The 60948-nt window shown below is 39.7% G+C and overlaps 1 long non-coding RNA gene across 1 annotated transcript; it reads left to right on the forward strand.

Annotated features, from left to right (window-relative positions):
• The first annotated feature begins 40911 nt into the window (after nt 1-40911).
• LOC122040760 lies at nt 40912-60579 on the forward strand. The gene is made up of 4 exons (XR_006128717.1): nt 40912-41305; nt 41378-41462; nt 41546-41637; nt 60286-60579. It is a non-coding gene; the product is annotated as an uncharacterized LOC122040760 (long non-coding RNA).
• The last annotated feature ends 369 nt before the right edge of the window (nt 60580-60948 follow it).

Consider the following 60948-nt stretch of genomic DNA (forward strand, 5'->3'; position numbering starts at 1 on the left):
GCTCCGACGTTAAATATCGAGAGTCAGACCGGCGACTATAAACCCTCCGGCTTGAAGACCGTCGAGCTCCGACGTTAAATATCGGGAGTCGGACCGGCGACTATAAACTCTCCGGCCGGAAGACCGTCAAGCTCCGACGTTAAATATCGAGAGTCGGATCGGCGACTATAAACCCGGCCGGAAGACCGTCGAGCTCCGACGTTAAATATCGAGAGTCGGACCGACGACTATAAACTCTCCGGCCGGAAGACCGTCGAGCTCCGACGTTAAAAATCGAGAGTCGCGCCGGCGACTATAAACCCTCCGGCCGGAAGACCGTCGAGCTCCGACGTTAAAAATCGAGAGTCACGCCGGCAACTATAAACCCTCCGACCGAAAGAACCATCGAGCTCCGACGTTAAATATCGAGAGTCGCGCCGGCGACTATAAACCCTCCGGCCGGAAGACCGTCGAGCTCCGACGTTAAAAATCGAGAGTCGCGCCGACGACTATAAACCCTCCGGCCGGAAGACCGTCGAGCTTCGACGTTAAATATCGAGAGTCACGCCGGCGACTATAAACCCTCCGGCCGGAAGACCGTCGAGCTCCGACGTTAAATATCGAGAGTCGCGCCGGCGACTATAAACCCTCCGGCCGGAAGACCGTCGAGCTCCGACGTTAAATATCGAGAGTCGCGCCGGCGACTATAAACCCTCCGGCCGGAAGACCGTCGAGCTCCGACGTTAAATATCGAGAGTCGCGCCGGCGACTATAAACCCTCCGACCGGAAGACCGTCAAGCTCCGACGTTAAAAATCGAGAGTCGCGCCGGTGACTATAAACCCTCCGGCCAGAAGAACCGTCGAGCTCCGACGTTAAATATCGAGAGTCGCGCCGGCGACTATAAACCCTCCGGCCGGAAGACCGTCGAGCTCTGACGTTAAAAATCGAGAGTCGCACCGGCGACTATAAACCCTCCGGCTGGAAGACCGTCGAGCTCCGACGTTAAATATCGAGAGTCGCACCGACGACTATAAACCCTCCGGTCGGAAGAATCGTCGAGCTCCGACGTTAAATATCGAGAGTCGCGCCGACGACTATAAACCCTCCAGTCGGAAGAATCGTTGAGCTCCGACGTTAAATATCGAGAGTCGCGCCGGTGACTTTAAACCCTCCGGTCGGAAGAACCGTCGAGCTCCAACGTTAAATATCGAGAGTCACACCGGCGACTATAAACCCACCGGCCGGAATGAAAGACGTTTGAAGATAAGCGGCAAGGGAAAGTAGTGACAAGTCGAATGTCACCTACGCCTGCTCGGGAAGCCTAGTTGGCCAAGTTGTGTGTCATAGGCTCCGACCAATCACCCACAAGCATGCAAAGTAAAAACGAAGTTGCACAAAGATAATTTTTCATGGGAATTAGCGAAATCAAGGTCGAGCGGCTGAATTACAAAAAAGGAAAGTTTTTTGGCCGAACGGCCGAATTACATAAAGATTTCTACTCTAAAAAAATCATAAAGGTCCTTAGGGATATTGCTGAGGAGCGCTGCATAGTCCTGGGCCGGGATGCCGGCGGAGTCAGGGAGCTGACCCTTGGACTTTAGATAATCCGTCGTGGCGGTGACGGCCAGCTCAAAAGTAGTATACATCCGCTCGCATACTTTTTCGGAGAATTCGCCCGAACGGATGTAATTTAGCCTCAAGGCGACGACCCGGCCTGGCTCAGCCTCCTGGTATTCTTTGAGGGCCGCTCGGGAGGTGTCGGCGGCAGCCTGGTGTTCTTGTAAGGCAGCCTCAAGCTTCATCACCTCGTCCGATCGGGCCGCCTTCTCGCCGGCCAGCTGATCCATCAGCTCCTTAACCCTTTGCTCTAGGCCCCGAGCCTCGACATTCTTCTTCTCCAGGTCGGCGATGGTCGTCTTCTTCCGGTCGGTGGCAAGACTTATCTTTCGATCGAGTGTCTTCACCTGTCTTTCAAGTTCTCCCATAGTGTGGGCCTGGTCGGCTGTCTTCTTTTGCTCAGCCGCCAACAGAGCTTGGGTCTTCTTGAGCTCTTTCTGCAGCTCGGCGTAGGAAGGACCTTGGGAGGGCGCGCCGCCCGAGCTCCTCAGCCTCTTTAGCTCCTCGTCCACCATGGCCAGACGATTGGAGACAGCGATCTCCTCCACCCATCTCTGACATAAGAAAGATTGTTAATAGCCGATCGGAAAGAATGTAGAAAGGACTTGAGAAAACACGCTTACCCCAGTGGCCTGCTGCATATGGCTATTAGCCAGATTACTGAGTGGAATCATGGCGACGCGTGCCCGAGCGTCGGCCCACATTTCGGCTAAGGGCCCCTTCATTGTGATCATGTGCTCAGGCGCGGTTGGCCGATCAGACTCGGGCATCAACTCTTCGGTGGGGAGATGTAGGGAGACCCTGATGGTACGATGCCGACCGGGAGTCGTCTGAGCGGAAGCTGGAGAAGGATCGGAGGCCGGCGCCGAAAACTAGGACAAAATAGCCGAACGTTGGACTTGGCGAGGAGCGGACGGAAGGGCGTTGACAGGAATGGCCTCGAGAGGGTCCGCGGACGCATCCAGCTGAGATGGGGTCCGATCGGACGAAATCGCCTCAACTGCTGGGCCTTTGCCGCGGGAATCGGCGGTGGTCCGCTCGAACGGCTGGACCGCGAAAGTTGCTGATCGAAGTGGTGTCTCCGCTCGGCGCCTCTTTTGTCGAAGAGGGCGTTCTTCCTCCTAAGTGGAGCCTCTCTCCCGAACGGAAGGCCCTCGGTTGGAAGTTGTGCCAACCGCCGGCTCCAGGAGAGAAGCCTGAGCGGTCGACTCCCCCGCATTCGTCTCGCTCTCTCCTTCATTAGAGCCGACCGGGGTGATGCCCAGTTGCTCCATCTCCTTGGCGGCTGCGGCCTCGAGCGCCGCCGCTTTTTTCTTCAAAATTCTGGCCATCACGGACTCCATGACAATGTCCGCTGCAAAAGAAAAAAGAGAAAATCAGTTAGCAATCAAGGCGAATGCACAAGTAAAATTCTTACCGAAGCCGCTCGGAAGGGGAGTCCGGATCGGACTCAAGCCAAATATGTACATCACCCCTTCGGGTAAGAATTTGTTGATATCGAACTTCAGATCGGCTAGCATGTTGGCAGGATGAAGATACTTCGGTTGGGTCTTGAACCTCTTCAACTCAGGGGAGATTGGCGGTCCGACCTGCCACTGGGTCCGGAAAGAGGCCCGCTCGGGGAGACGAAGATAGAAGTAGAACTCTTTCCAATGTTTATTGGAAGAGGACAGTTTATTAAAGAAAACTAAACTGGGCTGAGCCTGGAACATGTAAGTACCCAGCTCGGACTGTTTAGGGTAATAGAAATAGTAGTAGACCTCCGGTCGGAGGGGAATGTTGTGGATTTTGAACAAGACGACAACGCCGCATAGAAGGCGGAAAGTGTTAGGGACTAAACTTCCGAGCGGAATGCCGAAAAAATTACAAACTTCTATGATGAAGGGATGGATTGGAAAGCGCAGACCGGCTATGAACTGGTCGCGGAAAACACAGAAAGCTCCGCGCGGCGGTTTGTGTGGCCGAGCGGAGGGGGAGGGTAAGATAATTTCAAAATCAGAGGGGATGTCAAAATTGTTCATCAGAATATCGGCGTTGCGCCGATCAAAGCGCGACTCCATGGTAGTATACCACGAGCCGAGGGCTTGGTCTTGAGGCTGAGAGGAACTAGCCATTGTCCGAATGGATGAAATCACAAAAGGCGAGAAGAAATGCAGATGATAGAAGGAAGAGGATGACAAACGAAATAGTGCCGAGAGGACCAAAACTCAGGAAAGAAATGCAAAGAAAACACAAGAACCAAAGATAGAAAAGAAGAAGAACCTTATAGAGAAGAATGAAGATCGACAAGGAACACGGAATCGTCGGAAAGAGGAGAACCGAAGCTGCCGGAGCACTGAAGCACCCAAAGGAGGTTACGGGACACACAAAAGCACAAATGCGGCGAGGAGGGGGAGAAGGCGAAGGCTTTATAGGGTTAAGCCCGAGCGGCCTCCACCGTCGGATGCAGGTTACGGGAATTGAAGCACGCATCGGGCCATCCATTTCAAACTGCCTCAGTCTCGTCGCCCGCAACGCCGCCGCCGTACGATGACGGCAGCAACGCCACGTGGCATTCGACCACTGGAGAGCATTTAATGAGCGCCTTCACGAGGCGCAGAGCGCATGTTCAGCCTTAATGTCGAAGATTGGCGCAAATTTCGAAAAGATCCGAGGAATGTCGGCGTTGACTGAGGTCATAGCTATCCCCGTGGGGGTCGAGCGGAGGATAGTTTCACATACGCCGCTCGGCTTGACTGGTGGTCCAGTCAGTCAAACTAATCGCCTCCTTCGACTAGACTTGAAGGGGAGGCAAGTGATCCGGCAGTAAGGTCGGGGGACCCCCTCTGGAGGGGAGTCAACACCACGTGGAAGTCAAAAGGCAAATTGGTCAGCATGAGGCCCATCCGATCGGAGAAGGGTCGGGTCAACCGGCCGATTGGTCCGGGCGGAATCAAAAATAACCCGACGAGGAGTCGGGTTTCCGACGCTCATGGTAAACAAGGTCGTCTAGCCGAGCGGCTGGACATTCGGCGTGGGGAAAAAGAAGACAAGGGCAAGGGGACATGGGAATCCTCCCGGTCGGACCAATACCTGTGCCCGGTCGAACGATTGGAGATTGCCGAGCGGCTGGACACTCGGCGTGGGGAAAAAGAAGACAAGGGCAAGGAGACATTGGGGAACATCTTCTGACAACAGGCATGTTCAACGATCAAGCCATACGCAGAATCGTACGACGGAAGGTTCTACTGTCCCATCAGAGAGGTACTCAGACTGTAGCAGTATGGTGTCAGGCATGCTCCTCTGGCAAGCTCATACTACGGCATGGGATAGGACACGTGTACGCCTCGGTAGGTGTGCATAAGCCTCCCCACAGCTCTATATAAGAGCCCTCAGACTTCACCGGAGGTACGCGAGATTTCATCTTTGAAGCCACTTCTTCGTTTTCCTCTTGCCTGACTTGAGCGTCGGAGGGTCATCGCCGAGAACCCCTTCCCGGCCCGACTTCCTTGCAGGTTCGCCGGAGTTCCATACGGCCGGTAGAAGATCCACGTCACCAGTTCGGAGAGCGCCACGTGCCCAACGTCCATCGACTCAGCGTTCGGACAGGATCACATATCAAATACAACAATAAATCTAACTTAAACCTTTGCCCAAACATCAAAATCTAGGGTACCCAGATTACCCCAACAATCTCCTCCCTTTTGATGTTTGGTAACCCGTTTAAGTTAGGAAAACAATATAGCAATACATATGCAAATAAATATGCACATCAACTCATGTATAAATAATGGAACCTAAATCCCTAGGCTCCCCCTTTACCTAAGCTCCCCTTGAGTTAGGATTTCTTGCAAATGTAAACTTCTCGCCCTTTGTTAATAAATGAGCAATCGCTCCCCCTTCACCTAAGCTCTCCCTTGAGCTAGAATTTCTTGTAAAGGTGTGTAGGTTTTCCAACTTAAACCTAAACTTCTCCCTCTTTGCCATACATCAAAAAGAGCTCCAATAATATCTTAACTATTAGATTCTTTGACCTCTAATGATCATAAACATCATGTATTAATCTCCCATAAGATTACATACATATTCACCACTCTTTTGGTCATTTTCTAATGCTGAAAAATATTTTCAGACCATGTTAGTTGATTGCTATAAGTCTCAGTCGACTGCCATCGTCAAAATGAGCTTACAGAGACATTCTGTGCTAAAAAATATTGTTACCAGTCGACTGATACTCTATTTCTACAAAAATCAACCTTTTCTGACCAACTTCAAAAATGCACCAGAAATTCTACAAACCTCCAAAAATTCTCAAATTTTGCAGAGAAGTCTATTTTAACCTTGTCTACTTGGGAAAAATATATATATAAATATATTTATCATAGATCCCAAGAATAATATAAAATTTAAAACTATTTAAATAGTTCAATTGAACCTTGACCTAAAGTCCTAGTTTTGGCTTTCTCTTGATGTATCTGCCCATACTAAACCACAATACGTCCCTAACATGAGTTTATATGACATCTATACATCAAAAACTAATTTTCATGTAATATGATCCCAATGTCATATTTTCATGCAATACCATCCTAATTGTGTCAACCCACTAGGTTAGAAACTTAAGTCCGTCTCCTAACCACTTGACACATTTGATAACCCATCAATCATGGGTCCCAAAGGCTCTTCCTAACCTTAGAAATCTTAACCTTAGTCACCTCCCTTGGTAATTCATCCACTATGGCTATACCAACATGGTGCACAATAGGTGACACTTGGCCTATAAACTTGACTTTCTTAATCTTAGACACCTTGTCTTTGGTTAATTTCTTCTTGTCCTTAATCTTAGATATCTTATCCTTACCATAATTATATGCTACCCTAGTATATTGCTTCTTATTAGCCTTGGATGACTCTCCCTTTCCATTATCATTTGTCATCCTAGCATATGATTTCTTCTTAGTCTTGGAGAGACTAGATTGGTATCTCAAACCCAATCTATCACTTTTGGGTCTTAGGCAACCCATAACATTATCAAGTCCTTGAGATCCAACAATAAATCTACCTAGGACTTTCTCCATTTTCTTTAAGCCTTGCCTCAAAGACTTGATTTTCCAATTCTAGGGTTCTAACCCTAGAATCAACATGTTCATCATGGACATTTCTAGACCTATCCACCTTCCTAGGCATATGTCTCTCTTTCTTGGGAGCAATGCTTAAGTTTTCACCCACTTTCCTTCCCTTAGGTAAAATGGTTTGGGTCTTATTAGGTCTACCCTTACTAGATTTAGCATGAATAGATCTCCTAGGGTTATCACCTATATTAACTCTATTCCTATCATTATATCTAAATCAATGATTATGCTTGGGTAAATAATAAAAATTATTTTTAGAATGCATGGAAGAATTTAAATTTAAACTTGAATTCAAATTAGGGTTTACCTCCCTTACCCTTGAAGCTCTCTTCTTCTCCCACTTCTTCAAGTGTGCCAATTTCTTGAGCTCTCCTCTCCTTGGGCACTTTGTGTGGTAGTGCCCCCACTCACCACATGTAAAGCACCTAATGTACTTCTTCTCCTTCTTCTTCTTCCTACAACTCACATCAATTTCTAAATTAACTTTAGTGAGTTTAGGGTTTACCTCCTTTACCTTTTTGAGCGAAGGACACATACTCTTATAGTGCCCCATCTTACCACTCTCAAAGCATTTGATATGGTCCTTTGTGCTCTTCTTGGTAGTTAAGGTGGAGGGCTGAGCTTCCAAGATCTCCTCTTCCTTGGATTACTCTTCTTCCTCTTCACTTGAAGATGTGGATGATTTCACTTCTTCCTCCCTTGAAGATGTGGATGATACCTCCTCATCTTCCTTCTCCTCCTTTGATGTTGAACCCGTGTCAACACCCGATTGATCCTTCTCTTTTTGGACCAATGAGCCTTTCTCCTTGGGCTCCTACTCTTCTTGGATTTGTGTAGGACTCTCATGAAGCGCAATTATCTTTTTCTAAAGGTCACTTACGTTCTCATATTCACCTATATTCAATACCGCATTATGAGATAATAAATTAATTAAATTCTAGTTACCTCCTTGTCCGTCTTCGATTGCTCTCTTTGCTCCTCGGTCCAATATTGAGGTCGGAGACACTTTCCCTTCTTATTCGTTGGTGCTTTAAACGGTCCTCCAATGCAATCCATTAGTTTCAATTCATTTAGAACAACATCTCCATGTACTTCCTCCAATAGTCGAAGTCCTCGCACTCGTATGGAGGTGGGATTCGGATGTCCCATCCGAGAGGTCCCTCCGACTCCATCTTCTTCCTCTAGCCGCTCTCTTGGCGATTAGTCCAACAAGAGCTAACGTCGCTCTGATACCACTTGTTGGGACCTTGACGTCCGCTAGAGGGGGTGAATAACGTCTCACCCAAATCGTCGCTTCCTATGCTTGTTAGTGTACAGCAGAAATACAAAACAAATCTAACAAATAGAAAGCTAAACCTAAAGGTAATAACCAAGACAATCAAACCTCTAACACGTTTATGTAACGTGATTTGGAGATCACTTACTCCTACTCCACGGCTGTCCGTAAGGTGGACGATCCCGATCCGTCGGTGGATGACTCTCTGGAAAACCTCCGGCTAGCTCGAGTAGCTCCTTGTGGGTGGAGAAACCTTGCCACAAACTCGTACAAGCTCTTGATCACTCAAGAAGACCTTGGAGACTCTAATAAGAGCTGACCACCTCTATTTTCGGCAACCTTAACCATATTAGTTGCTACTCGGAATATCGTACTGGTTCCCCTGTAAAAATTTTTTGTACAAGTCCCGAACCATTCCTAACAACTTAATATGTTCTTTAGAAATTAAATTTGGAATCACAAACAAAACATAACATTATTGATTCCAAATTCAACTTATCTGTTCTTAGAGGCTTAGACTTGGAATGCTTAACATTATTAATCCAAATCCACCCGTGCTACAAATTCGATTAAATATTTATTTCAAAGATCGACTTCCAAGTTAAACATGGCGAGACACTAGACCTTCTTGGGTATGGGATCATCCACCACTTTCTAGACAAAGTCTTTCAACGAAATTCAATATTTAATCTCCTTATAGCAACCCTAGGTTTAACCATTAAGAACAATTGAATCATAAGATCGAAAAACAAAAGAAACACAAAATCGAATCATAAATTCAAAACCTAGAATCGTTAACCTCTTGTGTTTGGTATTTCAAAATCCATACAAAGAAAACTAGTATGATACGAAACAAGACAACTAGTTATACCTTTCTTTGTAGCTTATATGCCTCACGATCTTTTATCGTATTCCTCTTCTTATATCGGACGTCGTGTGGGAGACGATCTACCGAGATGAGAATCCACCCAAGCCTCCTTCTTCTCCTTGCAAGTTTAGGCCACCAACAATCTCCTAGAGATGAAGAACTTAGGCCACCAACCAAGCTCCAAGGGATGCTAAGAAACAATGCCTCCTATCTCTCCTTCTTCTCCAAGCAAAATCTAGCCACCAAAAATCTCCTTGAGACTAGATGCCATCGGCCACCAAAGAAGAAGAGAAGAGGAAGGGCAATGGAAGAGGGCTGGCCACACCAAGGAAGAGAGGAGAGGAAATAATAGATTAGGTTATAAGGTGAGACACCTCTACCCTCTCTTTTATATTCCTTGATCTTGACAAATAAGGAAAGTTTTAAACATAATTAAAACTTCCTTATTTTCCTTGCCAATGGCTAATAAGGAAAATTTAATTAAAATTTCCTCTTAACCCTGTAGGATCGAAAAGAATTTAGATATCTCCACAATTGCATGATATTGTCCACTTTGGGCCTAAGCTCTCATGGTTTTGCTCTTGAGCTCTACCCAAAAGGTCTCATGCCAATGGAGATATCTTTTCTTTTATAAACTCATGATCTTTTCCATGTGTTTTTAATGTGGGACTATGTTTGCAACCTTGCAACCCCAACAATCCCCTCCTCAAACAAAGGACCATAGATTTCCCACGTCTGATCCTCGACCCACCAGGTCTTCCTGCCCCTCGGTCCACCCGACCTACTAGGACTTCCTTGCCTAGCCGCAACTAGGACTTCCTGCCTGGTGTCTGGTCCTCTTGATCCGAACATAGGAGCCCCCCTTTCTTTGTTCGAGGTCAATGTTGTACCCATATGGCTCAATCAGATCATAGCTCTTGTGCACAGTCGGTGGTTAAACCTTCTGGCAGTCCAGGCTCTGATACCAATTGTAGGATCGAAAAGAATTTAGATATCTCCATAATTGCATGATATTATCCACTTTGGGCCTAAACCCTCATGGTTTTGCTCTTGGGCTCTACCCAAAAGGCCTCATGCCAATGGAGATATCTTTTCTCTTATAAACTCATGATCTTTTCCATGTGTTTTCAATATGGGACTATCTTTGTAACCTTGCAACCCCAACAAACCCATCATGTGGCCAACCCCTACAAGTCCTCCAAACAAGGAAAGTTTTAAACACAAAATTAAAACTTCCTAATTTGTTTCCGGAAATTTTTAAAATAAAAATTTCTCTTTTAAAAATTTCCTTCATGGTTGGTTATAAAAGGAAACTTTTATAAATTAAAATCTCTCTATTAAAACATGTAGATGATTACAAAAAAGAAAGTTTTCTCCAAAATTAAAATCTTCCTTTTAACTACAAATAAGGAAAGATATCAAACCTTTCTCTTAATCCTTTATAGAAACTATAAAAAGAAAAATTTAATTTTAAAACTCTCTTTTAAATCATGGCTTCCACATAAGGAAAAAATTTAAAATTAAAAACCCTTTTATTTTTATTGTGGTCGGCCACCTACTTGGTCTCCAAGCTAGGGTCGACCATCACTTGAACCCATATCTCCTTGGTTTGGCCGGTCCTAGCTTGGGCTCCAAGCTAGGCTTCGCCGACCACCTTAAGGTGGGTAAGAAGTTGGGTTTAGGTGGGTATAAGACTTTATAAATAAGAGGCTACGACAGGGACTGAGAGGAGGAATTGGTTTTGGTCTCCTGATCAGCTTGAGCTTCCCGTGTTCGCCCCGAACACCCAACTCGAGTTCATCAATAATAACTCATACCACTAAAGAGTTATTATTGAACTATCGCACCAATCTCATATTACTATATGGACTTCTTCTAATCATGAGTGTGTTAATCTCCCTGTGTTTAAGATATATAATGCCCACTAATTAAATGAGTTACTGACAACTCACTTAATTAATATCTAGCTCCAAGAGTAGTATCACTCAACCTTATCGTCATGTCGGACTAAGTCCACCTGCAGGGTTTACATGACAATCCTTATGAGCTCCTCAAGGGGTCATCATCAACCTAGATTACTAGGACACAGTTTCATTCTATAATCAACAACACACCATATAAATAATATCATTTCCCAACTTATCGGGCATATTGATTTATCAAACTAAATCACACCCTTTGATAAATTAGAGAAATGAATATTGAGTATATGTGCTTGTTATTATATCATGATTAAGAGCACACACTTCCATAATAACAAATATCTTATTCCTTTATACAGTCAGTATAAAAAGAACTTATCTTAAATGGTCCTGCTCAATACACTCAGAGTGTACTAGTGTAATTTTATAGTCAAGATAAACTAATATCAAATTACACTACAACTATTCCAATGGTTTGTTCCTTTCCATTTTAGTCGTGAGCTACTATTTATAACTTATAAGGAACTGATAACATGATCTTCTGTGTGTGACACCACACACTATGTTATCTACAATATAAATTAATTGAACAACTACACTTAGTATATAAATGTAGATATTTGACCAATGTGATTCGTTATTTTAAAATAAATGTTTACAAAAAGCTAGACTTTTAGTATACACTCTAACAAACCAAGCTTCTAATGCTTGGTTATATAGGCCACAAGTTGAAAACCCCCACCTACCAATCGATTGCCAAAACCATCAGTCGACTGCCCTATGTGGAGATTCGACCGTTACAACCCAACGGCTCGATACCAGTCGACTGATACTTCCATCAGTCGGCTGCTCTATACTAACCGAACGAACAGAAGCATTCTGTTTGCTCCCAATCCACTGCCCGGTCGACCACACCAGTCGACTGATGAAAACACCAATTGACTGCTATAGTACTGCTACAGTACCCAATGGTTGACTGCCCTATATGGAGATTCGAGCGTTACAACCCAACGGCTCGATACCAGTCGACTGATACTTCCATCAGTCGGCTGCTCCATACTAACCGAATGAACAGAAGCATTCTGTTTGCTCCCAATCCACTGCCCGGTCGACCACACCAGTCGACTGATGAAAGCACCAGTTGACTACTACAGTACTGCTACAGTACCGCTATAATACTACTACATTAATGTTGCAGTAACGCTACAATAAAACCCTAATCATAGGATTTAACCCCCGAGTACATTCACTCAACACTCATCCTCGCCTGACCAACTTAGACCTAGCCTTCTAGCCTCCTCCATCAGCCTTGTGTCCCTCGGATGCCTTCACATCCTTCACGTCTTGCCTTCTGGAGCTTCCATCGGCCTTGTCATTGTTGTCGGGTCTTCCTTTGCCAAGAGGTCGCGCCTCCGGGACTTCATCCATTGCCAAGTCACACTTGGACTTACGTTGCCAAGACTACATGCTTGGACTTACACCGCCAAAACTCATCTTTAGACTTTCTTCCTTTGCCAAGATCACCCTTGGACTTTCCTTGTTGTATTTGTATCTTGCACGCTCACAATGTATATTAAATACAATAATAAACCTAACTTAAACCTTTGCCCGAACATCAAAACCTAGGGTACCCAGATTGCTCCAACAATATACTCTTGCTCAAAACAGTACCTTTCACAATAGGTGTATGTTTTACGTTGTAATTAGACATGCTGAAATGATGTAGCATCTTATTTATATAAGACTCTTTTGACAGACCCAAAAATCATTTAGGAAGATCTCTAATGATCTTCACCCCTAAGATGTACTAAGTTTGTTCCATATCTATTGTATCAAATTGTGATGACAACCACTTCTTGACTTCATTCACATACCCTATGCCATTTCCAGCTATTAGCATACATCAACGTATAATGATAAAATGACATATTTTTCTTTTTATCTTTTCAAGAAAGAACAATAATCCTCATTGATCATCTCAAAATCATAAGATAAAATGACTTCATTAAATCTTATGTCTCATTGTCTTAACGTTTGCTTTAGCTCATATGTATACTTTTTAAATCTACATACTTTCTCCTCTTGGCCTTTAGCAATGAAACCTTCTGGCTGAGCCATTTTCTCGTCAAGCTCACCATTAAGGAAAGTGGTTTTTATATCTATTTGATGTAATTCCAAGTCATAATGTGCCACAAAGGTTAAAATAACTCATATTGATATAAATTTCACTATAGGAGAAATGTCTCTTCAAAGTCAATACCCTCCATTTGGGTATATCCTTTCTTAACTAAATGAGCTTTGTATCTATTAATCAATCCATCAACTTTCCTCTTTATTTTAAGAAATCACTTATTCCTAATAGCATTTTGGCCCAGAGGAAGATCGGCTAAGTCCCAAACATGAGTCTGATTCATTGACTTCATCTCTTCAACTATTGCATCTTTCTATTTTTCTCTAACTCTACATCCCAATGCTTCCTCAATTAATTGAGGTTCATCATCATCAACTGAGAGTGTCATCGATGCCTCATTCTCAATATTAAACCTCTTCGTATGTTTGATTTTATTAACACTTCTTCGTAAGTTGGGTTATTGGGAAGTCAACTCATAACTTGACATATCACTTCCACTTGGTTGATTAGACTCAGGCATCCCTTTTGACATTTTCCTTGTTGATAATATCTCACCATCCTCAAATAGAGAAACTCTTTTATTAACATCACCTCTGATTAGGAACTTTATTTTGAGAAAAGTCGCATCTCTCGAATCTATTTCGGAGATGGTTCCATCTAGTTGCTCACCTATGAAAACACAACCTTTAGAGGTCTCATGATATCTAATAAAGATACATTTCTTACCCCTAAGTCCTAGTTTTCCATACTTGTGAGAACTATCATGAACATAAGTTGCTGACCCCCAGGGTCTCAAATTACTCAATCTGATTTTTTGTCTGTCCAACGTTCATATGAGGTAGATGGAACTGACTTTGAAGACACCTTGTTAAGTATATATGACACAGTTATTAATGTATCTTCCTAATAGGAGATTGACAAATTAGTCTACATCATCATAGACCTAACCATTTCAAGAAGAGTCTTATTTCTTCTTTCAACTACCCTATTTTGCTGTGGAGTTTCAGAGATTGTTAGCTGTCTAATAATCCCTCTATTATTATATATTGTCTTGAATATTTAGATAATTATTCTCCTCCACGGTCAATACGTAAAGTCTTAACTTTACGCTCCATTTGATTCTCAACTTCGTTCATATAACGAATGAAGCAATCCAATATTTCAAATTTATGAGAAATTAAATACACATGACTAAAATGAGAGAAATCATTAATAAATATAATGAAATAGGAAGCTCCATGTCTAGCCTTCACATTCATTGGACCACAAATATTCGAATGAATTAATTGCAATGGTGATACAGCTCTAATAGCCTTACTAAATAGTTTCTTAGTTATTTTTTCAGCAAAACAATGCTCACATATAGACAAGTGAATCTTAGCCCGAGTGCCTAATAGACCCTCTCTAGCTAACCGATTCATACGTTCTTGTCCTATGTGTCCTAATCTAGCATGTAAAACCTTATCAGTTATATCTGCATCACTAGTTAGAACAATGTTCGAAAAATAACCCTCAATAGTAGAATTGACATATGGTTCTACATCAAGAAACATAAAATCATTTGTTAAAAAAACATATCTGATTGACACTGAGTCAATCTTAAGTTTAACACACCGACTGTAAAAATTAATACAATATCCTAAATTAAGAAGACACGTAACGGAAATAAAATTTTGTCGAATTTCAGGAGCATATAGGATATTATGTAGAAACAAAACACTACTGTTGGTGCAATCGACCTCCTAGGTTTTAATGTCAGCCAAATATGTTTAAGTAAGAATGTTTTAGTATGGAGCTTGATCTAGGGAAGTCCTAGTTGTAGGCTATGCAAGGGAAGTCCTAGTTAGAGGCTAGGCAGGGAGAGAATCTCGGTATATCGTGGAAGCCAGGTGGATAGATCTGGAGGACTTGATCACTGGCTAGCCGAATACTGAGTCCTAGTTGTAGGCTAGGTAAGGGAAATCTCGGTATGTCGTGGAAGCCAGGTGGATAGGTCTGGAGGACTTGATCCCTGGGTAGCCGAATACTGAGTCTTGGTGAGTAAAGCCAAGTGGAGAAAATCCTAAGGGGTGGTAACCTTAGGTAACGAGAAGTCTTGGAGGAGTGAACTCCAAGCAAGGTTGATCGGATGGTTTCTGGTTGACTGCGCGCGGTCGACCGGACCAGCGGATCTCGGTAAATCTAGGTTTAGGTTTACTATTGTTTTCTGTATTACTATTATTGTTGTTGGCTAATATGGTATTGCAGGAAAAGTCTTAGTGGATCAGGCGATCAGACACTGAGCAGGCAAAAGTCCAAACATGTCTGGAGGAGCATGTTTGGCAGGTAAGTTGAGGTAAACAACTGGAGGAGCGAAAGTGAGGTCGGATTCCCAAAGGGAACAACCTAAGGTCGCTGATCCAACTGAAGAAACCAGGAAGGTTTCCAAGTTGAGATCAAGACAGCTCTACTGTCTATATTACTCATGCATTATATTACTGTGCTAACACTTGTTTTGCAGGAATATTGTTTAAACTCTGTTTTGCAGATTCGGCCTGATCGGTCGACCGAACAGGAGGATTGGTCGACCGAACCAACTTGACTCAGACCAGAGATCAGTTCAGATCAGGCAAAACAAAGTTTAGTCCAGTCAAAATCTTGATCGGTCGACCGAACCATAGTGACTCAGCACAGGACAGATCATCAGCACCGATCAGCAGCAAAGGAAATAGAAGTTGATCGGTCGATCGAACCTGGGGATCGGTCGACCGATCCAATCAGTATTTAATCAGCATTAAAGGGTGATCTCGGCAGATTTCAGCGAACAAGGAAAAACCTTGTTCGGTCGACCGATAAAAGGGTTCGGTCGACCGAACCATTGAAGGCCAGTTAATGCAGAATTTACGAGCCAGCGTCAGACTCCAGCTGTGGGTGATCGGAGCTGGTTCGGTCGACCGAACAGAGAGATCGGTCGACCGAACCTCAGTGCACCTATAAATTAAGGCTCGAGGTCAGAGGCCAGAATAATTTTCTGATCACAAGTTACTGCTCTGCAAGCGACTCATCTTCATCAGTACTGCAAGCTACGTCATTCGAAAGCACCGACCAACGCTAAATCTTCGATTCATTTGTCGGTATATATATTTTGTTTTTCACTTAATTGTAAATAAGATAGTAGGCTTGTTACTATCTTATTCTATTGTACATGTACGATCTGCTTCTCTCCGAGGACTTCGGAGAGAAGAGTTTTAGTGTTTTGCCCATCGGTGCGGTCAAGGACCGCGGGTCTTCGAGTAGGAGTCGAGTTAGGCTCCGAACGAAGTAAACAAACTGTCTCTATTTACTTTCCGCTGTGCACGACTTTGATTTCAAGAAACGATTAGTTTTAAAAGGACCCGATATCCCCCCCCCTCTATCGCGCTACTCGATCCTATCAACTACTACCACGGAGATTTAATTTGTAAGTGTTAATTCCTTTGCCTTCAACTCTTGCATTATTTCTCATATATATCCACTTGTTGCTAGCTGGTATCCAATGATACTCAACAAATGTAACTTACTCCCGAGCTATATGGTTGGTTTCTCCCGAATCTATAATCCATAAAGGATAAGAATCAACTAACAATATTGAACTAGCAACAAAATACTCAGGAAAAGAAGACACTTGGATTTACCTTTTTTGGCTCAGTGCACTCCCGAGTGAAGTGACCCTTCTTGCCGTAGTTAAAGCAAGTCAACTTGCTTTTATGTTTCTTTCCAGTCTTCTTGATTGGGCCCTGCCCTATAGTAGCAGCTTCTTTCTTCTTTCCCTTCCCTTTCTTGAACCATTTCTTTTTCTTGGATCCAGATGATCCAACAGAACCGACAACCATATAGGGTAGTCCAGAAATCCTTGCGGATTCAACTCTCTCCGCCTCCAATTCTGTATGGCATGAGATGTCAGTGAAAGTCTTGATACTCTCACTGTGAGTTAGAGTTTACTTCATGGTCTCCTAAGAATTTGGAAGGGAATGAATAATTGCTTGAACATATTATTCATCTGTCAACTCATGGCCAGCAATTTTAAGCTCTCAAACATGTTCAACATCTCCCTGAGGTGTTGAACCATTGAAACATTCGGACGCTTCTTGTAGTTGTTAAACTTGATCGTCAGTTGTCAAAGCTTGCTCGGACTTACTCCACTGTATTTTTCTTTAAGGGCTACCCAAACTGCATGAACCATAAGATATGACTCATACTCAAAAGTTATGTCATCTACCATTGAACTAATCAATATACCCTTTGCAGTGGAGTCCTTTTTCTTCCATGCCTTGTAGGCATCAAGATCTCATCTATTCTATGCAGTGGGACCATCTACAGGTTCTACTATAACCTGATTTACAGCCTCCAGAACTTCATGTTCCTAAAGTATATATTGTATCCTGAGGTGCTAGATCTTATACTTATCCCTATTATATTTTTCACCCTTGTTGAGTTCAGCTATAATATTTTTGGTTGCCATAATCTATTATAAATAAATACATTATTTAGTATTCAGTGTAATTCATATGCATGCAATTTATGACTCAATATTAATTTGAATTTGTTTATAAAATTAAATGATAACTATATTTTCACTCATCATTCGTATGACCAATCAAATCAATATTGATCAATTTTACTATACACATCCCAACAAATGAACTAATTATTTATTTAATTAAATGCATTAATCATTTATCATCATGCATCATGTAGAGTAAACAACATAAATAAATATATGAATGAACATATCATTAACATAAAAATATGTTGCATGTTGTTAACACATAACAAACTTACATGAATTAAATGGGCTAATACTGTTCATACATAATAACAGTAACAATAACAAAACTCTAATAAACTAGATAGGCTAACATCACTCCCACTAGGACAAACACTAGTGCAGTGGCCAATATTATCCCTTCAACCTATAATCATTTGAGGTAATCACAGGTGGGACAACTTTAGGATTCTCCATCGGATCCTCTTCTGGATCTTCATAGAACATTTCTAGATCCTCTTCGAACTCTTTGGATCCTCTTTAGCTATATGGTGAAGTAGTTCCTTACATAATTCTGAATATGTGACGCATCCTTCATGATGCCCCCAAACATAGTTTACTATCACCTTAGGATACTCTGACAATGAACGCATTAAAGCCCAGATCCTATAATTATTCAGGACTAAAAACTCTTCTCATTTAAGTTTCTAAAATAGTTTATCAAGCCGTCCAACGTGTCCGTCGACTCCATAAGCAGAGTTATACTCTATCTCCTGAATTTCCTCCCTGAGCTGGTTCTGTCGCACTTCACGACGAGTCAATGTGGTAATCGTTCATGGCATCTGAAAAATTAAAATTAAATAAGTCAGTACAAAACTGACTAACCAGTATAAAATCGGCTTAATTCAATTTATACAGGCATAGAACTAATATAATTAATCAAAAAAACATAAATCTTCTCATTTTTTAGGAGTCTAAGTTGACTAACCCATTGGACTGGTCGATTGGGAATCTGGATTCTGAGCTTGGTACATTGTTCTTATTAGAACTAATCTAATTGGACAGAGATTTTCTATACCTATGTTTTGTTATTGTTTAATCTAAGTTCATTTCAACCAATCTCAGACTTATTAATTAAACTCAGGTTCATTTGATCAAACCAATGCTCATTGGATTAAGTCTGACCCATTAGAACAAATCTAATCCATTTGACCAAATTTAACCTAATAGAATAAATCTAGTCCTTTGATCATATTTGGTCCAAGTCCAATTAAATCAACCCAAATTGATTTTGATTTGGATCAAACTAGTTCAGTTAAACCAACTAATGGCTTAATCTAAACCAGATCTAATTGGACTAAGAAATAATTTGGTTAAACTAATCTTGTTGGTTTAGTTCAGTGAACCAGATTCAGTCAAACCAACCAATTAATTGAGGCCATTACAAGTATATATATATATAGGCTATCTGGCGTTTTGATATGCTAAGCGACGTTTTGTGTGCGACTGTGAGCGAAATCCGACGTGCGCTATCTGACGCGATCAAAATTTTTTTTTAAATCTCTCTCTCATCTGCATGCAACAAGTTTTCTCTCTTTCTTTTTAAATTAAAATGAAATTTTATCTTCTCTCTCCTATTATTACATGTAAAAAATTATTGTGGTAATGATGATACAATGTTGTAGCAGCTACTATGTAGTAGTTGCTATAATTTGTAGTAGTTAGTATGCAGCAGCTACTACAACGGTGCAGTAGCTGCTACAACGGTGCAGAACCTACTATAATAGTGTAAAAGTTGCTACAACGGTATAAGAGCTGCTACAATGGTGCAGAAGATGCTACAACGGTGCAGTAGCTGCTATAACGGTACAGAAGCTACTACAACGATGCAGTAGCTGCTACAATTGTGCAATAGCTACTATAATGGTGCAGTAATTGCTACAACGGTGTAGTAGCTGCTATAACATAGTAGCTACACAATAACACTGTTACACGTTATAGCAGCTACTATACAGAAGCTACTACAACGTGTAACAGCTATTGTGTAGTAACTGCTACAACATTGTAGCAGCTACATCACCTTTAAAAATTAGCAGCATAGTCTTTGTTGCATGCAATCAAATAAGAGAGAAATGAGAATTTTATAGTTGTTGCATGCAAATGAGAGAGAAAAATTGTTGTATGTAGATGAGAGAGAGATTAAAAAAATTAGATTTTAGTCACGTTAGATAGCCCAGGTTGGATTTCGATCATAGTCATGCATAAAGCATTGCTTAACATATCAAATCTCTCTCTCTCTCTCTCTCTATATATATATATATATAGTAAACGCATCATCTTAAAAAAATGCAAAAAAAATATTTTTCTTTTGCTATAGTATCCGAAACCAAAAGGTTTCATGTTTTTTTATTTTCTTGTTTGATTAAATCAAAATAGAAAAATGATCTTTTCTGTTCTTGTTTTCTTCATCGTATAATCCTTATGCCGCATGCCACCTCAATCGCGACATATGTGGTTACCTACCACGACGGCCAGTCATCGGCGACCATAAGCATGCAATCGATTAAATGCTGACCAAACAGAACTTCGTCACCAGCCTCGGAATGTCACCACCGCGTCATGATGTGGTTGCTGTCACTCTCTGACCATAGAAGTCGATTGCTAGCTTTGCCTGTGATAATACAGCGACGGAGAGAATGTATCCCTCTACCGTGATACATTCCCTGACTTTAGGAGCACAAGAACGGTGCTGGCCATAGTTCACAACAAGGTTTATAACCTGGGGACGATAGCAGATTGCGACAAGTTCGCAATACTTAAAGGTAGCAACTTTGACAATGAAGATCATAGATATTTTCATGCACTTGACATAAAATATTTGAACATGCATTTCATAATTCGTTTCAAGTATTTAGAATTAAGCTCTGATATCATTGTAGCAATCTAAATGCATGAATTAAAATGAAAAATGGTAAACACTTATAGTGATTTGCAAGGACCTTCTTCGTACACACTATCGGAAGATTCGTGCTCACCATCGGAAGAGCAATTACATAAATCGAAGAGCTCTCCACAATTTCACAAATCAAATCCCACAATCTCAAATGTTTCATCTTCTACGTGAAAATGAATCTCACGTTCACAATTTCTCAACCCTATAAACTACCCTTGGACGCATCCTTTATAATGAGAATTATCCCAGGGGTAAAAGGGATTTTTTTTCTCCAAAAGAAAGTGGGAACATGGGCATGCCCACGTTCTCATTTCCTACGTTCCTAGAAAGATGAGAAAAGAGCATATGCATAACCAAAAGACAATTCCTTTTTCTACATAATATATTACCGTGTGTGAAAGCAGAGAAGATAGTTGGCTGAAAACAGTGGATCTGATGTTGACCAAATGAAGACTCCTCATTGTCCCAAGATGCCTCTGAAATACTCTTACGTCTCAAAAAGAGTGTTAGTTATCGGGCCAGGGAAAGGTCCTCCGACGCTCAAGTTAGTGATCAAGTCGGGTGGAGTAAAAATGAATGAATAATGAATAGTAGCTAGAGGTATCCCGTCTTATGAGCATACTTGCACTTGTAGATAGAGACTCCTTTTTATAATGGCATTGTTTATGTACAATTTTCAAAGTGTTTCCAAAAAAGGACAGACTATAAAAATACTCTGATACCTTTCCCAAAATGGACCCATAATTTCTATGTATGGTAGGGAGGAAACTTGTAGTGTATAACTTGCCTGTAGAATATTCTCTATCTTCCGTGACAAAAAATGTCAAAAAGGTAATATGTGGTTGTTGGATTGAGGGACCCTCTATGTGTGAAGCTGATAATATGACTGAGCCTCCCAAGTGTCCCGATTGGCTGCCACTCGGAGGTACCGCCCGGTTAAATTAGAGAACTATAGCCAGAGACTCGGCCTTGACTCAACCTCTTCATTGAGTCCAGAAGCTCGGAAAGGCTGAGTATCTAACTGATCTGATTGGGCGTATGGTCTGATAGGCTAGATCATTCTACCGAGCTGGTAACTATGCTATTCTTGAACCAAGGATAAGACTTGGCTCAAGTCCAACCGACCCCTCAGTCCGGCCGACATGACGGTTCAGTCAGCTATCTCTTGTCTGAAGGAACTGTTGGTACAATATCCCTCAGGTCAAGGTTGACCTGGTTGACCAAGCTTGAGTCTTGGTTTGAGTTTCAATGTTTGACAATACAAGACTTCGATGATATGGACAAGTGCAGGTGCAGTTGTTCATTTGGGGAGATTGTTTGGTGCAATTCCCCTTTGATCAGGGTCTGATCAGGTTGGTTGAAGAAAAGTCAAGTAGGTCAAAGTTGACCAGATACTTGACTAGGAAGTCCTAACTTGGAGGTTAGGCAAAGGAAATCCTGGTGAGTAAAGCCAGGTGAAAGTCCTGGTGAGTGAAGCCAGGCAGAGAGAAAATCCCGGTGAGTGAAGCCAGGTGAAAGGCCTAGTGAGTGAAGCTAGGCAAAAGGAAAGTCCTGGTGAGTGAAGCTAGGCAGAAGTGAAAGACCTGGTGAGTGAAGTCAGGTAGAAGAGAAGTCCTAGTGAGTGAAGCTAGGTAAAAGGGAAGTCCTGGTGAGTGAAGCCAGGCACGGGGAAATCCAGATGGGTCAAGGTTGACCAGACATCTGGTGAAAGTCCAAGTAGGTCAAAGGGAGTGACCGGATACTTGGCACGATGAGGAAAAGTCCAAGTGGGTCAAAGGAATTGACCGGACACTTGGTGAGCGAGTCCTAGCAGGTCAAGGGTGACCGGACGCTAGGCATGATGAACCAACAAGTCATGGATTGACCGGATGTTGGTTTGGGGGCTTGGGACTTGGTTTTGGGAAAAAAACCAAGTCTGGATCGATCATCCGATCGATTGGCTGATGCCCAATCGATCGGCCGATCGATTGGGAAGGTCCCCGCAACAAGCCTTGAGTGGGCAAGTCGCAGAGCGCACAGAACGCCTCTGGATCGATCAGTGGATCGATCCAGAACCCCCAATCGATCAGTAGATCGATTGGGGTGGCGCGTTTTTACGCGATAAAGGCTGGATCAATTGGCCGATCGATCCAAGCAAATTCCCAGAGCACAGAGACGCTCTGGATTGATCAGTTGATCGATCCAAAGCCTCCTCGATCGATTGGGAGCAATCCAATCGATCGGGATTCGACCGTTGGCGTCGTTTATAGCTGCAGGCGTTCGAGAGACAACGCAGAGTTTTACACGATTTATCTCCGATCTTCACCACGACTCCACAGCTCTCTCTCAAGTTCAGATTGCCAATTCTTGAAGATTCTTGGAGGTTCTTCCAAGTCAAGAGGCAGATCAAAAGCAAGAAGAGAAGTTAGGGTTAGGGTTTATTGTAAGCTTTTGCTTGTATTTCATATCATTTTCTTTCTTCTTGTCCTGAGAGTTTGTAAAGGCTTCTCTGCCTTCGATAGTTACCATAGAGGAGTGTGTTTCATAGTGGAGGGTGCGTGAGTGTGTGGATCCTTGGATTAGTCACCTCTTGTGAGGTGGATACCAAGTAAAATCCATTTGTTAGCGTTGTATTTTGTTTATTTGTATTTTCCGCTGCACATCTTTGAAGAAACAAGCAACGAAGAATAGGAAGATCACGACGAGCTATTAACCCCCCCCCCCCTCTAGCTACATATTTGGTCCCAACAGGAACCAACTGCGTGACCTTCCAAGGTGCTCCCTACACTAACAATATTAACACTATACAATTTACTGCATAGATGGGTATGAAAGATAAATTTATGTTCTTTATTGTGCTTGATAAATTTATGTTCTTTATTGTGCTTATTTCTAGTCCAACCAATTCTAAAGAGAAGATAGATATTTTCTTGCAACCTCTGATTGTCGAGTTGAATGAATTATGGAATGTAGGGTCGGTGACCTATGATGTTACAAGTAAAACTAATTTTAGATTGTATGTTGCATTATTATGGACGGTCAATGATTTTTCAGTAAACTCAATGTTTTCAAGATGGAGCATAATTGGTAAATTAGCATGCCCACACTGCATGATAGAGTCTAATCCATTTTTATTACCTTACAGAAAGGTATCTTGGTTTGATAATTATAGCAAATTTTTACCAGTTGATCACCCTATTAGGCAAAATTAAAAAAATCTAAAGAATATTGTAGTAAAAAAACCTCCACTATAGTCCATGCTTCAAGTGAACAAATTATTGAGCAAATAGATAGTTATGAATTTCTACCAGTTTCTCAATCTAGTTCTGAAGAGATAAATAAATATATTGTTAGAATATGCAAGTGTGGTTGGAAGAAAAGGAGTATTTTTTAGGAGCTATCGTATTGGAAGTATCTACTTATTCGAGATAATTTAGATGTTATACATATTGAGAAAAAAATTTCTTCGATAATATCTTCAACACTGTGATGAACGTACTAAGAAGAACTAAAGACACTTCAAAATCATGTGAGGAATTAAAAGCATTAGTCAAAAGTTTTAGAGTGTATACTAAAAGCCTAGCTTTTTGTAAACATTTATTTTGAAATAAAGAATCATATTGGTCAAATGTCTATATTTATATGCTAAGTGTAGTTGTTTAATTAATTTATATTGTAGATAACATGGTGTGTGGTGTCACATACAGAAGATCATGTTATCAATTCCTTATAAATTATAAACAGTAGCTCACGACTAAGATGGAAAGAAACAAACCATTGGAATAGTCATAGTGTAATTTGGTATTAGTTTATCTTAACTATAAAATTACACTAGTACACTCTGAGTGTATTGAGCAGGACCATTTAAGATAAGTTCTTTTTATACTGACTGTATAAAGAAATAAGATATTTGTTATTATAGAAGTGTGTGCTCTTAATCATAATATAATAACAAGCACATATACTCAATATTCATTTCTTTAATTTATCAAAGGGTGTGATTTAGTTTGATAAATCAATAGGCCCGATAAGTTGGGAAATGATATTATTTATATGGTGTGTTGTTGATTATAGAATGAAACTATGTCCTAGTAATCTAGGTTGATGATGTCCCCAAGAGGAGCTCATAAGGATTGTCATGTAAACCCTGCAGGTAGACTTAGTCTGACATGACGATAAGGTTGAGTGGTACTACTATTAAAGCTAGATATTAATTAAGTGAGTTGTCAGTAACTCATTTAATTAGTGGGCATTATATATATTAAACACAGGGAGACTAACACACTCATGATAAGAAGGAGCCCATATAGTAATATGTGATTAGTGTGGTAGTTCAATAATAACTCTTTAGTGGAATGAGATATTATTGATGAACTTGAGTTGGGTGTTCGGGGTGAACACAGGAAGCTCAAGCTCATCGGGAGACCAAAACCAATTCCTCCTCTCAGTCCCTGTCGTAGCCTCTTATTTATAAAGTCTTATACCCACCCATACCCACCTTCTTACCCACCTTAAGGTGGTCGGCCAAGCCTAGCTTGGAGCCCAAGCTAAGGCCGACCAAACCAAGGTGATTTGGTGGTCGGCCCTAGCTTGAACCCAAGCTTAGGTGGCCGACTAAACTAAATTAAAAGGATTTTATTTTTAAAATCTTTTCTTATGTGGAAGTCATGGTTTTAAAAGAGAGTTTAAAATTTAAATCTTTTCTTTTATAGTTTTCTACAAAAGATTAAGAGAAAAGTTTGATATCTTTCCTTATTTGTAGTTAAAAGGAAGATTTTAATTTTTGATAAAACTTTCCCTTTTGTAACCATCCTCATGATTTTAAAAAGAAAGTTTTAAAATTAAATCTTTCCTTTTATAGCTTTCTATAAAAGATTAAGAGAAAGATATGATATCTTTCCTTATTTGTAGTTAAAAGGAAGATTTTAATTTTAGAGAAAACTTTCCTTTTTGTAAATCATCCATATGTTTTAATAAAGAGATTTTAATTTATAAAAGTTTCCTTTTATAACCAACCATGAAGGGAATTTTTAAAGAGAAATTTTTATTTTAAAAATTTCTAGAAACAAATTAGGAAGTTTTAATTTTGTGTTTAAAACTTTCCTTGTTTAAAGGAATTGAGGTGGTCGACCATATTGATAGAGAAAAAGAATTTTTTTTAATCAATTAAATTTTTCTTTCTATGGCAAAGAAAATAAGGAAGTTTTTATTAAAACTTTCCTTATTTGCCAATACCAAGGAATATAAAAGAGAGGGTAGAGGTGCCTCATCTCATAACAATATACATCTAGTATTCCTCTCTTCTCTTCCTTGTGGTGGTCGACCCTCCCTCTCTTCTTCTTCTTCCCCTTTTCTTCTTCCTTGGCCGGCGACATCAACTCTCTAGGAGACCCTTGGTGGCCGGATTTTGCTTGGAGAAGAAGTAGAGAAAGGAGACTTTGTTTCTTTGCATCCCTTGGAGCTTGGTTGGTGGCCGAAGACCTTCATCTCTAGGAGATTCTCGGTGGCCGAAATTGCAAGGAGAAGAAGGAAGCTTGGGTGGATTCTCGTCTCGGTAGATCATCGCTCACACGACGTCCGAGATAAGGAGAGGAATATAACAGAAGATCATGAGGTTTATAAGCTATAAAAGGTATAACTAGTTATTAGTTTCTGCATCATAACTAGTTCATCCTTTTATTTAGATCTTGAAATATCAAACACAAGAGGCTAATAAATCTAGGTTATCAAATTTATGTTTTCGATTTTGTGTTTCTTTTATTTTTTGAATTTGTGATTCGATTGTTATTTTTGGTTAAACCTAGGGTTACTATAAGGAAATTAAATATTAAATTTCGTTGAAAGGCTTTGTCTAGGAAGTGGTGGATACTCCCATACCCAAGAAGGCCTAGTACCTCACCATGTTTAACCTGAAAGCCAATCTTTGAAATTAATATTTAATTGAATTTGTAACATGGGTGGATTTGGATCAATAATGTTAAGCATCATTTGTGATCCAAGTCTAAACCTCTAAGAACAGATAAGTTGAATTTGGAATCAATAATGTTAAGTTCTGTTTGCGATTCCAAATTTAATTTCTAAAGAACACAATAGGTTGTTAGGAATGGTTCAGGACTTATACAAACTTTTTGTACAGGGGAACTAGTACGATATTCCGAGTAGTAACCAACAAAAAGATCAGAGCTACATCAGAATAAAACAACCAACATATTTCTAAAGGCTTGTTGTTATATATTAGACAACGATGGTAAGCAAGCTTTATGTAATTGGTTTAAAGAAATAAAATTTCTAAATGGATATACCTCAAATATAGCTTGATGCGTGGATATGAATAGGTTAAAGATGTTTGGAATGAAAAGTCATGATTATCATGTATTCATGTAAATATTTATTCCAATAGCTTTCCATGACTTACTTCCTCAAAATGTTTGGCTAGCACTCATAGAATTAAGTCTATTTTTTAGAGATTTGATAACGATGTGTATTATGATGGATGATATACTTCGACTAAAAACAGACATTCTTCTTATATTATGTAAACTAGAGCGCATATTTCCACCTAGTTTCTTTAATTCAATGGAACATCTACTAGTACATTTACTATAGGAGGTACAAATAACTGGTCATATACAGTACAGATGGATGTATCCATTTCAACAGTTTTTGAGAAAATTAAAGAATAATGTTCTTAACAAAGGAAAAGTTGAGGGGTCAATATGTAATGTTTATCTAGTCGAAGAAGCATCTTCTTTATGCTCCTATTATTTTGCTTTAAAGTGTGAAAATAAGACATTGCAAGTGTCCTAGAAATTCTGATGATGCTCCTCAGCCGATAGACCCATCGATGCTTTCTATTTTTCAAGTTTTCCAGTAAGTCAATGGGTGCATCGCTTTTTAGATGTTTACCCAAGAAGAATATCATGTTGTAAGAACATACATACTCTTAAATTATGAAGAGGTGAAATCATACATAAAGTAAGTTGACTTCTCTAATCAAATATTTATCCTCCATTTAATTTGTTTGCTTGATATCCCAATTGTTTAAAAATTACTTTTTTCCCAGCTTATACGAACAACAACTATATCTATAAAATTCATCAATTGGTGCAAGTGAGGTAGCTGCAAAGTTAAAGGCCAAATTTGTATTATGGTTTCAATTATATATAAGTTAAAGAATTTGTGAAATTTTTTAGCTTATGTCTATTAAGAGGTATCCTAATTTATATCATTACTATTTTTATAGGTGAAAGACCAAATGTGCAAGATGATAGGATAATGAATATTATATTAGACCTCTTCGTAAAATAAATGTGTACTCTAGTTACTATGTTAATGACCTTAAATTCCACATGGTATAATGAGATTCACGGAGATTGACCTATAATTCTAGTATTTATGTCAAAGGATCTATGGACAACAATAATACTGAGTTTGATTATTATGGTAGACTTGACGAAATTATAGAGATTGAATATCCTGCATTGCCTATAAAAAATGTGTGTTGTTCAAATGTTTATGGTATGATCTGACCCTAAGAATAAGTACCAGAATACATCCAAATTATAATTTAGTAGAGGTTAAGGCAAACAAAAGGTTTAATAAGTTAGTGAATAGTTGTCTAGTGAATAGTTATCTATTAGTCGAATGAAGCCTCACTTGACCATAGAAATGTCGAACACCATCACTGCTCAGAACCATGAAGCATTTCAGAATAACAAAGTAGAGAGACATTCAGTTGATTCATAACTCCAATTCACTTATAAATAACTTGTAGATGTTAATGTCACTTACGAGGAGAAAGACGATGGAGAGATGTCCAGTAGTGAGGATTTTGTTAAACTAACAAAGTCTAAAAATGGGGACTTAGAAACTGTTAATGTCAATTAGTCTTAGTCAAATGTTAATAATGATTAAATATTGACATTATTGTTCATCAAGTAAGATATGCTTTCATATTGTTTTGTATTTATATTATCATGTTAGTAAACTTTATTATAATGTGTTGTAATGTAATTTTACAGATATTATTAGAGCATAACAGCAGACAATAACACTCCATGGCTATAAGGTACTATGAGTTGTTGGAGACTCATAAATATTTTTTGTTATTAGTAATTCAATTTCATATATCACTTTCTTTATAATATTTCTCATACCTTAATATTTTTTCTTATAGATTTATCCCTGATGGCCACCGAGTTACCACATATATCACCGATAAATTCAAAGAACGAGTATGTGTTAGACTATGTGGGCTGGCAAGAGGGGGGTGAATTACCTATTAAAAAAATGAATATTTCCTAACTTTCAACTCGAATTAGTAGCAATAGTATAATTATAACAAGTAAATTAAATAATTACAAAATGAAAGAAGAGATAAAGAAATTTACTTGCTTACAACTTAGGTGGTTGTTAATCCAAGACAAATGAAAAGCACTAAAGTCTCCTTTGATAAAGGCGGAGAAGCCTCTTACACTCGTTGAATGCTCAGATAGTTGCTAGGAAATAAATACAAGAGTTGATATTTAATTCCTAGCTCCAGGGGTCTTTTTGTAGCCCCTGAAAAATCTTATCCGAAGCTAGAAGGCGCCTTCAATAGGGTGGAAGACACCTCCAGCATTGCAAAACCTATCCAGCAAAGATAAAGTTTATCTTCGTAACGGTCACTATTTAAAGTCGCCTTCAAGGGGTTGAAGGTGCCTTCCATAGAGGCTTGAAGGTGCCTTCAAGGGTTGAAAGCGCCTTCCTCCCGAAAAGCACAAGGGTGCCTTCAGTAGTTGCTATCGAGCTCCAAACTTCTCCTTTGGCTCTTCCGCTGCTCCGCTCGCTTGGGTGATTTCGGCCATCTGGAACAGAGCTCACTCGATCCCATTTTCCGACCTTCTCCTCAAGCAGACTTACTCTCCGGTTTCTCGTCCCTCAAATGTCACACACGTTCTTCTCATTCACCAGTGTACTCTTCTGCAACATTTTATCCCTCAGACGCACCGAGCCTGTCAGCTCTCTTCTGTGTCGTCCTTCTCGCTGGCTGCATTTTCCGCTAGACTTCTTATGTTCCTAAGCTCCTGCACACTTAGACACAAGGATCAAATACACAAGACCTAACTTTAACTTGGTTAACCACATCAAAACTATCATGGGGTACTAACAATCTCCCCTTTTTGATGTACATCAACCCAAGTTAAAGTTAGGATATAACAGAATAATAACAAGTTACAATTAGAATATATTCTTGCAATATAGAGAATTAACCAAGTTAACAAAATTGCAAAAACTTGACCAATGATAAAAATGTTCTTACTCCCCCTTTAACTTATACCTATGTCTCCCCCTTTGATCACATAAAAAAAAAAGAGAAATAAAAAAAACAACCATCTAGGGCTATACAACAATAATTATCAGTTAGCTAATTTGTTAGACACAATTTTTTAAGTATTTCTTTTTAGATTGGAAAAAAAATTAAAAAAAATTTATAACAGTTAACCGTTTAATAGTTAGTTAATTAAATATTTTATTTCAATAATTGGCTTCCAGGCTGTGGTGAGGCACTGTGCCTTCTTGGATATTGAAGCAACAACCACTTCTAGACAAAACCTTTTAAAAAAATTAATTATTTAATTTTCGTTCTGAGATTTCTCGGTTTAACTTAAAAAAATTGAATTATTACAATTTAATCTAGGTATTGGAATCCAATATAAGTTCCTTCCTACTGGATTAATCAGAATTTTTTTTTAAAATATGTTTTTGTGAGATTCTTCTAATTTGACCCTGGTGATTTCTAATGTACCAGTTGATTCTACCATAATTTCTAAATTTTGGCTTTTTAAAATCGTTTGAGCATGCATGGCCATGTTTCAACCTTTCGATTCCTATTTTAAATTTTTCATTTTCTATCTTTAACTTATAAAACATATCTAAGGGGCATGATCTTGCTAAGTTTAATTTTAACTTAGCATTATCTTTTTCCTATTTTACTAAATCATTAGAAAATGCTTTAATAAATTGAAATGACTTTTCAGGAGGTAAGGTGTGTACCTCACTTACCTCATGTTCTGATGTTCCCCTTTCATTGCAGCTTTCCTATGATGATCCTTCTCCTTCATCAATGCTCATCTCTGAGCTTCTTTCATCTTCCTTTTGATGGTCGGCTATTAGGGCTAGTCCGACATAGGCTTCAACTTCAGATTCTGATGACAACGTTTTATCCCACGTCTCCTTCAGGGTTTTGAGCTTAGATTTCATTGATATTTTGTCCTTGTCCTTCTCCTTTTTCTTTAGTTCTGGGCCGCCATCTTTGATGTGTCATTCTCCTTGGAAGTTGTAACACCGGACCTTCCTTTTACTCTAAGTTTATTTCTTTACTTGGGACTTATTAAATTTATTAGATTTAATAAATTTATTGAGTTTTCTTACCATTAGGGTTGATTCATCTTCATTGATTAATGCTTCAGAGTCTAGATCTTCCTTCTTGGCTTTCAAGGCAAGATTATTATTCAACTTTTCGATTTCTAAGTAGAAAATAGATTCTCTAATGTACTTATCTTGAAGTTCTTAGAAATGTAGTGTGCATCTACTAAGGATGACCATTCTAGAGTTCTTGGGAAGGCATTGAGCACATACTAGATTGAATCTCAGTTCGTTATCGATTCTTCGAGAATGTTGAGCTGAGTGATGAGTTCTTTGATCCATGATTGGAGTTGCACTACCTTTTCTCCATGGTTTATCCACAGGTTTGTTAGCTGGGTTCGAAGGATGTCTCGCCTTGCTAACTTTGCTTCTGAAGTACCTTAATGGAGTTCCAGGAATTTCTCCCAAAGCTCGTTAGCAGATTCGTAGCTACCAATTTGATTGACCTCCTGGGGCAGAAGGACACTCAGTAGATGGAACTTTGTTTTACCATTCGCCATGAAGTCAGCTTGTTCTTTCTTTGTCCATAAACACTCTTCCTTTCCAGCTCCATGTTGGTCCTTGGGGACTATAAAACCATATTTCATAATTAACAGGATCTCAAAGTCCATTTTAAAAAAAATACCTCCATCCGATGTTTCCATTACGCGAAGTCTCCCTCGAACTTTAGTGGATGAATGCTTGCACTGGCCATCGTTTTGTTACTTCAGTGGCGGCTAGTCCTTTCTGAAGCGTCCAGACTCTGATACCACTTGTTGGACCAGGTGGGCCGACAAAAGGGAGGTAAATTGCCTGTTAAAAAAAATAAACCTTTCCCGACTTTTAACTCAGATTAGTATCAATGGTATAAACAACTACAAAATGAAAGAAGAAGCAAAGAAATTTACTTGGTTACAACCTAGGTGGTTGTTAATCTAAGACAAATGAAAAGCACTAAAAGTCTCCTCTATGCCCTTGTTGACGGATAGAGTGGCTCAAGCATCTCAGCCACTATCAAGGGGGGCACATCCTCTATCCATCGATGTACTAAATGAGATATATTATGATGTTGTCGGTGGATGAAAAAAAACTTCACCCTCTATGCCCTTGGCTCCTAGGTCAAAGCCGCATTTGATTGTTTGAGGACTCCTATGGGTTGTGATGATTCCTCTTCCTCTTTGTCTACTGAGGTGCAATCTTTAAGATGGAAAAATCAAGAATTTCATACTCAAATTACCTCAATGGATAAGAGGATAAATTGGTGGATGGTTGTTGAGGAGTAGAGGTGAGTCGAGGATGATCAGAGGTGAGCCGAGGAGGATCGGAGGCGAGCCAATGAGGATCAAAGGTGAGCCGATGAGCATCGGAAGCGAGCCTAGGATCATGATGCTCTCATGGCTCACATGCGAGCGTTCATAGCTAATTTGCTTCCACCACCAGTTCCATTTTATTTTGATTCATAGGAGACTCAAGATCCATTAGATCTTAATGATTAGTTTTTTTTCTATGGTTTGTTCAACTAAAACTCAATTTTTTTATCATACATAAATCATGCAAAATATATTTATTTTGTTTTTATAATCTAATATGGTCATTTCTAAATATTGTATTATTATATATTGCAGGAGTCCAGACCTTTTGACATTGATGATCATCATTTGCTCATTTCTTCTATTCAGATATCAAAATTGGTTATACATATATGTAATATTTTTATTTATATATAAATATGATATAAATCTATCGTATTTAACTTTATGCAAGATTTTATATTACTATTTTATATAAGGATGTATTATTTGGATTATGGATATAGATGGGTAGTGAGGTTTTTTCTATTAGTTTGTTTGAATGTTTAGATTTTGTTTGTTTGAATGTTTAAATTTTGTTTGTTTTAGATTATTGTGATTATTTCTATTATGAATATTTAGATATTTCTATTAGTTTCTTTGTATAGATGTTTGGTTGTATAAATGTGTGGTCATATGGATGTTAGTTTAACTGTGTTAGTTATATTATGGATCGTATGTGTAGATTATGAAATATGATCATATGAATATATGGATGAATGTGAAATGTGATTATGTGGATTGTGAAACACCTAAATTGTTTATATATATGAAATATCATCGTTTATGATAGTTTATTTTATAAATGAAAATTGTAAATAGATTGGAGCCTAAATATAAACTGTTTGTTGTATTTTTTTTGTTGTGCCCAAAGGATGTCCACATATATCTACAATGACATGATATTGTCCACTTTGGGCCTAGACCCTCATGACTTTGCTCTTGGGCTCTCCCCAAAAGGCTTCATATCAATGGAGATATCATGCACCCTTTTAACACCATGATCTTTACCAAATCTTTCCAATGTGGGACTTTGATTGAACCCAATAATCCTCCCCTCAAACGAATGACCAAAATTACTTTCATGGTCCGAGCCTCCCAGCAAGCATCTGGTCACCCTGACCTGCTTTGGGCCTCCCCACAAGCATCTGCACCCGTCCACTTTGACCTACTCTAGGCCTCCCCGCGAGCATTCGGTCACATTGACCTGCTTCGAGCCTCCCTGTGAGCATCTGGCCACCCTGACCTACTCACTTCCCCGCGAGCATCTGGTCACCCTGACCTGCTCCAGGCTTCCCCGCAAGCATCCAGTCATCCTGACCCGCTCCGGGCCTACCCACGAGTATTCGATCACCCTGACCTACTTTGGGGCCTTTCCCACAAGCATCTGGTCATTCTGACCTGTTCCGGGTCTCCCCGTAAGCAACTGAATCTAGGCAATGTTGACCTTCTCCAGGCCTCCTCGCGAGTATCCGGTCACCTTGACCTGCTCCTGGCCTCCCTGCAAGCATCCGATCACCCTGACCTACTCACCTCCCTGCAAGTATTCGGTTACCTTGACATGCTTCAGGACTCCCCACAAGCATCCAGTCATCCTGACCTGCTTCGGGCCTCTCTGCAAGTATCTGGTCCAGTCACTCTTAACCTACTCCAGGCCTCCCTGTGAGCATCCGGTCAACCTGACCTACCTCGGGTCTACCCTCAATTTCGTTCAAGGCTACCCCACATAGCATCTGGTCCGAACCATAGTTTTGATACCATTTGTAGGAACCGAAGGATGTCCACATATCTCCACAATGACATGATATTATCCACTTTGGGCCTAGGCCCTCATGACTTTGCTCTTTGGCTCTCCCCAAAAGGCCTCATGTCAATGGAGATATTATGCATCCTTTTAACCCCATAATTTTTACCAAATTTATCCAATGTGGGACTTTGATTGAACCCAACATTTTTAAATACCGACGAAATCGATTATTCCATCAGTAAATATCGAAATGGATTACCGACGAAATCGATTATTCCATCAGTAAATATCGAAATGGATTACCGACGAAATCACCTATTCTATCGGTAAATCCTATTATGCAATACCGACAGAATCAGTGATTCTGTTAGTAATTACCGATAGAAATGGTGATTATGTCTGTAATTACTGATGGAATCACAGATTCTGTTGGTTAATCTTATTATGGACTACTAACAGAATAAGTGATTCTATCGTGTTATTTACTACGAAAATTCACTTTTCATCAGAAATAATAACTACGAAAATTAATTATGTTAGAAATCATCGATGGAAAGGTAAACTTTTTTCGATAAATTATTTTTTATCATAATTTTGTCACTAAACACCTATACCGATGGAATTACGATGGAGTTTTCTATCGATAATCCTGTTTATTCTTGTAGTGTTAGCTAATCTATTCATTCATCTTGTCCAATATGCCCTTTTCTAGTATGTCAAACTTCATCATTAATATCAGTATCACTAGTAAGAGCAATGTTTGAAAAATAACTATTAATATCATAATTAATATTTAGTTCTACATCAAGAATCATGAAACTATTTGTTACATAATCACATTCAATTAACACAGAATTAATACAAAGTTCCACATATTGACTAAAAAAGTTTATACAATAACTCTAATCAAGAAGACTAATAACAGAAATCAAATTTTGCCGAATCTCAGGAGTATAAAGGACATCATATAGAAACAATGTGCGTCTACCATGTAAGTTGAGTTTGCAAGTGTCAACTCCTTTGACTTCAATCCTTGCATTGTTTTCCACATATATCCATTTGTTGTCAGTTGGTACCTGATGATACTCCACGTATGTAAATCGATCATGAGCTACATGGTTCATTGCTTTTAAATATATAATCCACAAAGTATAAGAATTAGCTAACAACACTAAACTAGCAATATAATGCTCATGATAAGAAGTTAAACATGGATCTACCTTTTTCGACTCAGTATAATCCCAAGCAAAGTGACCCTTCTTGCCACAGTTATAGCAAGTCAGCTTATTTTTAGCTTTCTTTCCATACTTCTTTCCTTTCTTCTTAATTGGGCCTTGCCTAGTAGTTGCACCAGCTTCTTTTCCCTTTTCTTTTCCTTTCTTAAACCATCTTTTTTTATTCTTGGATCCAGAACCTTCAACTATAAAAGCTTAACCAGATATCCTTGCGGATTCTATTCTCTTCGCCTCTAGTTCAACATGACATGAGATATCAGTGAAAGTCTTGATACTTTCACTGTGAGTTAGATTTTATTTCATAATTTCCCAAGAATCAGGAAGGGAAAGGATAACTATCTAAACTTATTGTTCATCAGTCAACTCATGATCAACAGTCTTTAGCTCTATAATCATTTTAGACATTTTCCTCAGACGTTGGGTCATGATAACATTTAGATACTTTTTGTAGTTGTTAAACTTTATTATCAGCTGACGAAGCTTGCTTAACTAACTCCATTATATTTCTTTCTAAGGGCTACCTAGACAGTATGAGCTGATGGAAATTACTCATACTCATAGACTAGGTTATCTATCATTGAACTAATTAATATACCCTTAGCAGTAGAGTCATTTTTCTTTCATGCTTATATGTATCAATATCACAGCTATGTTGTGCCATAGAACCATCTGCAAGTTCTTCTATAAACTGATGAACAATCTTTAGAACTTCTTGTTTCTCAAGAACATATTTTATCTTTAGATGCCAGATTTTGTAGTTATCCCTATTAAGTTTCTCTCCCTTATTGAGTTCAGCTATAATATTTTTAGTTATCATGATCTAACCTAAAAAAACATATTATTTAGTATTCAATGTAATTCATATGCATGCAATTTATGATTAACTCAGTGTTAATTTGAGTTGATGTACAAAATTAAGTGGTAACTATGTTTCCACTCGTTATTCATATAATTAATCAAATCAATATTGATTAATACTATTACACACATCCCAACAAATGAACTAATTATAAAATAAACAAATCATTAAAGTAAACATGAACTAATCATGAAATGAACTAATTATTAAATTAAATAAGAACTAATCATAAAATGAACTAATCATTAACACATTTATTAACATATAACATAAAAATAACTCTGTTCATACATAACGATAGAAATTATTACACAACTCAAAAACTAAATGGGCTAATATTGTTCGTACATAACAACAGTAACAATAACAGAACTCTAATAACTAGATAGGCTAAATCACTCCCACTAGGACAAACTCTAATGTAGTGGTCAACTCAATCCCTTTCAACTTGGACTCATTTGGGGCAATCGTAGGTAGACCAACTTTAGGATCTTCAATTTGGTTTATAATCGAACCTTCTTCAGAATCCTCCTCAGATTTTTCAGGATCCTCCTCTAGATCCTTCTCAAATTCTTCAGGATCTTCCTCTAGATCCTCCTTTAGTCCTTCAAGATTCTCTTCTGGATCCTCCTCAAAATTTTCAGGATCCTTCTTTGATAGTCATGGTGAAGTAGCTCCATACATAATTCTGTATATAAAATATGCCCTTCAAAGCACCCATATATATGATGTGCTACGACCTTTGGATACTTCTACAATGATTGAATCAAAGCATAGATCCTATAATTATCCAAGACTAGAAACTCTTCCAATTTGACTTTCCAGAACAATCGATCAAGCAGACCAATATGTCCTTTAACTCCAAAAAATTGGTCATACCTGATCTCCTAAATTTGCTTTGTGCTTATTCTGTCACACATCGTGACGAGTCATCGTGCATATCACCCGTGGCATCTGGAATTAAAAAAATGATAATGTCAATACAAAATTGACAAACCAGTAACAAAACTGGTTCATTTCAATTCACACATATGCATGGAAAATATACATAAGCCAAAAGTAAATAAGAAAAATTAATTTTCTTTATTTGAGGATCTTAGTGGGCTGACACACTGGACCGATCGATTGGAAATCCTGATCCTGAGCTTGGTCCATTATCCTTGTTAGAACTAATCTAATTGGGCATGGATGTCTTACCTATACTGTTCTTGTGTAAGCCCATTTATTCAAGTTAACCCAAATTGAATCTAATTTAGATCAGAATGGTTCAGTTAAACTAACTAATGGTTCAAACTAGATCAAGGTCTAATTGAACCAAAATAGTCTGATCAAATAAACCAATGATTTAAATTAAATCTCGGTATGATTGGATCAATCTATTTCAAACCCATTTATCTTGAACTAGATTGATTCAAGAGAAGGGAGAAAAAAATCTTTTTTATTTTAACTTATTGTTCATTTTTTTCACGTGAACTACTCACATTCTCTTTTTTTAAAATAAAAAAAACTTAATCCTCATCCACGCCCATGTCTTCTGTCCAACGACATGCTTCACGCACTCCCACGTCTTTCGTCGATGCCACGCTTCTTCCACCCCTCTAAGCGGCATGATTTTTTACTACAACCGCCAACCGTTGGCCTTCTGACACTGTTTCTGGTTCTGGCCGACAACGAATGCCAACAGCTTTCTTTCCGACTTGGTCATCGGTATATACGACCATCTCTACTGTGAAGAGGCAGTTACCAGTGCTTTTCGGCGTTGGTGATTGCTGGTGGTCCGACGAGGTTGGCATCACATAACACAACCTAAAGAGGCAATTGTCGATGCACAATATTGTCACTAGTTCATGCAGCGATCATTCATGAGCCATTCGGGAGGAAATTGCCGACATGAAGTTGTGATTTCCAGGCGAAGTGATACAAATTATTCTCATGCATTTAGAATCTGAGACACTCTGATACTAATGTAGATACTAAAGCATGAAAATAAAGAATACCGAAATTCTTAAACTGTAAAAACTTACAGTGATCTCCCGAAATGAAGCGATCTCTTGAACATGAAGAACAAATTTCATGCTTGCTTGTTGTCAGAAGAGCGATTACAGAATTAGAAAGTCCTTCATAAATCCACAAACTAAATCCCTTGTCTTGCTTGGACGTTCTTCTTGTCTCTCTGCCTCATTTTCTCTCTATTTTTAATGAATAACTTGGATGCATATATATAATGGAAATCACCTAGGGGTATAATGGTAATTTTCCTTTATTTTATGTGGGTAATGTGTCTATCATGGGCAACCCCATGTTACCATATTCTCATTACCAACAGAGAGGAGGGCTTACAATTTGGCAAGGAGATCAACGCGCTGGTCTTTTCTGAGGGGGTCAAGAAGGAAGCTGATCTAAGAGGCAAAATCAAGATTAGAAAGGCCTCGATTGATGGAATCTTCTTTGAACTTTCATTTCTTTGATTCTTTCATTGTCTACGCTCTTCTCCCCCATCACTCTTCATCGTGGCGGAGACAACGATGTTAGGGGATTCAACACGACTTCCTTTTGCAAATGGATATCCGTGAATGGGCGAAGAGATTGTAAGTGGAGAGGGACTGGTTTGGGGGTAAAAATTTTAGGGAGAGGGAAAGAAAAACTCAATGACAAAAAAACTACGAAGGGGGAAAAACGATTGTTATCGTTGCCCCCCTCCCCCCAACAAAAAAAGTGCAAATAGACAATGGTTTTCAAAAACCATTATTATAGCTTAAAACACACACATAAACAATAATTTTCATTGTAACCCCAAAAAATTACTTAAAGACAATGATTTTTCACAAATCATTATATTTGATTAAAAAAACTCTCAAATAAAATGATGTTTGTTAAAACTGTTGTAAAAAGTAAAAAATAATGATTTTGACATAAAATCGTTGTCTTTTAAGTGTTTAATAAGGATTTTTTTTTATAGTGTGAAAATCAGTGGAGTGCCCACTAAGTAAAGTAGCATGAGTGGAGTGTCCACTAAGTAATTCTTGTCAATGAAGACTTGCCCGATGGTGGAGACTTGTCCACTAAGTAACGCCTATCGATGGAGAAGTAGTTGTAGGTCCCAATTAGGCCGGCTAGAGAGGGGTGAATAGCCTGTAATAAAAAATTATATTTTCTCTTACTTTGAAATTTAGCGAGGAACACACATTAATTAATTAAAGATAATAAAAACATTAATTAAAAGAAGAGTAAGAAAGAACTCTGAATTTACTTAGTTTACAATCGAGGAGGTTGCTAATCCAAGATGATAAAAGCTTCACTAAAAAGATCTTCTTTATTAAAGGTGAAATAACCTCTTACAATTTTGAAAGCTCAGAAAACTAAATGACGATGTGAAAGTATAGTAAACAAAATACTGAGTGTGTTGTACTAAACTTCGAGAACCAGGACTCTATTTATAGTCCACTAGTCGAAGTTAGCCATTGGCTGACATAGCAGCTCCCAGGCGCTTGGACGTGGTCACCACATCCACTCCACTCCACAATGCCTATTTGTCAACAACTTATCAGTTCCTAGGCATCTGGACCCAATCTGGGCGCCTGATGTCGGTTGACATGGACTCCGGTGTTTATCCTCGCTGTAACAGCTCGAAGTCGCTGACTTGGCAAGGCCACTCCGGGTGCCTGGACAAAGTCAACTTAGTGTTGACTTTTGTCCGATCGCTTGGGTGATGTTGTGGTCGTCCAAAGTTGAGCTCACCCGAACCCAACTTCGACCTTCTCCTCGAGCAACCTTCTGCCCCGGATTCTCATCCCTTGGAAGTGTCGCATGTGTCCTTCTTGTCTGTCAGTATACTATTCCACAGCTCCTCGTCCCTTAGATGCATTGAGCCCATCAACTCACTTCCTATGTCATTCTTTTCGCTTCTATGCCTTTCGCTTGACTTCTTGTATTCCTAAGTTCCTGCACACTCAGACACAACACATCAAAATCACATAACCTAACTTAACTCGGTTAATCACATTAAAACCAACCCAGGGTTACTTACAATCTCTTCCTTTTATAAGTACATCAACCCAAGTTAAGTTAGAGTTAAACCAAAACAATAAAATAATTTAATCAAATAAATTTGCAATTATATAAAAAAATTACAATCAATTCAATAGAAGAATATTAAATTTTATACCTCCCCATTAACTTATTCTCTAATTTTATCCCCTTTGATTACATTAAAAAAATAGGAAAAGAAATAAAAAATATTAGAAAAAAATATTGATAATTTTTCTAAGGGATTGAAATAGAATTTTCAGTAATTTACCTTTTTACCGAAATTAATTTTCAAAGAAATAATTTTTTAATCGATTAATCCAAAGATTTTGACAAAATAATTTAAAAATTATTTAAAAGTTTTTTCAAAAAATCCTAAAAATATTTATCATCATCCAATAGAAACAATCAAATTAGGATAAAAATTTTCATGATAAACAAAATTTTATTTTAACTAGAAATAAATTTTTTTTACAGAAATAATCATTTTTGAATTTAAATATTTAAAAATAAGTTTTGAATCATAAAAATATGGCTGGTTTTTCTAAGAATTCAACATATAACGACCTTCATATGAAAAATCAGGCTTTTCTAAATTAATTTCAGAAAATTTTTCATTTTTAAAATTATTTTTTTATTAAAAAGTTTATAAAAATTTATATAATCATCCAAAAATCTCAAAAAAGTAAATCTAACAAAAAAACAAACTTTATGTAAGATATTGCAAAATTAAATAATAAATGTTATTAGACGAAAAATCTTATTGGATTTTTCTGAAATTTTTAGAAATTTTTCGGGATTTAAACAGAGTCCGTATGACTCGTTTTGAGGGGATAAATCGTGGGGCTTGTGGAGACTTATTTGGGATACCCAAAATAAGTTGGAAATTGATTAAGGAGTTAACATAGAGTTTAATTATATTAACTTAGGTATTTAATTAAAAGCTTAATCTCTAAAATTCCCGATTTCTTCCTTCCTCCCCAAATCATCGTCGATACTCTCTGTTCTTCCTCCCGATCCTCTATTCTCGCGTGATGACACCACCACGTTGATCGTCGTGAGCCTACTGCCAACCGAGCCTCCCTTCTCCTCCACCGATTGCCTGAGCTCATTTAGCCATTCGATCTCCCCTCTCCTAGTCGCGGACACCAAGTGCTCGTCGGAAACGTGTCTATTCTCCCATGCCCTAGATCGCTGGATCGCCAATCCACCATCATCATCAGCACTTGCGCACCACCCGATCGACTGAGGTCATTCTGCTATCTTCTTTCCACCGGATTCTGGTTCTGTTCTTTTGCATCGCGCACCACCTTCCAATGATTGATGACGCGATTTCTTCATTGTCAGTTGCCACATTTAAGGTAAACGATTATTTCTGCATTCAATTTAAGGGGGGAACTATACTGATTACTGATTTTGGATGTATTACATAGAGGACAATAGCTTCTTGGTTGCTTCGATCTTGGTTCATTGTTGGCATCTGGTAATGTCGACACCATTTGGAAACGCCCGATCAAGGTAGGTTTTTGTTTAGAATCATAAAGCTTCAAAGTTCTTGCTTAATTGGGTTTGTTTGTGATGATCTTCCTGTTCTGGATTAGAGGAAGCAGAGGATCAGTGTACTGTGGACTTGCCCTGTTGCCGGTCACTGCAAATTCCACTTCTTGAAGCTGTGAAGGTTGTGGGTGAGGAGGTGAGGTTATGTTGAGCAATTTCGGATAGATTTGAAGTGTTTTAAGAAGAATTTTCATGATGATTTCATCTCTTGTGTGGGCTACGAAATTCTGGACAGAAATGGAAGGAGTAGTGGTGTGGATTGCATTGGCTATTAACAGTGGAGTGTAATAGAATTGGGAAAGTTGTGCTATAGATTTATTTCATTAGGTATTAGATTAGATTAAGCATTCTATATAGATGTTGATGTTGGGTGGTTAATCTAAGTTTATTGTGATTGATCATGGAATTTGAATTAAGTATGGAATGGAGATTAGATTTGGGTTAATGTTGAATTAAATCCACTATTTGTTTGGGATTTCATTTTGAGGTGGAGGGTGTTAATTGTGAGATAGGATTGATTTATTTGTGTGTTTGGAGATTAGTGTGCATTTTGTGGATGAATTGGAGTTATTAAATGATGTTGGATAGAATTGGATTATTGATTAAGGGGATTAATCTATAACCATATTTGATTAGATTTATTCTAATTAGGTGGGGGAAGTTATTTAGTTATTTAATTTCTATGAAATTAGCTAAATACACTATGTGATCGCAAGACTTGGATTCGGCACGAGTGTCTCGACGTGGGATTTCCGGACACGATCTGCGTATTAAGACGGGTATTTCTTCCTTGGCCTCTACGTAGTTTTTCTTAATCTTAGTGCATGGTTATTATGTGATGGTTTAGGCTGCTTTACCTTATATCGTGTTCGTTTGTTGCTTTCCTGTTTGATACTTATGCTTGACCTTTGTGATGATCTATTTAATTCTTATACAGTCTGCACTTTGGTTATCTATACTCTGTGGTATTTTTACATGTAGAGTATGTATGGTAGGGGATACTTCGTTGGTGGTATTCATATGATGATTGCCCATTTGTTTGTCGTGTATACATTTGTCTGGTGTGATAATTGGAGGAGTTATGTTGATTGTATATTTGTTGTATATACATGTGTCTGATGTGTTTTACTGGAGGATACATGTTAATTGTACCTATGTTCTGTATACATGTGTTTAGGGGGATTATCGGAGATTCTTGGTTGATTATACATATGTAGTTGTGTATATGCGTTTGGTGGGATATGTGGAGGTATCATGATGATCATACTCATGTTGTGGGGTACTTAGGTGGATTTAGAGTTTGCATGGATGATGACGGTGTTCGAATCATGATTATATATATATCATGTTCATCATTCATTGCATTACTAACGACTATTGTCTTCCTTGTGGGTGAGAGAGTCGTCAGTCGTTTATAGCTGTCCTTTTGACCACTGATGTGTTGGATTTTTCGGGCCGCGAAAACTGCGTTTTCGCGTCGCGGAAACCCCGAATCACCCATGCCACTGGATCTCGTGCGAAGAAAACTTTCGAAAATACGAGTACGAGTTTAAAGCTTCGATCTACAGTAGATCTACAAAAAGAAAAAACTTTTATACTTTTGAAGCGAAGCCCTTCGCGTTCCCGCTCGTCCAAACGGTGCCAGATCTCAAGAGTATCAAGATAGATACTCCTCTAGAAGTATCCACACGAACACGTAGGTGGAGAAAATCACACAAAAAAAGGTGTGCTAGCACCTATGTGTGGTTTGGCCAAGTTGAGGAGGAGAAGGAGAGGAAGAGCTAGAGGAAGAAGAAGGAATAATGAGGCTTGAATGAAAAAATCAATTTCATTCACAATGATAAGTGGCCGGCCACTTCTCCAAGGTGTAACCCCCATTCTCATTAAATATAGCCATTAAAGAGAATGGAGTTGTAACTCCCATGAGGTGGCACACTTTGATGACGTGGCACATCATCATTGATCCACATCTTGCCATCTCATCAATGATGTGGCAATTAGTCAAGTCAAACTTGACTCTTCCTCTTCCTCTTAAGTCAAGTCAAACTTGACCAAATCTCTTCCATGGTTGATCTAATCTAACCATTTGATTCAAGCCAACTTAATATAATGAATCTAATTCATTAAATTAAGTTGATTTAATGAGTCATAATCTAAATTAGACTCATTGAATAAATGAATCAACTTGAGTCCAACTCAATTAGCCCAATTTGGATTACTCTTAATCCAATTTGATTCATCAAATGAATCCAATCCTCTTGGTTCATCATATGAACCTAATCTCCATCTAATTGTCCTTAGTGTGTGACCCTATAGGTTCTTGTAACGTTGGCAATGCCCCTAAACCCATTTAGGAACATAAGTAATGAGCGGTATCTAGCAACACATCATTACTACCCAATGTTACAAGAATGTTGAGATCCAACATCACCTTGTGACTCCTCACAAAATATGACAAGTGTCCTTCTATCCTAGACATCTAGATTGATCAATGTGAGACATAGACTGTGTCATCCTCTGATCAAACTAAATCTTGAACTCCAAGTAGACTCACTAAATCAAATGAGCTCAATATCTTATATTGACTCATTTGGGCATGGCCATGCACTTCGTGGTCTCACTCTATCAAGAATACCGATGTCTCTCCCGTCATATAGGAGGGATAGATCCCATCTACATCACTCACTTTCCTCTGCATAATTTGTTATATACCCAGTGATTGCCTTTATAGTCCACCCAGTTACGGGTGACATTTGACGAAACCAAAGTACATAACTCCTTATGTAGGAAACCATCGTGACTTCAGGTCTAAGGACTAGTAGTCATACTAATAGCCACATGAGAAAGTATATGACACTCATATAACGATCCATGATACTTTCTCATAGCGGGTCATTCAGTATACATTCTCCAATGCATACCCATGTGTCAACTTGATATCTCTATATCCATGACTTATGAGATCAAGTCATCGAGTTGACCTACATGCTAGTCTTATCGCATTAACATTGTCCCTAAATGTTAATACTCGACTAGGAATGATTAAGAGTAGTGTTCCCTATATCATCTTACTATCGGTTCAACTAACCGATTGATATAGGTGAGAACCGTCTACTCAAGGACGTTATTATACTTAGTTTATTTGACACCAATACAAGTAAGTATAATAACCAAAAACCAAATGCCTTTATTTGTATAGAATATGATACAACAAGTCCAAAATACAACCATCAAATGATTGGCTCTAGGGCTCTAGCTAACAATCTCCCATTAGCACTAGTGCCAATCAGTGTAGGCTCTAAGCCCTAATGACCTAGTGTGACCATCATGCTTCCTCTGTGTCAAAGCCTTGGTCAAGGGATCTGCGATGTTAGCCTCTGTAGGTACTCTGCAAATTTTCACATCTCCTCTCTCGATGATCTCTCGAATGATATGGAAGCGCCCTAGTATGTGTTTGGTCCGCTGGTGTGAGCAAGGTTCCTTCGCCTGTGCTATAGCTCCATTGTTGTCACAATAGAGCTCAATGGGGTCAGCAATGCTAGGAACCACCCCAAGTTCAATGATGAACTTGCGGATCCAAACTGCCTCCTTCTTGCCTCGATGCGTGAATACTGATCTGTTGTAGAATCACCATCGTGTCCCGCTTGAACTCTTCCACTCACAAGACCACCATTAATGCAAAACACGAACCCCGATTGCGATCTATAGTCATCCTAGTTCGGAAGCTAGCATCACTATAACCCTTTACACTAGCTCATCATTGCCTCCATATATCAAGAAATATTCTTTAGTCCTTCTTAAGTACTTAAGAATATTCTTGACCACTATCGATGACTTTCACCTAGATGACTGGTATCTACTCGCCATGCTCAAAGCATACGAGACATCGGTCGAGTACATAGCATGGCGTCATGATCGATCCTATGGGTGAGGCATAAGAGATCTGATTTATGCGGTCTCCTCTCTAGAAGAGGGACCTTGAGTTTCGAAAGACTCACGCCATGTGACATCTAAATCCTTCTTGGAGTTCTGCATGGCAAACCGAAGGAGTACCTTGTCAATGTATGTACTCTGACTTAGGCCAAGCAATCTCTTAGATCTATCTCTATAGATCTGTATCCTTAGAATGCGGGATGCTTCACCTAAGTCCTTCATTGAGAAGCAACTCCCTAGCCATGTCTTGACAGACTGAAGCATAGGGATGTCCTTCCCAATGAGCAGTATGTCATCCACATACAATATAAGGAAGACAACTATGTCCCCTACAACCTTCTTGTAGACATAAGGCTCATCTTCGTTCTTGATGAAACCAAACTGTTTGATTGCATCATCAAATCGAAGATTCCAACTCCGAGAAGCTTGATTTAGTCTATAAATGGACCTATGCAGCTTGCATACTCTGCTAGTATGCTGTGGATCTACAAAACCCTCAGGTTGTGTCATGTACACATTCTCGAGTAGGTTTCCATTCAGAAACGCGGTTTTGACATCCATCTGCCATATCTCACAGTCATGGTAGGCTACAATAGCAAGCATAATCCGAATGGACTTAAACATCGCTACTGGAGAAAAGGTTTCATCATAGTCAATACCATGAATCTGCTTGAAACCTTTAGCTACCAAGCGACCTTTATAGATAAGTCCATCCATGTCAGTCTTTCTCTTAAAGACCCACTTACACCCAATGGGTTTTACCCCTTCAGGTGGATCAACCAAAGTCCATACTTGGTTGGTGTACATGGATTCCATCTCAGATCTCATGGCCTCTAGCCATTTCTTAGAATCTGGTCTCATCACAGCTTCCTGATAGGTGGTAGGCTCATCCTCTATGAGCTCAATGTCATCATGGTCAGACAAGAGAAATGAGTATCTCTCAGGCTGACGACGTACCCTATCAGACCTGCGAAGAGGTATGTCTACTTGAACTGATTGTTGTTCCTCAACTCCTTGTGGAACAACATCATCCACAACACTTTGTGGTTCCAGTTCAATTTCCATCGAGGCATCAGTGCTATTGTTCGCATCTTGAACTTCTTCAAGATCGAACGCACTCCCACTAGTCTTTCTAGAAACAAAGTCCCTTTCTAGAAAGACCCCAGTCTTTACCACAACTACCTTATGCTGACTGGGAATGTAGAAGTAATATCCCTTAGTTTCCTTAGGATATCCAATGAAATAGCACTTGTCGGATTTGGGTCCTAATTTATCTGAGACTTGACGTCTAACGTAAGTCTCACAACCCCAAATCCTCATGAAAGACACCTGGGCATCCCTCCCAGTCCATATCCTATATGGTGTCTTTATCACGGCCTTGGTTGGAACTCGGTTGAGTATAAAAGCTGCCGTGTCTAGAGCATAACCCCAAAGGTATGTCGGAAGATCTGTGTGACTCATCATAGATCGCACCATATCTAATAGGGTACGATTCCTTCTTTCGGATACATCATTCCACTGTGGTGTTCCAGGAGGAGTGAGTTGGGATAGAATCCCACACTCAGCTAGGTAGTCACGAAACTCATGGCTAAGGTATTCTCCACCTCGATCTGATCGAAGTATCTTAATACTCTTGCCAAGCTGGTTCTGTACTTCATTCTTGAATTCTTTGAACTTTTCAAAGGATTCTGACTTATGTGTCATCAAGTACACATAACCATATCTACTGAAGTCATCAGTAAATGTGATGAAGTACCTATAACCGCCTCTAGCAGCGACATTGAAAGGGTCACATACATCACTATGTATGAGTCCTAACAAATCAGTCGCTCTCTCGCTGTGCCCACTAAAGGGAGTCTTGGTCATCTTGCCTCGTAGGCATGACTCGCATATCTCATATGATTCAAAATCAAATGAGTCCAACAAACCATCCTTATGGAGCTGGAATAAGCGCTTGTCATTTATATGACCTAAGCGACAGTGCCAGAGGTAGATTTGGTTCATGTCATTTGACTTAAACCTCTTGGTATTAATGTTATAGATAGGGCTCTCAAGGTCTAGAATATAGAGTCCTTTTATCAGAGGTGCACTACAATAGAACATATCGTTTAAATAGACGGAACAACATTTGTTCTTTATAGTAAACGAGAAACCTTTCTTGTCCAAACAAGAAACTGATATAATGTTCTTAGTTAATGCAGGCACATAACAACAATCGACTAACTCTAGTACAAGCCTAGAGGGCAGAGATAGAAAGTAAGTCCCTACAACAACAGCAGCAACCCGTGCTCCATTGCCTACTCGTAGGTCCACCTCGCCCTTTGTCAATGCCCTGCTATTTTTCAGCGCCTGCACATCAGTATAAATGTGAGAAGCACATCCAGTATCTAATACCCATGATCTAGAAATAGATAGATTGACTTCTATAACATATATACCTGAAGTGGAAGTCTCACTTCGCTTCTTTTTAAGATCCTCCAAGTATACCTTGCAGTTCCTCTGTTGGTGCAACATCCCTCAGGTCAAGGTTGACCTAGTTGACCAAGCTTGAGTCTTGGTTTGAGTTTCGATGTTTGACAATACAAGGTTAATTGAAGAAGAGTCAAGTAGGTCAAGGATGACCGGATACTTGACTGGGAAGTCCTAACTAGGATGTTAGGCAGGAGGAAAGACCTGGTGAGTGAAGCCACGCAGAAGAAAATCCTGGTGAGTGAAGCCAGGTGAAAATCCTAGTGAGTGAAGCTAGGTGAAAGACCTGGTGAGTGAAGCCAGGCAGAAGAAAGTCCTGGTGAGTGAAGCCAGGCAGAAGAAAATCCTGGTGAGTGAGGCCAAGTGAAAATCCTAGTGAGTGAAGCTAGGTGAAAGACCTGGTGAGTGAAGCCAGGCAGAAGAGAAGTCCTAGTGAGTGAAGCTAGGCAGATTGGAAGTCTTGGTGAGTGAAGCCAGGCACAGGGAAAATCCAGATGGATCAAGGATGATCGGACATCTGGTGTTGGGAAGTCCAAGTAGGTTAAAGGATTGACTGGATACTTGACATGAGGAAATCCAGATGAGTCAAGGTTGACCAGACATCTGGTGGAAGTCCAAGTAGGTCAAGGGAGTGACCGGATACTTAGCACGAAGAGAAAAGTCCAAGTGGGTCAAAGGGATTGACCGGACACTTGGTGGGGAGACATGGCAGGTCAAGGGAGTGACCAGATGCTAGGCATGATGTACCAACAGGTCAAGGTTGACCGAATGTTGGTTTGAGAGGCTTGAGACTTGGTTTTGGGCAAAAACCAAGAGCTGGATCGATCAGTGGATCGATCCAGGAGCTGGATCGATCAATGGATCGATCCAAGCTTTTCCCCAGCGAACAGAAAGCCTCTGGATCGATCAGTGGATTGATCCAGGCCTTTCCCAGCGAACAGAGAGCCTCTGGATCGATCAGTGGATCGATCTAGAGGTCCCAATCGATCAGCCGATCGATTGGGACGTTGCTGGTTCACGCGATAAGCGCTGGATCGATCCGTGGATCGATCCAGGCTTTCGCGCGTAAGGCGCTCTGGATCGATCCGTGGATCGATCCAAAGCCTCCCTGATCGATTGGGAGCTTTCGAATCGATCAGGATCCGACCGTTGCGTCGTATTTGAGCTGCAGGCGTGCGATGGCTGCGCTACAACTTCACGATTTCATATCAGATCAACACAGCGACTTCTCCACACTTATCTCAAGCTCAGATCGCTAGTTCTTGAAGGTTCTTGGAGGTTTCCCAAGTCAAGAGGTGGATCAAAAGCAAGAAGAAGAAAGCTAGGGTTAGGGTTTTCATTTCATATCTTGTAAGATATCTATTGTATTTGTTTCCCTTGCTTTCTTCTTGTATTGTGAGAGTTGTAGGGCTTCTCCGCCTTCAGTAGTTACTGTAAAGGAGTGTTATTCATAGTGGAGGGTGCGTGAGTAGGTGTGGATCCTTGGACTAGTCACCTCTTGTGAGGTGGATACCAAGTAAACCATCCTTGTCAGCATTGTATGCTTTTGTTTCTTATATTTCCACTGCATATCTCTGAAGAAACGAGCAACGCCGACGATGAGCACGCGAAGAGCTATTCACCCCCCCCCCTCTAGCTACTTTTCGGTCCCAACAAGTGGTATCAGAGCGAGGCCGCTCTTCACCGGAATCATCGCCGGAAGGGGCAAACAAAACAAGCAAAGCTAAAGGGTGAAGAAGTTGAAGAAATCCTACAAGTCGAAGACTTCATCAAAAGGCTCAACTTCAAATTACAAGATGGACTTGGATTTGACACGAGGGTGGCTCCACGATACACTTCCACGAGCTTCGATTCTTGGAAATCAAGAATTGAAAATTTTCTTATGATGGAGATAGAGCAATGATTTGCTCTTATGGAAGGCTTCAAGACTCCAACAAACTCAAAGGGCAAAGTTCTCAAGAGGAGCAAGTGGAGCCAAGAGCAAGTCCAAAGGTGCGAGGCCAATGACAAAGTGACCAAGCTCTTGGTCAATTTATTGCCAAGCACCATCCTTTACAAAATTGGAGAATTTGAAGATGCAAAGGAATTATGGAGTAAATTGGCCAAGCTTCATGAAGAGGTCCCCTCCACTGTACAAGAGCAAGAAGAATCCAGAGAGGGTGACTCTTTGGAACAAGACCAAGAGGAGGACTCCGAGGTTGAGAGATGCTCAACCTCCGAAGAAGAAGCTTCATCTTCGAGGGAGTGCAATGAAGAGAACAAGGAGGGAGCATACTCCTTGTTCCATGTACAAGATGATGAAGCCTCCACCTCTAGGATTGAGGGGGAGTGTAGATCAATGAACCCGGAGCAAGAAGAGGCCTCCACATCTGGGTCAAGTGAAGAAGAAGAAAATGGTGCCACCTCCAAAATTCAAGAAATATCAAATGGAGGAGCAAGTGTCATCCCTACACAAGAAGGTATAAATGTTTCAATTAAAAATAAAAATCATATAATATGTTTTGAGTGTAGGGAAAGTGGGCACTACTAGAGCAAGTGTCCCAACTTGGCCAAGAAGAAGGGTCAAGTGACACAAAAGGACAAGGAGAAGCCCAAGGAGACCACCCCCGGAACAAAGAAGAGCAAGGAGCACATTGTGTGTTTCGTGTGTCAACAAAAAGGGCATTACTGAAGTCAATGCCCCAAGGGGAAGAAGATGATTAAGGCTCAAGGAGGCACTAGTCAAGGGAGAGTCTCCAAGGTAAAAAAGAAGGTATCTTTTATTGAGCCTACCCCTTTAAATTATGGTAAAGAGCATGATAGTTCTAATCTATATCATTTTAATGCTATTTACCATGAAAATAGGAGACATGATAAGGTTAAGGAAAATCATGTAGCTTATCATGCTAAAACCTCTCAACCTAGGGCTAGGAAGATAGATAAAAATCTAGGCAATCACACTAAGGACCATAGTTATAAACCTAGAAACAAAAATGCTCATGGGTGTAATGAAAAATCAAAATCTAAGAATTTAATGATAGAAAATCAAGTCTTGAGGTCAAGACTTGACAAACTAGAAAAGACCCTAAAAAGGATGGAAAATATCCTTAAAGGGCAAAATAAGCAAAATCTAGGTTTAGGACAACAAGGGTCATCCAAGGGCCATAGAGGTTTGGGATACAAACCTAAAATCAAAAAGGATGTACCTACTTACCATAGGGTTCCATATAGCTATGGAACCAACCCTAAGTCTAGAAGTCAAGTCAAGGATACAAGGGATGTCATCCCTAGAAGTATCTTTGCAACAACAAATGTGAGACTTTTAAGAAGTCTAAGAAAATCACTAACAAGGTCACAAGGGAGGCTATCCCTAGAGTTGACCTAGAAAAAGTGACCAAGGCTTTTAAGAAGCCAAACAAGGTCACTAGGAAGGTATCTAGGGAAGTTATCCCTAGTGAATACCTAGAGTATCCAAGGAGCACCAATAGGTTTTGGGTTCCTAGGAGCATCTTCTCTACCCCATAGAAGGGTTAGAGAGTGTCAACTCTAAGAAGAAGGGTAGTTAACCCAACTTTGAAGAAATTGACACTTAAGGAGCATTTTCAAGGTTATTATTAACCTTTGAAAATAAAATGGATTTATATTTACTCCTTGAAAGAGTAAAATGTGCCTAATGATGGAAAATTGATTCTATCTTAAGATGGCATAAATTGGGAAAACCTAGAGAAATACCAAGTTGGGATTTTGGTATTCTTTTAGAAACTTAAGGCAATCCGGGTCTTGATTTATGTGATTACTCTTAAGGAAAAATGAAATATGCCAACATTTGAGGAATAAGCTCGATTTCAATTGACATAAGTTAATCAAGAGAATTAGAAATGCCAATTTATGTTTTGGCATTTTCTTGAAGCATTTAGGGTGATCTAGATTTAATTTTTAAGTTAGCTTAGATTAAGGATACTTAGATAGGTAATCTAGGTAATTTTATTTATGCTAAACCTTGCCATGTTATGTTTGCCCATCACATGCCATAACACCATATTTAGTTTTATATTTTTCATTCATGACTTATTATGAAAAATACAAAAATACCATGTCATGTCATACATACATCATGTAATTATAGGAATCTTTCTTTTGAAAGCTATTTCATTTTGATGTATGTCATAACATTATCATGCATTATGTTTAACTCCTTAAAAGCAAGGACAAATGACATTTATCAACAAGTGTTTTTAACAAGTGTTGTCAACAAGTGGTATTAACAAGTAACATCCTAAGTGGATGTTCAATATCCACAAAATGCCTAGATAGATATGCATGATCCCTAGATTAGGGCAAAATCAAACTTTATATCTCACAAAGACCAATAAGATGACTTATATGTGTTTTAGTGCACATTAGATACAAGTGAGATGTTAGGATGATGAACAAAACTCAAGATGTTGATTTAGTGCATTTTTTTGAGTTTTAAGTTCATCAAAACATATAGTTATGTGTTTTCCCATCATTGGGAAAGCTAATGTACAAGTAATGTGCATTAAGCCCAAGGAATATGGTGGGATATTGGTTTTGAAAATGTTTTTAAAATAATTTTTGGAAAACCTTGGTGAAGGCTATCTTTTGAGAGTAATCACCATTGAATAGTTAGACACAAACTTGAAGAAAACACTAAAGCTTTTGCAAGGTTTCAAGTTTGTATCAATCTTTGAAAATATGAAGTATTTTCTTAGAAAACTATTTTTCCTTGATAGTATATACCCTAAATAATGTCTACACAAATTTTTGCGATTTTTGGAATTTTGTAGATTTTTCTAGGGGTTTCTGAAATTCACAGAAAGTGAATTTCAGCAACTATCAGACCTCAATCGATCACCCGATCGATTGAAGGGTCTCAATCGATCGGACGATCGATTGAGAGCAAGCTTCTCGCGAACAGAAGCTTTCTGGATCGATCCACCGATCAATCCAGCCCTCCTGAATCGATCAGTGGATCGATTCAGCAAGGTTCAATCGATTGGAACCCAACTCCAATCGATCCACATTGCTGATTTTGGCTGGGAAGGCCTGATTTCAGCATCTTTGAACCTATTTTAGTCTAGGTAACCATTCCAAACCCCTGAAAATACATTTGTATACATAAAAAGGGTGTTTTCATGTGAAAAACAAGGATGAATTGGTTAAGGAAGGCTAAGTTGAAGTTTAGGTTGAGGTTTGTTTCAAATTTTAAATATTTGAGCCTCAAAACTTCTAAAATTGGGTTTCCTAAAGTTTTAGGAATTCCAAGTCATTGTTGGTGCAATGACAGAAGTTACCACCATGTCTTTAGGGGGAGGGACTCTTTAAAGACATGAAAATTATTTTTCATGAACCTTGAAAGGTGGTTAACCTTCCGTTAAGAACATGCTCAAGGTTGAGCGTTTGAACTTTAATGGGGAGTGGATATCCTCATTGTTCAAGTGGTTTCAAGTGGATAATGCTCAAGGATGGGCATTTGCCTACATTGGGGGAGAATGTAGGGTTAAGGATAATGAAGGGTATGAGACCTTCATTATCGTGTTAATCACAACGAATGAAGTTGTGAACAACGATGAGCAACTCTTCAGGGGGAGAGTTTTCAACAAGTGAATTTGTTGATATGTGCCCAAAAATGGGCATGGTTTGATGTGTGCCAATAGGGGGAGAATGAAAGGGAGTAAGTTAGACTTTCATTACCTAGAGGGAGTTTGCCCTCTTAGGGGGAAAATGAAGGGATTAACTTATGTATTCATTACCTAGTGGCATGAAGAAGGTTTATGCTATGGGATTAGCCTAACTTACATGTGGTATTGTAAGTGATAGTGTTGGTATTATCAAACATCAAAAAGGGGGAGATTGTTGGTGCAACATCCCTCAGGTCAAGGTTGACCTAGTTGACCAAGCTTGAGTCTTGGCTTGGGTTTCGATGTTTGACAATACAAGGTTGATTGAAGAAGAGTCAAGTAGGTCAAGGATGACCGGATACTTGACTGGGAAGTCCAAACTGGGATGTTAGGCAGGAGGAAAGACTTGGTGAGTGAAGTCAGGCAGAAGAAAATCCTGGTGAGTGAAGCCAGGTGAAAATCCTAGTGAGTGAAGCTAGGTGAAAGACCTGGTGAGTGAAGCCAGGCAGAAGAAAGTCCTGGTGAGTGAAGCCAGGCAGAAGAAAATCCTGGTGAGTGAAGCTAGGTGAAAATCCTAGTGAGTGAAGCTAGGTGAAAGACCTGGTGAGTGAAGCCAAGCAGAAGAGAAGTCCTAGTGAGTGAAGCTAGGCAGATTGGAAGTCCTGGTGAGTGAAGCCAGGCATAGGGAAAATCCAGATGGATCAAAGATGATCGGACATCTGGTGTTGGGAAGTCCAAGTAGGTCAAAGGATTGACTGGATACTTGGCATGAGGAAATCCAGATGGGTCAAGGTTGACCAGACATCTGGTGGAAGTCCAAGTAGGTCAAGGGAGTGACTGGATACTTGACACGAAGAGAAAAGTCCAAGTGGGTCAAAGGGATTGACTAGACACTTGGTGGGGAGACTTGGCAGGTCAAGGGAGTGACCAGATGCTAGACATGATGTACCAACAGGTCAAGGTTGACCGAATGTTGGTTTGAGAGGCTTGGGACTTGGTTTTGGGCAAAAACAAAGAGTTGGATCGATCAGTGGATCGATTCAGGAGCTGGATCGATCAATGGATCAATCCAGGCTTTTCCCCAGCGAACAGAAAGCCTTTGGATCGATCAGTGGATCGATCCAGGCCTTCCCCAGCGAACAGAGAGCCTCTGGATCGATCAGTGGATCGATCCAGAGGTCCCAATCGATCAGCCGATCGATTGGGACGCTGCTGGTTCGCGCGATAAGCACTGGATCGATCCTTGGATCGATCCAGGCGCTTTCCCAGAGCACAGAGGCGCTCTGGATCGATCCGTGGATCGATCTAAAGCCTCCCCGATCGATTGGGAGCTTTCGAATCGATCGGGATCCGACCGTTGCGTCGTATTTGAGCTGCAGGCGTGCGATGGCTGCGCTACAACTTCACGATTTCATATCAGATCAACACAGCGACTTCTCCACACTTCTCTCAAGCTCAGATCGTCAGTTCTTGAAGGTTCTTGGAGGTTTCCCAAGTCAAGAGGCGGATCAAAAGCAAGAAGAAGAAAGCTAGGGTTAGGGTTTTCATTCCATATCTTGTAAGATATCTATTGTATTTGTTTCCCTTGCTTTCTTCTTGTATTGTGAGGGTTGTAGGGCTTCTCTGCCTTCAGTAGTTACTGTAAAGGAGTGTTATTCATAGTGGAGGGTGTGTGAGTAGGTGTGGATCCTTGGACTAGTCACCTCTTGTGAGGTGGATACCAAGTAAACCATCCTTGTTAGCGTTGTATGCTTTTGTTTCTTATATTTCCGCTGCATATCTCTGAAGAAACGAGCAACGCTGACGACGAGCATGCGAAGAGCTATTCACCCCCCCCCCCCCCCTAGCTACTTTTCGGTCCCAACATCCTCTTCCAGTGCCTGGTCTGACCGCAGTGGAAGCAGGTAGCATCCTTGGTGACCCCTCCTTTAGGCTTCAGTGCCTTGCCTTTGCCCTTGGCTTGGGACTTTCCCTTGCCTTTGGGCTTGCCCTTGCCCTTATGTTTCTGAACCATCAGAACAGTGTTGGGCTTAGCCTTCTTAAGGTTTAGCTCAACAGTTCTTAACATACTAAGCAGCTCGGGCAGTGGCTTGTCAATCTCGTTCATATTGTAGTTTAGAACGAATTGACTGTAGCTATCCGGCAAGGATTGCAAAATCAGGTCAGTAGCCAGCTCTTGGCCAAGAGGGAACCCCAACCTTTGTAGGTTCTCTATGTACCCAATCATTTTGAGTACATATGGGCCTACAGGAGCCCCGTCTGACATCTTGCACTGAAATAGTGCCCTTGAGATCTCAAATCTCTCATGCCTCGCTTGACCTTGATATAGTTGACGAAGATGTTCAACCATATCGTAAGCGCCCATTAACTCATGTTGCTTCTGAAGCTCAGAGTTCATGGTCGCGAGCATTAGACAAGACACATCTAATGCGTCATCTTGATGCTTCTTGTAAGCATCTCGATGCCTTTCGCGTGGCGGGGAGGAGCCTCGGAATGGGGCTCCAGGCGTATAGTTTACGTTCTTGGGTGAGAACTATTCTCGGGTTCCTGTAAGAAGTTTGCTCCATTGAGCTTGTCCTTCTCGAGGACGGATCGCGAGGAGAAGGTGTTCGTGTTCGACGTCATGATAATCTACAACAGAAAATGCGAAATAAATATCATATTCTTAATCATTTAATTAGGCCTTTAACTAAATAATGCTCCCACTGAATTCTATAATTCATGTGGGACAAGATCCACATCATACTAACCCTTGAGTTAGCTTTGGCTAATACGCCCAAGACTTAGTATGATCGGTAGGTAACGATTACCAATTACATCTCTATGCAACTCTTGTTTATAGGATCAATATCCGCATTTATATTAAAACTCGAGTTAGCTTTGGCTAATACGCCCGAGAGTTAATTTATATGTGATTTTGACCTATCTTTCCAACCGTTGGAAGAATGCCTACAGTTGTACTCGATCCAACCGAGTTAACTAGTTACTCAATCTAATTGAGTTGAACTCACCCATGCGTTGATAGGCGGGACCAAGATTGTCCCTCCGTACCCTACCAAGATAATATGTGTTGCTCTGCTTTGGCAGATTCAACAACACATGTGATCGAGGTAGTAGTAGGTATCACGGCACGGTAGACATTAGAGTTGACGTGATTTAGATCTAATCTAAATGATGATGCATATCAAATACTTGATTTAGATCTAATCTAATCGTGGGGTGTATCATGTGCACGATTTAGATCTTATCTAATCGCTAGGCACTAATTAACTACTTAATTAAACATGCATCACATACATATAAACAATTAATTAAATTATTTTGTGATTGTGTCATGGCCCTACTACGATCTTCTCAAGCCAATGAGAAGATCGGATGGTCAACCTAAGGTCAACAACTTCTCAAGCTTCTTCCTTTGACCACCTTGTGTTGCTCGCGCTCTCCTCGTAACTCCGTCTCGTGTGGACCTTCCACCGCTTCAAAATTACATTACAATTTTGAAACTCGAGTTACATTCGAGTCTAAATCTAATTTACAACCAGAATATAAGAGAAAGGCACGATGCGCAGGTCGTGAAAATAAAATAAAATAAATACAGCACGCACATCACATAACGGCACACAGGTCGTATTATGAATTACAACACAATTGTCCAATCGAATTGGGTCTTTGGGCCATGACTATCACAAAATTAATATATAATTCAAAATTATATATATTTTTTATAATTTTCTGTAATTTTTCATAATTTTACAGATTTTATGAGTAAATTTTTCTCGGCGGTCCCGATTAGCGATTTCAAGCGCAATCGCGGAGCAAATCCCCTTGCGGGGTTAGAGGCAGTACCCCTACCCGCGATCTAACCATCGCGAGTTGCTCCTAAGCGATCCAAGAGCGCCTTAGCCCGCTGTCCCAAAAGATTTTGGGTCGAAACATTACCGTTTTTGGAAAAACTTCTCGGTAGTCGAAGCCTACAAGTGTTGAAACACTTGTGCTTCGCTTCTACGAGAAAAATACCCATAAAATCATAAAAATTAGGAAATTCACAGAATGTTACAGTATGCATATTTTTCATAAAAATACTAATTGAAACTCGTACTCGCTTCGCATGTGGCTCTGATACCACTGTTGGGTTTTTCGGGCTACGAAAATCGCGTTTTCGCGTCGCGGAAACCCTGAATCACCCATGCCACTGGATCTCGTGCGAAGAAAACTTTCAAAAATACGAGTACGAGTTTAAAGCTTCGATCTATAGTAGATCTACAAAAAGAAAAAACTTTTATACCTTTGAAGCGAAGCCCTTCGCGTTCCCGCTCGTCCAAACGGTGCCGGATCTCAAGAGTATCAAGATAGATACTCCTCTAGAAGTATCCACACGAACACGTAAGTAGAGAAAATCACACAAAAAAAGGTGTGCTAGCACCTATGTGTGGTTTGGCCAAGTTGAGGAGGAGAAGGAGAGGAAGAGCTAGAGGAAGAAGAAGGAATAATGAGGCTTGAATGAAAAAATCAATTTCATTCACAATGATAAGTGGCCGGCCACTTCTCCAAGGTGTAACCCCCATTCTCATTAAATGTAGCCATTAAAGAGAATGGAGTTGTAACTCCCATGAGGTGGCACACTTTGATGATGTGGCACATCATCATTGATCCACATCTTGCCATCTCACCAATAATATGGCAATTAGTCAAGTCAAACTTGACTCTTCCTCTTCCTCTCAAGTCAAGTCAAACTTGACCAAATCTCTTCCATGGTTGATCTAATCTAACCATTTGATTCAAGTCAACTTAATATAATGAATCTAATTCATTAAATTAAGTTGATTTAATGAGTCATAATCTAAATTAGACTCATTGAATACATGAATCAACTTGAGTCCAACTCAATTAGCCCAATTTGGATTACTCTTAATCCAATTTGATTCATCAAATGAATCCAATCCTCTTAGTTCATCATATGAACCTAATCTCCATCTAATTGTCCTTAGTGTGTGACCCTATAGGTTCTTGTAACGTTGGCAATGCCCCTAAACTCATTTAGGAACATAAGTAATGAGCGGTATCAGCAACATATCATTACTACCCAATGTTACAAGAATGTTGAGATCCAACATCACCTTGTGACTACTAATTGTGACTCCTCACAAAATATGACAAGTGTCCTTCTATCCTAGACATCTAGATTGATCAATGTGAGGCATAGACTGTGTCATCCTCTGATCAAACTAAATCTTGAACTCCAAGTAGACTCACTAAATCAAATGAGCTCAATATCTTATATTGACTCATTTGGGCATGGCTATGCACTTCGTGGTCTCACTCTATCAAGAATACCGATGTCTCTCCCGTCATATAAGAGGGATAGATCCCATCTACATCACTCACTTTCCTCTGCATAATTTGTTATATACCCAGTGATCGCCTTTATAGTCCACCCAGTTACGGGTGACGTTTGACAAAACCAAAGTACATAACTCCTTATGTAGGAAACCATGGTGACTTCAGGTCTAAGGACTAGTAGTCATACTAATAGCCACATGAGAAACTATGACACTCATATAACGATCCATGATACTTTCTCATGGCGGGTCATTCAGTATACATTCTCCAATGCATACCCATGTGTCAACTTGATATCTCTATATCCATGACTTGTGAGATCAAGTCATCGAGTTGACCTACATGCTAGTCTTATCGCATTAACATTGTCCCTGAATGTTAATACTCGACTAGGAATGATTAAGAGTAGTGTTCCCTATATCATCTCACTATCGGTTCAACTAACCGATTGATATAGGTGAGAACCGTCTACTCAAGGACGTTATTATACTTTGTTTATTTGGCACCAATACAAGTAAGTATAATAACCAAAAACCAAATACCTTTATTTGTATAGAATATGATACAACAAGTCCAAAATACAACCATCAAATGATTGGCTCTAGGGCTCTAGCTAACATGATGGAGAGTGGTAGCTAGGAGTAGAGCTAGTCCTGTCGCGCTTACTCTGTCGCTCAGTGTTCTGTCAGCCTCGACCGCTCTGAAGTAGTGACTCTTGAGAGTACAGTAGTCAGAGGGCTAGAGATGTGAGTGATTAGGGACCTTTAGCTATGTAGTTAGATAACTACTTAACTGACCGTCCGCTTCGACCGCCTATAGTAGTCCATGTACTGAAGGCTAGTACGGCTTGTCACGGACCCAAGCCTCTCGGCCATACAAGGGTCGTAGTGCCTAGAGAGGTGATGGGGGTGACCATGGAGCATGCATACGCATTTTTTCATATGATGCACGGTGCATCTGTGGAGTTATATTTGCATGCATACCTAGTAGATACTAATAGTATGTGATTGTGGTTGTTGCACTTGTTTGAGATATGCTTGTTGCATATGGTTGTCATGCTACATACATATCATTTATTTTACATGTATATGCAGTTGTATTTATATTGCACAGGTGTCCTGAGTGGGTTTGTTGCAGATCCAGTGAGTTTACTGGTCATTGTACCATGTGTCATTTCCAGATTGGGTATGTGTTTATCATTTTGTCAGTTGTAGTATGTGCAGTTTTGTATGTCAGATATGATCGTTATACCATGTGAGATAGACTGGTATTGGTAGTTGTGTTTATTGGATATGTTCTTTATTCTCTATTGAGACTGTATACTTTTGATCTCCATGTTATTTATGGTCCATGCACTATCTTATCTATTACCCGCTGAGTTACCTATACTCACCACCGCATTTATACCTTTATGTTTTTAGGTAGCAAATAGATGGTTGGTGTGTCGCTTGGAGTATCCTGTCTGCTGGGTCCTACGTCACATCCGAAGGCCGTTTCGGGTTTGTATATTTGTATTTGATATTTGCTGTATTTGGTGTGTTGTTGTATTTGTTGTTGTGGTTGTTGTATAAAGCCTAGTCGGCTAGCAGTGTATTAATTTTTGTTGTATTTGACTTTCTGTTATCGTTTTTCCGCTGTGTTGATTTTTAATGCAGCCGAGTGGGTTGTTCATTGTATATATATAATTACGTGGTTGTGTTTAATTATGTTCCAGCCGAGTGAGCTGAATATAAACTGCATGGTTGTGTATATATTCCAGCCGCATGTGGCTGATGTATTTTGTATGTATGTATGTATGTATGTTTCAGATTATCACCGGTACAGGGGAGATACTGTCGAAATTTTTTGATAGGGACTCCTTTGGGAGCGTGACACTTTATTATCACAAAAAATTAAGTATTTCAAAAATTAATTTTCAAAATAATTTTACTCACTAAAATTCATTTTTCAAAGGAAATATTTTTTAAAAATAATATAATAGTCAGAAAATTTTAAAAAAATTGTTAGTATATGACATCTTTATTTTTCATAAAAAAAAATTAACACAAAACATGAAAAGAAAGTATGTGAAATAATTATGGTGT

The sequence above is a fragment of the Zingiber officinale genome, chromosome 2A (assembly GCF_018446385.1).
Source record: "Zingiber officinale cultivar Zhangliang chromosome 2A, Zo_v1.1, whole genome shotgun sequence".
NCBI lineage: Eukaryota > Viridiplantae > Streptophyta > Magnoliopsida > Zingiberales > Zingiberaceae > Zingiber > Zingiber officinale.